The sequence below is a fragment of the Salvia splendens genome, chromosome 1, assembly GCF_004379255.2.
Source record: "Salvia splendens isolate huo1 chromosome 1, SspV2, whole genome shotgun sequence".
NCBI lineage: Eukaryota > Viridiplantae > Streptophyta > Magnoliopsida > Lamiales > Lamiaceae > Salvia > Salvia splendens.
The window spans coordinates 11,031,477-11,092,424 of NC_056032.1; the positions used below are offsets into that span (position 1 = coordinate 11,031,477).

Below are 60,948 nucleotides of genomic sequence, written 5' to 3' on the forward strand. Positions count from 1 at the left end.
GCGATGACGATGACGATGGCGATGGCGGTGGTGCCGGATGTTTTTTACGTCGAGGCCCATTGCGTGAGGAGGAAGCACCAGACGACCCAGCCCGCTTTCGTTTTGGGGCCATTCATGCAAGAACCGTCAGAGGCGAAGGAGAGGTTACTGAGAGGGGTGTGGGAGAGGTTAAGTGGTGTGGAGGCGAAGGATTTTACTCGTGAATAATTTGAAAATGTTTCAAATACCTGCCCCATGCCTTTTTTTTAATCTCAAACGAGTCCTACGTAATGGCGGCACAATATGTCACATCGCCGGCGAACCCAACCATCCCCTACATCAGCCACAATGACCGTGACAGCAGGGCAGCCCAGGCTCATGTCAGCCAATGGAAGGAATTGACGGTAATGCCCTTTAAGGCCTAAAGGGCAATATAGTCAAAAAAAATACGATTTGTGATTACCTTGAAGGTTAGGGTTATGTGGAGATATTTTTTTTTGTTAGGGGCCTGCAACGAAACTTTCAGAAACGTTAGGGATATTTGATGTAGTTCACTCTAAATAAAAAAATACCAAATTGAAGATTTCAAACTCATTCCTCAATGCCATCCCCCTTACTGAAAATTTTCCAAATTGACACCGCCTTCTTCTTTCTCGATCAGCGCCGTCTCCTCTCTTTTCACTTTCCCGAATTTCTCCAAGCCAAAGCAGCCTCCTTTTGTTTCTCGGACTCCATCTCAATCTTTCACAAAATCAGAGGCTCACTCATGTCTCCAATCCCTCGGCATAACTCGGCACCGCCGTTCTTCGCTGATTTGCCAACGCGAGCTGATGTCCGCCGCTGCACTTCCGACGGTCAGGGTGCTGTTCGCACCCAACGCCGGCACCATTGCTCCCGCCTCGTCACTAGCCGTCGCTCGATTCTCCCACCGCCGCTGCTGTTCGGTTCGTGGGCAGCCAACTCGTCGTTGTTGTTTGTTCTCGTTGTTGCTGTCACTTCGGTCCAGCCACCGCAGCTGGATCTTTGCCTCCCCGCTGCAGTCGCTGAGATCGCCGCTGCTGAACGGACGTTGCTTCTCCATCTATCTCTCGCTGCCACTGCCGGACACGCACAGGCAGCGGCGTCACCTTCTTGTGTGGTGAAGAATCTGCCTTTAATCGATCGCCGCCGTCATGGCCAAGGATCACTTGTTGTCCGCCTTTGCCTCTCCTCCGCGCCGCTGCCGGGATCGCCATCGCTGTCGTCCACGCATGGAGAGTGCCGACGATGCTTCCGATTTCTCCGCCCATGCTCGATTCTATGCCGGAAAGAGGAGTTTCCCGGTGTCTGGAGGGCATATTTAGGTCTCTGCTAGTTGAATGCTTGAATTTTTGATAATTAATAAATTTCCTGATTACTTATCATGGAATTGATTGAATCTCTCTCTATGACAATTTCGTTTCCGTTCAAATCTATCACGAATTTCCCCTCCCTTGCTGCAGCTGAGGTTGAACTCGGCTATTCCGTTTCTCCCCCCTCCCTTGCTGCAGCTGAGGTTGAACTCGGCTATCTCTCACCGACAAGCGATTGATCGTGATCACGCAGCTGCACATCAGCGCCTATACGAAGACTACTTCGCAGAGGAGCCGCGGTTCAACGCCAACCTTTTCAGGCGACGTTTTAGGATGAGCAGAGCCCTGTTTATGCATATTGTTAACGCCTTGGGGCAGCGATATATGTATTTCCGCTTCAGGCACGATGCGGCTGGCAGACCCGGCCACACACATATTCAAAGTGCACTGCGGCAATCCGGCAGTTGGCCTACGGAGGCGCGACAGACATGTGGGACGAGTACCTCCACATCGGTGAGACGAATTCCCTGGAATGTATGAAGTATTTCTGTGAGGGCGTGATTGAGATATTTAGTGATCAGTACCTTCGAAGCCCTACCCCCCAAGACTGTCAGGATCTGATGCAGATGCACGGGGAGAAGCATGGGTTCCCGAGAATGTTAGGCAGCATAGATTGTATGCATTGGGAGTGGAAGAACTATCCCACTTCCTGGAAGGGGTTCTACACGACCGGCTATAAGGGAAAGAATCCCACGATGATCCTCGAGGCCGTAGCTGATTACCGGCTGTGGATTTGGCATGCGTATTTTGGGATAGCCGGGTCGAACAACGACCTCAACGTCCTCAACTCGTCGCCCCTTTTCAACGATCAGTGCCAGGGCGTCGGGCCGGCCATCAGTTTTGTCGCCAACGGCAACCGGCATGATATGGGCTACTACTTGGCCGATGGGATATACCCTAGGTGGCCCGTGTTTGTGAAGACGATCCGATGCGCATCAGATGAGAGGAAGGCCTACTTTGCGGCACGGCAGGAGTCGGCGCGCAAGGACGTGGAGCGCGCATTTGGTGTGCTCCAGTCTCGATGGGCGGCGGTTAGGGGTCCAACGCGTTTGTGGCATGTCGACTGCATTGCTGATATAATGTACGCTTGTATTATCATGCACAACATGATTGTCGAAGATGAAGGTGTACAACTGACTGATTGGGCCAACGGCGATAATGAAGCCGGTCCAAGCCACGGCGTCGCCGCCGCCAACGTACGAGGTGGAGTACCTCACGATGAAGAAGCCCTCCTCCAAGCACATGCCGACATGCGTCAGACGGATGCTCATATTCGACTCCAAAAGGATTTAATTGAAGAGTTGTGGGCGCGGAGGATTGCAAGACGTTAGTTTTTATTTAAATTTATGTAATTTTTTAAAATGTAATTTATTTAAAATTTAAATAAAATTGTTGCATTTTCTCGTATCTGTGGCGTAAATTTAATTCCGTATTTTGTGTGATTGTTCATTATTTGTTTTATATAATTTTGAGTGATGTGGCTGGGCTATGGCTGGGCTATTTGCTTGTTTTGATGATGTGGCAGGAGGATTTTTAGTGCTGATGATGTGGCAGGAGGAGTTTGTGGCTAGGCTATGGCTGGGCGAAAACCATTGTGGATGCTCTAAGAGGAGAGTGGGAATTAGGTTCCCCTTCTCCCTTAAAAAAACTATAAAAAATCTATCATATAGATAATGAGTCAATTCTTCTAATGCTTTTAACACTATAATCTAAAACTAAGACTAAATCTATAGTCTTAAATTTTAAAATGAGTGGATAAGATTAAAGCTCACAAATATCAATATATTGTAGAAAAAATATCAACAAACGGGTAATATCGTCATTATGTTATTATATGATAATTTTCGTGGTTTATTTATATCAACATAGTATATTACATATATCAACAATATGACATGAGGATATCAACACAAGCACAAGAAAATATCAATACAGTTTTATTGATATTTTACATACACAATATTGAGATTTTACATACACTATAATGAGATTTCTTTTTGCATTTGTTGATAAAATCCGCTTATCAACATATACGAAAATTAAAATATAAATTATCAAATTTCATCACCTGAACATCGTCGGAACAAATGCAATTGAGTTACGTAAATATAACTTTCCTTGTTTAGTCCTAAAATTAATTCCAACACTTTATTCCTATACATGTTTAATCATAAAAATATACTATATTAATACTTTTATTCTAAACCGATAACCATCATACTTTCAATATTATTCATCTTTACTCCAATTCATATAATAATTCTAATTCTAAATTATCACCATATTTTAAACTTCATCAATTTATCAATTATGCCGAGTAATTATTTTACGTTTTCAATATAAATCCCTATTTTTCAAAAACCTAAATAATTGATTATATGATCGGAACAGTAATTTCATCTTGGGCCATTTCTAGGTTCTAGGGCGTTACATTAATTCAAAAAAATGTATGTGATGAAATAATACATAGTAAATATATAAAATTAAACATGGATTTTTAGTTAATTTGGATAAAAATATATATTAGTATTATTAGTTATTACACATAAATAAACACTAATTATTAGTAAGTTTAATAATATTTAGTAAATAATAAATTATATAAAATATTAAATCTTAGGTATAATTAATTATTTAAATATATATTATACAAGTATAAATAAAATTTAGTGACTGACAAAATATAGTTAAAAATTAAGTAGATGAGAAATAAATTGGACAAAAAGTACATGTTTAATGTATAAGAATAATTAATATTTACAATATTTCATTCATATACTGTGGTGGAGTGGTAGAGATGCCTCTATCTAGGCTAGAGGTCTCGGGTTTGACCCCTCTAGTCTCATATTTTAAAAAAAATTTAAACAAGTTATTTTAAAGATACAAAACCGGTTTCCGGTTCCCGGCCGGTTCCATTGGTTCAAAGCGGCTTGACATGCTCACGGTTTTTAGGGATGAACCGGACCGGACTTCTAACCGATTCGCAGTCAAACCGGCTGGTCCGGTTCGATTTTTAAAACACTGGTGAAGACAAAACTTCAACAAATTATGATTGTAGAAAGCTAAGCAAGTTTTGAGCTTGAAAACGAAAGAGGAGAAGACAATACAAGGAAAAGAAATATAGAATTGAAATACAAGGAATATTATAAACCGAAACTTAAAAACCCATAAATAAGCTATTTCCTAGTGCACTCAGTTCAGGAGCGTCTTTTCCATAGATAAATCAGATTCATACGAACTCTTGCAAAGTGGACAAGATGATGACATAACTTCGATAATGTAAGAAAATGTAGGAGTTATGGGAGCTACAATCAACCTATTCATAACCGATAGATGTCACGTTTTAGAGTTACTGGAGGATTTTAAACATTAGCTTGAAATCCAAGACGAACCAATAAAAGCGCCAAACACCAATTTTTAAGAACCAAGTGCACAGCTCCGATCACGGTGGCGTGTGTGTAGGTTTTATAGCCCATCATCACTTGTGCACATAATTATTCTATGTAATAATAAAATCCTCTCTAAACATGATCAATGAATGTTCATTGATCAATGGCATAAACATGTCACTAAATCATCTCATTCTCTCTGTTCCACAAGAATATGCACTCTTTCCTTTTTAGTCCATCCCACGAGAATTTGTACTTTCCAATTTTGAAAACTCTTTTCTCACTAATAAGGTGGGACCCATTCCCTACTAACAATACTTTAATTACTTTTTTCTCTACATCTCTCTTACTTTACCAATTTTACATTAAAACTCGTGCTGAACCCAAAGTGCATATTTTTTGGGGACGGATGGAGTATGATTTAGTCCCAAAATTCTATATTCAAATGACAAATTTTAAATGACTATCTTACTTACCGAAAACTGGTATAGAGAAATTGAGTACCACATTAGTTCAAAAAAAGAAGATTAGTTTTATTATTTTGGATCGTCCACCAAAATTAGATCAATTTCTAAAAATAGAAAGTTTTGAACCATTAAATACTACTCCCTCTGTCTCACAAGAATATGCTATATTTTCTTTTTACTCGCGGTTCTGGTTCGACAATTTCCAAAATCAGAACAGACAGTTCCAGAACCATGGGCATCTCTAGATGGAGGTAGTATATCACGACCATCTATTTAAAGCGTAGAACGATAATACCTAATTTAATTTCAGAATAAAAAATTATGTAACCCGTACGATCCGATCAAAATGTGTTGAGCGACGTCTATTCCAACTTCTATTTCTCATTATATCACACAAGTCGACTTTTGTCAAGGGGAAATTTTCTAGTAACATGATCAAAAGTTTCAATATCATCCAAATAAAGTGACATCTGATAAGAAATATTGGAAAGTAATTTTCTAATTATAGAAAATATGGTAGATCTATATGAAATCGTCAAACAGAATTGTAGGCTGCGGAAATAATGGTTGGCATTCAAAGAAGAGAACAAAGAATATCCCTTATTTTCCTGCAGATTTAAATCCCCAACCACAAAACTCATTAAATTTCTTGCATGCTGACTTCACATATACATGTACATCCATTTCACATCAATATTCTTTCTTCCCATCACCGTTTAACCTTTGTGTATTTTTAAAAAATATTACTAGTATCAAATACTCCCTCCGGCCCATTCAAAATATCTATCATTCTTTTTTAGTTTGTCTCGCTCAAGATGTTCACTTTCTGTATTTGTAAATAAATCTGTCTTCTTTTCCTCATTAAAATATTCAACTACTTTTTTTCTCTACTTACCCCGCCTAATAACTCCTCTTAAAATCTCGTACTACTCAAAAATGTAGACATCTTGAGTTAAACTAATGGAGTACTTATTATCATATCAATACTATAATTTCGTATTGAATACATGTCGGTTAATTATTTAAAAAAATTAATTATATTATTATTGTATTACTAAAGGGCTTTTATTTGAGTATTGATCTTTTAATTAAGACCTTGTATTACTATCATGTTATATGGAATTGAATTATTATTGTGTGTTGCTATCGGTTACTTCATCCGTCCCCCATTAATTGTCAAGTTTGGTTTTGGTACGGGTTTTTAAAAATATAAAGGAAAGTGAGTTTAAAAGGTTGGTGGAATATGAGTCTCACTTTTATTTATTGGTTTTATAATGAAATGTGAATGAAATAAATTAGTGTAATGTGAGGCCTACTTACCATTTATGGTAAAAGTGAAAGTGGACAATTAATGGGGGACGAATGGAGTATTATTGCGTCTTATTACATGACGTGAATCGTGTGCTTTTGTGTTCATATAATATTTGTGTCATGTTGGGTTTGTAACCATTCCACATCGGATGAGTAAAGGAAGTTGAAAGCAATATATAAATATTGTTCAACCTCAATTAGTTTGAGACTTTATGGGAGTGACCTAAAAATAAAGTCGTGCGAGTGAGCTCAACCTAAACGAACAATATCAAACTAATGTGCAGACGACGATCCTAATAAATGTTACCAGAGCCCTGGATGACTATATGGTCAGGGGTAGTTGAACTATATAAATACTGTTCAACCTCAATTAGTTTGATTCTTTTTAGAGTGATCAGAAAAAATATCAAACTAATATGCAGTCGAGGATCCTAACATGCCCTGTATCAATTGTGTCATGTTCGTGTCGAGCAAATATTTATTGGGTCGTGTTCATGTGTGGTCTTATAATGTGTATCTTGTCGTTATTGTGTACCCAATAACAACCCAATATGCACGATTTAAAAAGCTTAGAAAAGAAACTTATATTTTACATAAATTAAATTAAATCATTTTAACCAATATCTTGCTATAAATATATGTTTACGAAGGTCAGTGAAGCACAACACATCCTCCAAACCTAAGAAAAATGAAGCCACTAATCATCCTCTTATTGATGCTATTTGCGTCGGCGATGAGTGGCGCGGCCCCAAGAAATGGGTTAAGTTCATCCAATTACTACTCCACCCCGCCACCACTACATGGCCATCAACCACCTCCACCCTACTACCACCACCCTCCGCCCCACCACCACCATGCCCCTTCCCCAAAGCACACTCCTCCGCCACCTTCCCCAAGACATTCCCCTCCTCCCTATCACGGCCATCCTCCACCCCAACACGGCCATCCTCCACCTTCGCCAAAACATGCTCCACCTCTGCCCCATCACGGCCATTCGCCACCTTCGCCAAAACATGCTCCTCCGCCCCATCACAACTATCCGCCACCTTCTCCAGTATATTCTCCTCCGCCCCATCACGGCCATCCGCCACCTTCGCCAAAACATGCTCCTCCGCCACCTTCTCCACCTCCGCCCCATCACGGCCATCCGCTACCTTCGCCAAAACATGCTCCCCCGCCACCTTCTCCACCTCTGCCCCATCACAGCCATCCGCCACCTTCGCCGAAGCATGCTCCTCCGCCCCATCACAACCATCCGCCACCGTCACCAATATATGCTCCTCCGCCCCATCACAACCATCCTCCACCTTATGCTCCCCCGCCACATCATGGCCATCCACCACCACCACCACCACCATACACACACTCATCACCCCCTCCGCCGCCGTACTAATCACCTCCGTAGCCGGGTGAAGTAGTTTCTCCGAGAGGGGCTCATAAATGGAGGCGATTACCACTTTAGTTTAGATCAAGATCATACAAAGTGGAATATATATAATTATTATAGTGGGGTATTTTGCTTTGTATGTAGCCACAGCAATAAATTTATCAAACTCCATAATTATAAGAGCAGCTGGTTAATTATGAGAACTAATCACCATGTTTTATTATATAGGGACTATGTAGTTATAATACATACAGTTACAGAGATCAACCCTAAACATGAAGAGAGAAGAATAATATTCTCACAGTCCATTTGAAATTTTATAAGGGTTATGTCGTTGACAAAAAGACCAATCTGAATAATTGAATAATGAACAATGTCGATATTCAGCTGATTATGATTAATATGAAAATCCAACTTTATGTTAAAAAAATGGGAGACTTAGGTACAACCTTTGCTACGATTTTCTATAGAAATATTCTTATAAGCTCATGTCATAACTTTTGTAAAAATTGAATTATCCCTCACAAATTCATTTAAATTGATTATCTTAACAATAACACAAGCTATAGCCCAGTCGAAAGCAACCTGCAAAAGTGCTAACAATCGCACCTAATTTCATACTAATATTGTGGAATATAAGTTCAAAAGGGAAATCGTCCATACTCTAAACTAACATGTCACGTAAAAGTTATTCAAGTACAACATTTCCTATCCATAATTTCAAAAATAGCAGGTATCGTGCAGCAAGCAAAATTTAATAAAAATATGATAAATTGGAGATACAGAAATAGAACATCAATCGCCCCAGTGCAACTTCACAAAACCAGCAACAATCTACAATTGTAATTACGATATATAGAAGTGTATATACACAGCCAAATCATAAAGTCGTATAGAGAAAATTAAAGAAAAAAAAGTCGATGAAAATTAAAAATACAGAGCTTACGAAATAAGTCCTTCCGGAAAACCTCAGGACAGTGACGAACAAGATCACCTAATTCATCCCGGATGGCACTGGAATGCTCACATCTCTACATTCTGCACAGATTAAGCAGCTGGCTTCTTCTGAGGGGCACAGATGATCGAGAACCTCTGTAGATGGCAAAAGAGCATATGATGTACAATTGTGGGGAAAAAGTTAAAGACGGTCCACATGATCAATACTTGAATAAGAAGCAACCAAATGCCAATGAAAAAACCTACAAAACATGCAGCATACAGTAAATCCTCAGTTCATACAGAAATTTATTCTTGTAAACCCCATTACTGCACAACAAATAGCATGTTACAACTCCTCAGGCCTTTTTCGACCTATCCAACCACAATAGGTTACTTTAGGAGTTCTTATCAACTACTCCTTTCGTCCAACGAAGATGACCCACTTCCATTTTTAGTTTGTCCTAACCAAGATGTCTCACTCCTGAAAATGGAATCACTTTTACTTCCACTTTATTCTCTCCACTTAGCACACAAAATAACAATGCATAAAATTCCGAGTCATCCAAGGAAGGGTTCATCTTCCATGATTTGGAGGGAGTAGTATTTACCTTATTGTTAAATTTTTATTATTTGAATGGCCATATTAAGCTTTGCTGATACAACACCACTTTATCCAGGCAATGCTGGAGAAGGGCATGAAAGCGGAAACATATATGGTAAGAGAACTCAAACTTAGAGAAGTTGAAAATGGGGTCAGCATTAAGCCATTAAGACATCTTTCATGGAGTAGCAGTTTAAAACAAAATCTGAAAATATCTACTTATCTAGTAACCAAACAAATTAGAAAGGATGATCTCAAGTGGCAGTACATGATGTCAACCAGATAAGAAAAGTTGATCTGTCACCCAACCATAAAAGACACGAGGACATATAGAGGTAAAAAATTTTTAAAAAAGGAGGCGGCTAGTGCCATATTATGCAGGTTCAGAACAGACCTTGAAGGAGTTTTGACTGAAATCTTACTGAGTTCTATACTACCAATCAATCATCAATTTCCACAAGGGTCACATGCCTCCATGTGAACTATGTTATTCATTCTTTTTTAATTTTCCTTTCTTTTGGATAAGGAAGGGGTGTTAAGGAGCATAAGAGACGATAGCAAACAAAATCACCACAAACCTGGGCAGTCAAGGAGAACTGGGACAGGTGTTATCGTACTAGCTTTTACAAGAACCGCTTTCTATCAGTTGGTTTCAGAATCTGAAAAGAGCACATCAAACTCTCATCAACACTCATCATGGCACCAGCATTGTCGAATTCGCCACAATAGTTGGGAGCAGAAAATATAGTAACTAGCTGCCTATCGGCGAAAAATTCATATCCATCTTCTACAACCTGCTTAAGAAAATCCTCAGTTAGATGGCAGAAATAATATAAAATAGAATTAAAGAAAACATTACAAAAGAAATGGAAAAAGTAATGCCTGGTGAGCACGACACACGAGGTCCATATCGTGCTGCATCAAAAATTCAGCGACCTTATCAGCACCAAATGTGTATGAGACTCCCCTATCATTCATTCCCCAACCTTTCATTTCTCTACTGGGATCGGACCAAAGCAAATCACAAAGCAGACCAGCATCTGGGACATCAGACGGACGAGGTAAATTTCTTATTTGGTCCAAGTTTGTCAGGTCGGGAGAAAGCCCACCATGCATACAGAGTATTTTATCATCTATAAGAGCTGCCACAGGAAGGCAGTTAAAACAATCAGTAAAAACTTTCCACAGTCTAACATTGAATCGACGTTTACATTCATCATAGAATCCATATATCCTATTGATGGAAGCACATTCATGATTTCCTCTTAAGAGAAAGAAATTCTCAGGATACTTGATTTTGTAGGCAAGAAGAAGGCATATAGTTTCTAAACTCTGTTTGCCGCGGTCCACATAATCTCCTAAAAACAAATAATTGGCCTCTGGTGGAAATCCCCCATATTCGAATAGCCGTAGAAGGTCTCCATATTGCCCATGAATATCACCTGAAATCCAACATAATTTTCAATCACAATTTTCAATTAAATTAGAAAAATAACAAGACAGTAACAAGCATATACATACAAATCCGATAACTTTTAATCCCTTTCAATGACAGGGAAGTAGAAAACCAAGCAGCTTGGTTACTTTTCAGCTTCCTAAACATTAGCTCCATCTTACATGCTACGTGAGATTTCTCCAACGTATGCTAGGGGCTAAATGAAATAATAGGAGCACAGAGAAAAATTAATGCAGCTATATGCTACTGATTTGTCTTAATAAGAAATGACAAATGATACTGCAAAAGACGCAGATTCTTAGTTTCTTACATCCGGTGACGACACGACTAATTCGCAACAAATAAAGAAACTAGCTTCTTGCCAAATAGCATGATTCAAGGAACATCAATATTTAAACATGGTGTTTGCTCCTATGACCTATCAAAAAAAAATTAAAGATAAAGAAAGAGTAAAGCATGTCTTGGCTCAATAAAGGCAACATTATACATCCAAATTAGCTTCATGAATCACGTGCCAGTAATAAAGATAATTAAACTAAAATCTTTACATCATATCAGCATATAAACATATTCATAAGCTTATGCATGAAAACAATGAGGGATAGTATCATAGTAGCAATAAACATGAAAGTATCCCAGAAAAAATATCTACTAATTATTATTACAGCATGGTCCACGAAATCAAAGGAATAAACAATACATAAAATCATTAGTCACAAAATCATTGGGAATCAATGGCAATCATTCATCCTGCCTTTTCTCAGGGCCACCCCGTATTACAATTAACATTTCACCAAAGATGGTAGAGACTAGGAAACTAAAAGATGTAGGGGGAAGAGACAATTTTTGAACATTTGGCATAGACATAAAATTTTGGCAATATGGGGGCAATTCCACCACCTCTAATTCAGATGGAGATTCAATCCAGCCCATAAAACACATACTCCTATTTCACATAACTCGCAAGTATAAAATTCACAATTTCACACAACCAAAAATTCGAACAAAAATCATATTTAAACTTGAGAGTTGAGACAGCAAGAAAACCACCGGTTTGTAAAGAATAAACAACATGGACTCTGAAGTGTCCAAACCTAGACACACGTATACTTCTGAAAATGACGAGAAAAGGTGCAGATACGAAGCTTCAAAACATAAAGTGTATGATTTCGTCACCATAGAATGTGATATGGAAGCAAACTCTTAAGAGCAGGTATTCGCCATGAGTTCAGCTAGAGCAGACGTACAGCATCCAACCCATAACTAGCATCTAGCAATTTTTACCAAATGCAAAATTGGTGAAAACGTAATGCATGTGGGGTCAAGGGTCGATAATTTTGCTCATGTGTTTTGTTTAAAAATAAAATAAGAAGAAAATGCACTCCATTCGAACTATATTCCATACTTAGGTGCTGAGATAAGTTCGAAATGAGAGGGTAAAGCCCTTCTTACAAACAAAATTCCTATGCATGTTTCAGATTGCAGAGAATGCAGTTAATGAAATATAGATACTGTTTCTACATTTAATCCACCCTCTTACAACCAAAAATCAGACAACCAAAGCCATTTTACTAGCACGAAACAGCATAATCAAATCACATGCAAGTTAGGAGCGAATTAAACGTATATAAGAAAAACAAGTTCCAAAATATAAAAATCATATCTCGTGGACCATAATCCGATTAAGAAAAGACCCAAAACGAAGAAATTTTTATACCGCATATCTTAATCGGAGCTTCTAGCTCGAGAAGAGTAGGCTGAGAGAGGAAGATTTCACGCGACGTGGTACAGAGAGCACGGATCTCATTCTCGGAGAGCTGCACCTGACGCACAGTCCGCGCATTGCGGAACTCGAGCAAGCGATTAATTATGTCATCCAACAAGGCAGGCTCTATCCCCTGCCCATTCGCCGCCATAGCTTGGCTCACCTAAAATTTCTTCCGCGACAAACCCTAGATAGGAAAAGAGGGATGAAACCCTAGGACGCACCCCAATCAAGAAAACAAATTCGTCAGCTCTTTATGGCGAATAGGTGGATGGATAGAAGGGAATCTGGATTCAGGAAGTGAGGATTTGGAACAAGAAAAATGAAATTTTTAAAAAAAAAAAGTAAAAATGGGAGATGAGGCGGAGGCGACTAAATCCTAACCTATAGATATATAATTAAAAATTTAAAACAATGAAATCATCGTTGCAAGCCATAAATATTAAATACCCTGCCCTCTCTTGATGGAGATTTTGGGACTGGACCCACCCTTGCTCACCGCCTCTTCTATTTCTCTGCCTCTGCAATTCAAATTTAGTGCTGTGTAATTCTTCTCGCTTGCTTAGCATTAAAATCAATGCCATTTTAAAAGTTTTTACTATTTTTTAATTAGAGAATAACAATGCAATGAGTCCATAAAACAATATAAAACCAAGGGAAAAAATCATGTAAACGCACCAATTTTGCTTGTACTACATAAGAAAAAATGAGCGAAACCAAAAAGCTTGTGCTAAGGCATGTAACCGGCTCTAAGCGGGTCCATAAGGCTATCAATTGGGCTAATTGGGTTTGGTTGGGTTTGGTTTGGGTTCGGGCCAATTCACTCCGGTTGTTGGACTATTTGAGTGCGGCTATTCAGGATATGATTTTTTCGAATTATAATTTTTTCAACCCTAAACATAATCCATCGGGTTACGATAATCCATCTGGCTATTCAGGTAAAAAAGCTTTCGAAAACAATCTCTCGTAATCAAATTTTTTCTCTGTAAATTTGAGATATTTTTTCTCTTCTTAGTTATTAACTCTTTTAAAATCTTCAATTTTTCATGATTTTCCTCAATAATAGTTGGAGATGGGTCTTTCATCTTGATCAACTACAACATAAATCAAGATAAATCAATTTATTTTGATTTATTGCATAAATAATAAAATACAATCAATTTGAAAGCTTGTGTTTGATACACTATTTTTTAGCACTACAACTACTTGCAAGTATACAAGGCAGAAATAATAGCTAAAGGTCAGTCCCGGATATCGAACGCGGGTAATAAATTTACAGACTGTCTACCACATACTCAGTCTCATGTACTATTTGGACACACAGTTGGGATTTGATTAAACTAAGAAAAACAGAAAATAAAAGCAAGTAAAGAAAGCAATTAAATGAAAACAGTGAAACAGTTTCGCAGTTTGCAGTTAAATTGGTTTGAAAAAGCAGATGAGACAAGCAGATGAGCAAGGTACCAACGCGAAGCCCTTTCAAAGACAAAGATAATGGTATGTAGAACTCCCTAATCGAAGTTCAGAATCGTCGGAAAATTGAGTTTGAACAGAGGCTATTGTGCGCGAACATGCCCAGCGGGCGCTGGAGAGAGTCAGAACGTTCTGGAGTGATTTTCAGCGACCGCTGGATTGCCTTCTGCTCCAACTTCCGAACTTTGACGTTTTTATGCCCTTTTTAGCTCTATTTTGCACGTTTCTCACAAAACACGTCAAAATACCAAAATGGATAAAATATGCAAATAATGGACATGTAATGCAACTTTGACACTCAAAACGGACCAAAAAATGACCTTAAAATAATATAAAATCCGAGCGTATCAGTGTTCGCGTCATTATTTTGGCATTGATCATAATCACTTCTTACGAAAATCATAAATCATAAGTATCTTATGTGAATTATTGTTAAACACAATAAATCTATTGAGATTTTGATGGGATAATTCTCATTTTTATCTTGATTGGCTTTGACGGTGGTAAACCGGTGGTGGCGGATGATGGAAGAATGGGTCGAGGTGGAACTTGAAAGTTGGTAGTGTGCAACCGTGTAGAAAGGTATGGAATGAAGATTGAAGAAGATAAGTAAATTGTGGCATATGAAATCCAAAAGTACGAGAGTATTTTTAATTAAAAACTACAATCCATTATGCTGACCTGCAACCCGTTTGGGTCAACCCGTTTAACCTGTCAACACTAACGGGCTAACCCATTTAGCATGTTTTTGAGTAGCGAAATTACAGTCCTAATCCATTAATTTTATTGGGCTATTCGGGTCGACCAATGGATTTCGGGTTGGATTGACATTCCTAGCGGTCCATATCAATCATATTACTTATTTTATTTTTTAGCCAAAAAAAATTGATGTACTAACATTTTTAAGAGTATATTACTGTACTTTATTTTAATTTATATATTATTCCTCTTTTTGATTTGTCAATTAAATATAATTTTTTTAAATATGTGTCTAAAATAAATGCATAAATAATGGAATGGGGTATGGAGTATACCCTTTGTTTCACATTGATAGAAAAGGAAAAAAATCAACAAAAATCAAATAAAGATAAAATAAATGCATAAATAATGGAATGGGGTATGGAGTATACCTCTGTTCCATATTGATACAAAGGAAAAAAATCAACAAAAATTAAATGAAGACATAAGGCCTAAACAAAGAATCAACGGAGATGAGCCATATCATAGTATATGGATACAATGATTCAATGTTAGAGCATCCACAATAGGATGCCCTAGCCAATAGACTAGCACTAGCACTAATCAAAAACACCTCTTGCCACATTATTAGGACTTCCCACAGCCTGCCACATCATCAGGATTTCCCACAGCCCAGTAATAAGCTAGCACTAGGACTAGCCGACGCCTTAGCCAATCAAACAAATTCACAAATACAGAATTAAAAATTCGACACGAATATGAAGAAAGTGCAATAATAATTTCATTAATTAAAAAATAGTACAATTAAAAAAAAGTCTAGTAAAATTTAAAAAAATAACGATTCAAACAAGTTACAATTAAAAAAAGTCTAGTAAAATTAAAAAAAACAACGATTCAAACAAGTTACATTAGATATCAGCGTACAATCCTACGCGCCCATAACTCTTCAATTATATCATGTTAGAGTCGAATATGAGCTTTTTGTTGGCGAATATCAGCAAATGCTTGGACCCTTTCGGCGTTCCCCCGGGGTATCCTCATTCGTACATTGGCGGTGGCCACACCGTTGCTACCGGCAGCATCTTCAGCGGCCCAATCAGTCAGTTCTGGGCCTTTATTTTCGATGATCATGTTGTGCATGATAATACATGCGTACATGACATCAGCAATGCAGTCTTCATACCACAAACGTGTTGGACCCTTCACCGCCGCGCATCGAGACTGGAGCACACCAAATGCTCGCTTCACATCCTTGCGCGCCACCTCCTGTCATTGCGCAAAGTAAATCTTCTTTGGATCTGTTGGGCATCTGATCATCTTCACAAAGATGGGCCACCTGGGGTGTATCATATCCGCCAAATAGTAGCCCATATCGTGCTAGCCAGACCAACGCCCAGACACTGCTCGTTGAAAAGGCGTGACGACTAGAGGACGTTGATGTCGTTGTTCGACCCGGCTACCCCAAAATACGCATGACAAATCGATAGCCGGTAGTCAGCTACGGCTTCGAGGATCATTCATGGGATTCTTGCCTTTGAAGTCGGTTGTGTACATCCATTTCCAGGTGGTGGGGCAGTTCTTCCACTCCCAATGCATACAATCTATGCTGCTCAACATTTCGGGAAAACCGTGCACCCTCTCGTGCACATCCATAAGACCTTGGCAGTTATCAGGGGTAGGCTTTCGAAGATACCTATCCCCGAATATGTGAATGACGCCCCGATAGAAATGCTGCAGACACTCGCGGGTAGTCGTCTCGCCTATGTGAAGGTACTCGTCGAACATGTTGGTTGCGCCTTCGCAGGCTAATTGCCTGATTGCGGTGGTGCACTTCTGTATCGAAAAGTGATCGGGCCTACCACTCGCATCCTCCCTGAACCGGAAACACTTGTACCGAGCCTCTAAAGCTGACACGATACTCAGAAATAGCGGCCGGTGCATCCTAAAACGCCGCAGGAAAAAGGACTCCCCAAACCGCGGCTCCTCAATGAAGTAGTCGTCAAACAACCGTTGGTGGGCACCGAGGACCGAGGTGGTCCCGGGAGACTACAACTTGATGATGGATGGGGCGAGGGACCGTCGGCTGCTGCTGCTTCTAGCGCAAGTGCTCTTGCACCAACCGATTTATCTCCCCGGACGTATAGGCCCACAACTCTTCGTTAATTCGCCGCGAGTCGTCAGCATCACCATCATTAGCCATTTTTTATCTACAGATGAGAAATGAAGAGAGGAGGAAGAGAAACTCGTTAACACAAGTGGTGGGAATGAAATGAAGTGCAACGAGCCGTATATATAGAGTTGGAATAAAAAAATAAAATAAAAGGAAAAATGTGCGCGTCGATCATTAGCCGATCGTGAACGCACAATAGCGAACGAGTGATCGGCTAACGCCCTCCGACCGCGGACGACCGCTCGTCCACTCCGCGTTCGTCCGTCCCGTTCGCCGACTCCAATAGCGGACGAACACGACGCCCGAGCCGCTAGCCGGTGGCTTGGGCGTGCTGTCACACCCCAACCCTTCTGACGTACTTACAACTTAATCTTAAAAAAAATATTTTACTAGTGGTTTAAATGAGCCACAACTCAACATATATAATTTCTACCTTTTATTTCACATCACACAAATATCAAACACATTCTTTCACCAACATATATAACCATAAGCAATAAATATCATAATTGATTTCTTATCCATATGCACATGTCTCTCTGTTCTTCTTTATTATTATGTGACAAATCAAGCCTGGTATCTGTCTGGGATTTCCATTGTACACGACCCGAAGGTCCCTTTTAATTATTTGACCTTTCCACGAAGGCCCCTCTTTGCATTTTTGACCTTTTCACGAAGGCCCCTCTTTGCATTTGACTTTTCCACGAAGACCCATCTTTGCATTTATTTTCATTGACCCGTAGGTCCATTATCATTGTATATGACCCGTAGGTCTATTTCCATTATCATTGACATTAGACCCAAGACAAGACTGTCACATCTCATCTTTAATCCAATGATGCAGATAATTCTAATGCTATATAAAACATGTCCATTGCACCATTCACATATCCATTTCTCATTCCACCAAATGATTCCAACACATTATATAAAACATATCCATATTAGTTTCACACCATATAATTCAACTACTTATTCAAATTCAACACATAGCAATCAACCGCATATCACATGTAAAATTAAAAGTATGATTTATACATACATGATAATCAACAGAAAATCAATTCTAACTCCCAATTTCGTCTCCTGATTTACAACTTTCGATCATATGCTCAAACCATGAATTTATTTCTTTCTGGATTCCATATTTTCTTCTCTCTGTCAATTTTCATTTTTCCCTTTTTATTTCCTTCCTCCTCCTTTCTCTCGATTTTTCGTCCCCTTTTTCTATTGAAAACTAATATCCATTTTTGTCTATCAGGACTGTCCATTTTATAAAATATAAGACCGACTTATTGTGAATAGATTTAATATATTTTCCTTATTTTTCTCTTCCTCAAGATTATATTAAATTATTACTTTGTATTGCACACTAATTAATAAATATGCATACGTAGCCGTAGACATCTACCAAAATGTCATCTCATTTACAAAAGATGTGTATTAAGCATACACGTGTATATATATATATTTTTTCATGCACTCTTTCTTTTTAAATACACATATTTAACTATACATTTAATATATTTAACAACCATATATATTAGCTAATCCAAAAAAAACATAACTTGGATGCTTTTAATTCCACATACATTTCCTATTTATTTCACTGGGGAAAAGATGTGTACATGTGCATGTATAAGAATTCAATCTCTACTATTCTTATCTTTTAATTTACCACGCATTTACTAATATTTATTATTTTGATATTACTGCATGTTATAATAACAAATATTTTAATATATATAAATAATACACATTACTTAATTTCTTTATTAAAGTAATACATCTATTAATAAAATACGATATAGCATAATAAGGTATCCTCTTCCGATGATACCCACTTAATATATCTATAATATTAGCAATACCATAATATGCAATGCCAATAAAATATGCCAATTTTAATATTATACTCCCTCTGTCCCATTAAAAATGTAACATTTTCCTTTTTTGGTTATTGATGAGGCTCGTTTCATGCATGTGTTCTATAGTAAAACTGCATCAAATTTTGTAAACTAACAGCCAATTTTGAGCCAGGTGTGTGTGAAAACCGCCATATTCAGAGGAAGGAACAAATCAGTAGGGAGGACGAACGAATCAAGAAAAGAAGACAAAAAACTGCGGCATTGAGTTGATCAAGCCAAAAATCAAGCGGTGCTAGCAGAAGTTCTACATTGGGAGATAGAGCTAAAGACCCCACCATCAATTGTGAAGGGTAGGAACGACATTTCAGAGAGGATGGTACCCTAGGATTCAGAGCCCTACGCCTCTCTATATAAAGGAAGCCTGACACAAGAAAGAGGAGTCCCAGCCAGTGGTGAAAGGGGGGTCTCATAAGCTTTCTTAGTTAGAATATCTTTAGGAAATCAGTTCTCTTCTAGGGTTGAAATCAGAGCTCTTTTCACTTCATCTTCTTGATTTCGTTGCGCACACACACTTGGTCTTGTTCTAGTTTAGTTTTGCTGGTAGTTTCCTGCATTTTCAGCTTCCTGTTCTGTTATTCCACTCCGAGAAGGGGTGATGAAACAATTTACTGCTTTCGTAGTTTATTTTTAGTTTACTTTTGATGTTATTGACTCTTGATGCCTTTGGATTTAGTAAATTTGAAGTTATATTCTCGTTTTCAGTTGATGTGTTCGGTTTCATACATGATGTTTCTGATCTGCTTTCAGTTTCCTTTCTATGTCACATGTCTTAGCTCAGAAATGTCTTGTTATGTTTCGATTTATCCAGATCTGATGTTTTATGTTTGAAATTTTTAGGGTGTTTAGATCTAGTAGTTTCTGTTTCGTTTCATGCATGAGTATGGGTTAGTTTTCTTGTTTACGTAGTCGTAGCTTAGATTTTAGGAATAGATTTAATTTTATGAGTTGTTATGGTGTTTCGTCTTCCATAGCTTTTCAGATCTGTTCTTTACTCTGCATTTCATATTGATTTTGTGAAGAAGATGAAGTTGTTAGAAAGTTTTTACTTTACAGTGCTTTTTGCAGGGGACTGACAGTCCCCGTTTATTCTGTTTGTCCATTTATGGAAAGTTTAGTTAAGTTGATCAAGTAGTTTTAGTTTCGTCCTGCTGGTTGATCAGTTCAGTTAATTTAGTTTTCTCAAGTCAAGTAGTTAACCTAACCCACCCCCTAGAAGCGTGGCCACAACCATTCCCAAGTCGTGTCAATGCAAACAAATATCAAACACCTCCTCTCTGTGGGATCGATCCTTACTTCCCTATATTAGTTAAATAGTATTGTGGGTTAAGGTTTTGAGAACACATCTTTTTAGATCTTCGGTTCATCTCACTCAAAGTCTAATCCATGTCGAGTTGATCAGCCTGAGCTTTTACTGGATCCACTCACCCGCATTTTGCAGGTAGCAGACATATATGGGCTAGCTGGATCAGTTTGACGATCCAACTTGAGTAAGCCACAACGACAAACGAAAATGATGAAAGTAAAGACTAGGAAGATGCGAGTTCGTCAGTTGTCCCATTAAAAATGAAATGTTTCCTAAAATAGAAACAACCCTATCTCTATTTTTCATATCACTTACTTTACTCTCTCTTCATTAACTCACAAAACAACACTCCATAAAATCCCGTGCCGATTCCCAAATGTTTCATTTTAAGTGGGACGGAGGGAGTACATATTTTGGGTTAGGAGTCCCGGTTGGAATATTTCATAAATGGTATTAGGCCCCACATTCCACTAACCTTTTTTTCACTCACATTTTATTATAAAACTAATATAAAAAAGTAGGACCCACATTCCACTATCTTTTTTCACCAACTTTCCTTTACATTTCTTAAAACTCATGCCAAACTCATCCGGGACTCCTAAAGTGGGACGGAGGGAGTATAATCTAATTAACTTAATTAATTTAATACTCCTTCCGTTCCCTCATTGCCGAGACAAAACTTTCCGGCACAAAATCGAAGAATATAATGTTTAGAGTGTTAAATGGATATATAATAAAGTAGAGTAAAATTGTTTTAAAATTTAAATTTCATTTGTATAAAAATTGTTTTAAAACTTAAATTTCATTTGTATAAAAATTGAATTTTTATATATATGAAAAATTCTTTGATTTTTTAAACTGATCCTTCATAGTTAATTAATCCTAAAATAGAATTTTTCATAGCTCTCTATCTACTGCAACCTTAAATTTTGGTCAAACACTTTGACTGTTAATTTTAACAGAAAATGGTTATTTTGGACCAAAACAATATGTTTGTGACCAAAAGGTACTAAAATAACATGTTTGGGACCAAAAGGTCACAAACTTAATGTATGAGATCAAAAAGAATTTTAGGGCAAATGTAGGAGACCAAAATTGGACTTTAGTCTAACAATATACTTGTGAACTATATCATTTATTACATGGAGTGAATTACAATATGCATTTAGATTTGAAATATATTGTTCATGAAATGCACTGAGATTTTAAATAGAGTGAACTGCATGAAATGTCCTTCCTTAACTTTTGTGTTTGTAACAGAGGTGACCCCTAACAAAAAAAAACCACCACAGGGGTCTAACAAAATATACAATCACAAACCAAGTTTTTTCGGACGATAACACCCTCAGGCCCTGAAAGGGCATTTTCATCTATTTACTGACGCCGCCTCTGCATGCACCTGCAACATGCAATGTGGCTGACAACCTACCAATGATATGACCGAAATGTCATGTCTTCTCCACTCTCTCTACCTCAAAATAATGCAGACAATTCGCTTCCCATATGCCACCTATTGTATGTACTTGCATTATTATTTTATGAAAATTAAAACACTTCTCTTTCTCTTTCCTCCAATTCACTTTCACTCTTTTCGCTCTCTCATCTCACTCCAGCCCATCACTCCATTTTTAGAGGTTTTCAGTCGCCATTTTCATCAATGCCACCAAAATGAAACCGAACTGGTTCCTTTGGAGCGTCCTCCTCTCGTAGTTCCTCACGGCGGAAAAAGCAACCGCCACCGCCAACGGCTGCACCTAGACGCGGTCCGGAGGTAATCGACGTAGATCCAGAAACATGGGACATCCGCGATCCTGAGTTGGATTTCTTTGTCCCGGAGAAGGAATACAGTAAGTTGTATTTTAAAATTTCACAAATCGTTCACTTTAATTCCACCAACCAAGAGATTCAGTATGTGATTTAGGGTTTCGAAAATTGTTTCTTTTGGGGATTTCTTTTGATGTCGTGGCATTTGGTGCTCTGATTTTTTACTTTATATGTTGTATTTGTTGGTTTAATTTTGGTATCTTTCTAATTTTCTAATAACCCTAATAGAGAAGCATCCCGAGAGGTTTTCCATTGCTTTTCATCACGATGGTTCAATCTTCGAAATCAATGAACAAAAGAAGTATGTTGGGGGTCATTTGACAAGTCATTTGACATTCTTTGACTTTTGCAACATTAACCAATTTGAGCTCTTAGATCTGTCAAGTATGGTGTTGAAGTTGAAGTATGATAGGAAAATCGTCTGCAAGTACTATTACGTTCATCCAAAGTATAGTGATGAGTGTATGGGCGTTGACATATGAGGTCTGTTGCTGCCCATTATTGATGACCCACAGCTGACCGCTTTTCTCGAAGTTGCGGCTACTAGTACAAAGCTAGTTCACATTTACGTCGTCGAGATTACGGCGGCGGCCGCCTTACTCAAGAAGCGAAAAGAAGCGGAGGAGTTTCTAAAATATTGCAAAGCTTTTAAAAAATCCACAGTGGTCATTGAAGAGATTGACGAACCTGAACCAATTGTGTCGAAGCCTAAACCGAAAAGGAAGAGACAACAGCAGGAGGAGCAGAGGAAACCATTGACACCATTATTGATGCTTGAGTGGTACCCTAGTGATGTTGAGTTTGAAGAGTATTTAACCAAAAGTTTAGAAGACAAACATCGGCAATGGAAGAGGGAAGATGAGGCAGCTCGTAAGAATTTGATGGAAGCATTTGCATCATGTAGTAGTGCAGAAGGAGCACAACCCGAAGCTGTTGTGGTTGAGGTTGAGGTTGAAGAGAATGATGCAGTAGTTGGAGTTGTTGGACAAGGAGACGTCCATGCATGCGTGCCAGAGGTAAAGGTATTGTTTATGATTTATGACTTACAATATTGGGTGTTCTTATGATTTATGTAGGATGTCCCAATCCCAAGACCGTCATCAGTTGATTCCATGACAAGTCCTCCAACTGGGCAATCATTTCCTACTCCAATGGGGCAATCAATTCTTACCCAATCTGTATCAGATGTACAACCCGAGGTTGAAACCAGAGAAGAAGAAGTCAGAGTACTTGAGCGAGATGCCCACAAATGTGTGGCAGAGGTTACTACACAACTTTGAACTACGTTTGTGATTTATGTTTTATGTTTGGTATTCATTTGTGATGTATCTTTTTGTCGATTGTAGGTTGTAGTTCCAAGGGCACCAGTTTCAGATGAACAATGTATTCCAAGTCCTCCGACGGGGCAATCAATTCCTACTCATTCACCTGCATATCCACGTGACCAAGTTTATGACTCAGTGGAAGAGTCAAGTGCAGTTGAAGAGAATGTGTACCAACCGACCATGGAATTTTCAGAGGAACCTCAGTGTCAACCGCAGATGGTAGTTTCCATCATCGAGGACATTCCGGATGAAATGTTAATGTCTGGATTTGAACGTGATGTATAAGATGGAGCTCCAACGGCAGAAGTATCTGATCACCAGAAGTAGCACACGATGTACCTGAAGTACATGATGAGCCGGAAGTAGAACCTGTTGTACTGGAAGTACATGATGCGCCGGAAGTAGCACCTCCAGATGAGGTACACATTCCATCATTTTAGTATGTTCCGGACGGCTGCCATCTCCATAATGAGGGACCTCCGACTGATGATGAAGATGAGGAGATCGACTATTTTATCTCATTAGCACACATGTGCCGAGATGAGCAGCTGTTTACATCCTATTATGAATCCATTTTCCAGCAACAACATGCGTGTCAGGAGCCAGAGAATGTAGAACAGCTGGGGGAAAGTGAAGACCAGCCGGGGGCAGGGGAGAAACGGTGGAGGAAGTATTCGCCTTATGTGGAAAAGAGGAACACGACAGAGAACCCACTTTGCGAGGATGAAACTGTGGACGAGCTACAAGATATTGAAGACCTTGAAGATTTGGAGGGTTTGAAGAAGAAAGGTATAAAGTATACCCCATTCAAGCTCCTGCCTAATGAGCTTCCAATGTGGAAGCCTGGTGATGTTTTTAAGCACAGAGATTTCTTCTATGATGTCTTGAGGCAATATGCAATAATGACCAAACGGTGGGTGCACGTGAAAAAAAATGACGGTGACAAACTTCGTGCCGTGTGTAAAGGGCAAGGCTGTGAGTGGTATGTGTACTTGAGGAAGCTAGAAACACACAACGGTCATGATTATGTGGTGACGAATATGCAACGGGATCACGCGCACACATGCTCCCAAGTGTTGGATCAGAAAAGGCTCACAGCAAAGTGGCTAGGAGAGCGTTACATGGAGAAGATTGAAGCGTGTGATTGTTGTTGTCTTGCGTTGCTCGTTTGTGATTAATTCTTAGGTCCAGAGGATTCACTAGAGCATAGGGTCTAGGAGATCATGAACTTTTAGAATGCAGTCGTTGTTGCAACAACCTCGCCTCAAAACATCAACCCTCTACACTATTGGTTAGTATAGGGAAGTCGGGATCGAATCCACGAGGATGGAAGGGTCGGAATGCATCGAGAGAACTTTTGGAGGGGTTTGACTGCTGCCACGCAAGATGAGGGTCGAGTTTTAACTACTAGGCCTGGGAAATGAAATCTAGTCTATTCTAACTACCAGATCTGGAGAATTGAAAGTACGTAAAACTTAAATGCATGCATGATTCGTATCCGAAAGTAACTTGAGAGCATTCACAAAATTCCTGGGTCAAGTAAAAGAGTTTCCTAAATTAACCAAACACAAGATAAGCAAAAGTAAACAACAAAACAGATTACTCTAATTAGCCACTGACAAAAGCTGCAACTAACAAACAAAAGTAACGCCACTACAACTACCGAGCGATTTCATCTTCCCCAACAAACAAGCACGAAACGAACCAAACAGACCATGAGAACAGAGCATACTTCAGATCGAACGATGAACACTTCAATTAAACTAACAGCTATCAGATCTGAACTACTAGGCTAAGTAAACAAGCAGTAACAAGGTTTTCCATGCAGATCCGAACTCACGTATTCCAGATTCAAACGATTAACAAAAATCTAAGCTAGATCTACCAGAATCATCACCAAACAAACTAGATCCACCATTTCCAACATTATCCAACTCCGATTCAATATCAATTCAGAAAATCAACTCCGATCTACACCGATCTCAACTCCGATCAACAAATCAATTGCGAAAAGCATCCAACTCAGTAAACAGAGCAGTAAACATTAAGATTAAATGAAAACAGAAAATTGGAACTAGATTAAGCATAAGCTGAAACGAGTCACAAAGCAATCGCCGAATTTCCGGCAAGGAAATCGGCGAGACAAAAGTACGTGCGAGAAATTGAAATTGTTTCTTCACTCCTTCTCGGAGTGGTGTTATACCTTCAATTGAACAAAACCACCAACTAACTACCCCAGATCTCCATTGAACCAAGTGCGTGAGTGAAAAGTGAGCCGAAAATACCAAGGAAATTCTCTAACTAAGTCTCCCTCCTTTTCGTAAGCTTCTTGGTGTTTATAGGCGTGGCTCAAATCCCTAGGGTAACGGTATTCCTGATTTGATGATTGTGCCCTTGCGGATTTCACTCTTTTTTTTCCTTCACTTTTCTCCTTTATTCCCTCTGCCCTGGTAATTGTCTTTCATTCCTGGGACCATTGAAAAAGGGGTGGATGCGGTTATGTCGGCCAATTATCTTCTTGGACGCTTGTTTCTTGCAAGGAATGTACAGAGGACAGCTAATGACAGCAATGGGAATTGATCCCAACAATGGCTGGTGGCCGATTGCTTGGGCTGTGACTGAGGCGGAGAGCTATGTCCAATGGAAGTGGTTTCTGGAATACTTGTCTAAAGACCTTGACTTGCATGCAAATGGCCCAAGATATGTGTTTATGTCTAACCAACAAAAGGTATGGTTTATGTGATTTCACTATTACATACTCCCTCTGTCCCATTAGAAATAAAACGTTTTCCTTTTTGGTCTGTCCCATTAAAAATGAAACGTTTCTAAAAATGGAAACAATACTCTCTCTACTTTTTCTTCTCTCTTACTTTACTCTCTCTTCATTCACTCACAAAACAACACTACATAAAATCCTGTGCTAAAAAGCAAACGTTGCATATTTAATGGGACGTAGGGAGTATATACTTCGGATGTGATTAAAGTTTAATACTCTATCTGTGATTTTATCAATACATTTAGTACTGTTAGTGTGATTATGTGGTAATTGTCTTGTGTTGTGTTGCACTCGGTGGCAGGGTCTTGCAAAAGTGATTCTTGAGGATTTCCCACATAGCGAGCATCGCTTTTGTGTTCAACACATATGCAACAATTTCAAGAAGAGATTCGTCGGGGAAAATTTCAAAGACCGGTTGTGGGAGATTGTCGCAAGTACAACCATCGAACATTACGTGGACAAGATGGCTGTTTTCCGGGCTGATTATCCCCAAGCACATCAGTGGCTTTCTGGGTTTGCACCCAAGAAAAAAGGGTGAAGGCATTTTTCTCCCCGCATACTTGTTGTGATGTGCTCCTCAACAATATTTGTGAGACATTTAATTCGAAGGTTGCATTGGCTCGAGAAAAAGCTATTATCAGTATGTTGGGGGACATTCGAATGAGTCAGATGGAAAGGATTCAGATCAGAGGCCAGTGGATCAACAGCTACGATCACGCAGTCCCTCCTGTTATCAAGGAGTTTGTGGATAAGTTGTACGCGACGGCTTCTTCGTGGAGAGTTACATGGAACGGAGAGGCTTCGTACCAAGTATCAGGGTCGTCTGGCCAATATGTTGTGAACATGCGCGATTTTACATGCTCCTGCAGACTGTGGCAGCTAACAGGGATCCCGTGCACTCATGTTATCGCTACAATCAACAAGAATGTCGAGGATGTCACGCGATACGCCCCCGTCTATTATTTGAAGTCCACAATAATGATGATGTACGAGAATGTCCTTTACCCAATCAATGGGGTGGACAATTGGCCCAAGAGTTCTGATGGTGGATTCGAACTAGCGCCCTCGAGGACAAAGCGACAGCGTGGACGACCGAAGAAACTGAGGCATAAGGAGCCCCAGATTCATCTTCATGCCAACGGAGGTGGGTCACTGCGACGAACCTTCATCATGAGATGTCGTCGGTGCGGGCAGGAAGGTCATAAAATGAGGACATGCAACAATGATCATCGGACAGATGCTCGTTCTGAAGTTGGGGAGAGTTCACAGCAAAGTGGGCTGAGTACGACAGATGGGAGTAACTTGCCCGAATTGTCAAACAATCACCAACGCCAAGAGGTACTATTCATTAAGTATCCGCATATATATTCTCTACTTGTACGAAGTGGTTTCTCATATATAATATTATTTGTTGGAGCCTACTGTTTCGGCTCCGGGGCCTAGCACTCGGACTAGGGCTAGGAATCAGCCTTAGCGTTGTGGCTGCCGCGGTGATCAAGATTGACAACCTTACTTACTGAAGCAGCAGTGGAAAAGTTACATATTACTCTAAAAACTTGGTCTTTGTTTGGAGGTTTTTGAGATGGTTTTTGTCAAACAATATGGTGCATGTATGTTGAATGATGGTTTTTGTTTTGGTGTCTGTATGTTGAACGGTGGTTTTTAGGTAAATATTTTTGTGGCAGTGATATGTATGTTTAATTACTCCCGTACGTAATGAAAATTCATGTGATGGAGTACTTTGCTGGTTATTTTTCAGTCATGTACATAGTGTGTTATTTCATACAAATTTGAATACTTCATTCGTGATTTATGTTATTTCATACAAATTTGAATACTTCATTCGTGAATTATGTTATTTCATACAAATTTGAATACTTCATTCGTGATTTATGTTATTTCATACAAATGCTTCATCCGTGATTTGTGTATAGTTTGTGTGCCTGATTTGTGACTAATGTTTGATTGTATCATATTCGTATGATATTCGATTGATATTCATATGACATCTGAAAATGGAAAATGTAATCAACATGACAAGATAACGAAAGAGTCAACACTACATAGCTTTGTTACAAAAGTAGAAAAATTACAATGCATAACAACAAGATTGTGATTTTAAACTTTCGGGACATTTTGGTTGTTTTAGCAATTTTGAATGTCAAAGCTTCACACTCGTCAGTTTTCATGGTCAATTGTAACTTCAGCGCTTCACACTCCTCAGTTTTCGTGCGCAATTTCTCTTCAAGAACACCTTCAATTAACGATTTGGCTCTAAGTTGAGATTTGAATTGGTCTCGTTCAAGTTTCACTCTTTGAAAGTCATTGTCTTGGCTTGGGGATAGACCCGCATCAACCCATCGAAAAAACTTGCAATCATCTTCCTGCAGAATACTTTGTCATTAAACTTTCTGCCAAAAAATTCATATAAAAACACAGTACATAATTTTAACCTTCCATATTGGGCAGCGATAGTAACGTCTACCCGGGTTAACAGACATCCTAGATATCACAAGCTCAGCCTCAAGGTCATGATTACAGTTCACAATTTCGGGACGAGGCCAATTCCAATTGAAGCTTGACCCATAAGATTGAGAAGAAGAAGACATTGCAACAGGACCTGAATTGAATTCAACATTACAAAATTCAAATTAGCATTGCAAGTTCGACAAAACATAGCACAGTAAGCCTAAAACCATAAATTGAGTTGACTGACTTGCCAAAATTCAAACCAGAATTGCAAAATAATATGAATCATATGCTAAAACAAACAACAACAAATCACTATTTCTATCTCAAATGAAATCCCCAAAAATTTGCATACCACTGTAACCCTAAAACCATAAGTCGAGTTGCCCAACTAGCCAAAATTCAAACCAGAATTGCAAAATTAATATGAATCATTTGCTAAAAAAATAATAACAAATTACTATTTCTCTCTCAAATGAAATCCCCCAAAATTTGCATAGCACGGTAACCCTAAAATCTTAAATCGAGTTGCCCGACTATGAACCCTAAACCCCTAATTCGCGTTGCCAATCGAGTAGCCTAAAGGGGAAATCTCATACGTTACATGATACATAAAATCAACAGAAGCACACTAATTCGAGTTAGGGATGGCGATGCGTGGGGTTGACAAGACGATGAAAGAAGAAGAAAACGAAAGGGAAAAAAGTAAGAGGAATGAAATCAATAGAGAGGGAAAGATAATATAGTCGCAGTTAAACATCATAAGAAAGTGGAAAAACAATAGGAAAGTGGAAATAATAGCATGTATGATTTTAGACATCTCTTACACATGGTGTAGTAGACACATAGTAGGTGTGCAGAGTTGTGCAGGTTTGGGGGGTCATGAGACTAAATTGCCCTTCAAGCCATTTGGGCATTTTCGTCCGAAAAATGACAAAAAACACCAGGTTTGTGATTGTATATTTTGTTAGACTCCTGTGGTGATTTTTTTTTTGTTAGGGGTCACTGATGTTACAAACGCAAAAGTTAGGGACATTTCATGGTGTTTACTCTTTTTGAACTCTTTTAAATATAAGTAGATTTATTATGAGATTTTAAATATAATTCGATTATTTGTGAGAATGAAATGAGAGGAAAATCCTTCCCCGCCTTTGCTGATTTTTATACAAGCAAAACTATAAAGGATAGAGCTGGTGCAGATATATGAGAGCTCTCAGATTTCCCCGTTGATAGTCTTCGTTTCCCCACTCTCTCGTTCTCTCTATAGACTCGTGTCTTCTTCGCGGAGATCAAGTCAGAAACTGCGGCTCATTCGCCATGGCGCCCCTTGTCGACTCCGCCTGGACCGTAATGAATTCGATTTTCTCCTATCATGTGCCCTGGATTAACGTCATTTTTCGGCTGATACCTTTATTTGTTCTAGACTACGATTTTCATTCCTCGACTGTACTAGGCTTTTTTTAAATTTCGGCTTTGGGAGAGACGCATGACCCTCATGCGTCACCCGTTAATGAAACGCATGACCGTGATGCGTCTATGGGTAAGACGCATGAGGGTCATGCGTCTTAGGGTAAAACGCATGACACTCATGCGTCTCTCCTACAAACATAAATTCGCTTCGTAGCTTAGTGGTAAGAATTATGTGTTGTCATTGTGGAGACCCGGGTTCGAATCTCAGCTGCCACATTGCAATTTTTTTTATTACTAGTACAAAATACTATTTAAAAATTATAATTAGTAACAATTCAAAACGGTTACTAAATAAATTATTGGAACTTTTAATTAACATAAATATCTTAAATAATTATGTGCTAGAAATTGACATAAAATACTCCTTTTAATTAACTTTTAAATAATTATGTACTAGCAATTATTCAAAAAAATTGTAATTACTAGTACAAAATACTATTTAAAAATTGTAATTAGTAACAATTCAAAACGGTTACTAAATAAATTATTGGAACTTTTAATTAACATAAATATCTTAAATAATTATGTGCTAGAAATTGACATAAAATACTCCTTTTAATTAACTTTTAAATAATTATGTACTAGAAATTAATCAAAAAAATTGTAATTACTAGTACAAAATACTATTTAAAAATTATAATTAGTAACAATTCAAAACGGTTATCAAATAAATTATTGGAACTTTTAATTAACATAAATATGTTAAATAATTATGTACTAGAAATTGACATAAAATACTCCTTTTAATTAACTTTTAAATAAATATGTACTAAAAATTTCCCAAAAAAATTGCAATGTGGCCGCTGGGATTCGAACCCGGGTCTCCACAATGACAACACATAATTCTTACCACTAAGCTACGGAGCGAATTTATGTTTATAGGAGAGACGCATGAGTGTCATGCGTTTTACCATAAGACGCATGACCCTCATGCGTCTTTCAATTAAAATTGAAAAACGCATGACCCTCATGCGTCTTACCCATAGACGCATCACGGTCATGCGTTTCATTAACGGGTGACGCATGAGGGTCATGCGTCTCTCCCAAAGCCGGAATTTAAAAAAAGCCTAGTACACTCGAGGAATGATAATCGTAGTCTAGAACAAAAAAGAATTAGTCATTTTTCCTCCAATCATTGATTCATTTTTGCATTTTGAGATTCAGTGTCGTGTCTGATTGTGTTTTTTTTGTTATGTTGCGATTTGCCTCTTAATTTCGAGGCATGTTTATTGACGATTTTATGCTGACAAGAGTGACGGCATGTACATGAATTTTAAGAGGACAAAATCATGACGAAGCCTTATTTTGACTCACCTTCTTCATGTTTGCAGTAAGAAGTCGTAGTATATTTTTGGCTAAACACAAACTCGGCATGCTTGAATATGATACCTGCCCCCCTTTAATACCATGTTGCTAATGACCAGTTTAGACTAGTTGAGAACTCGAGAGGTTAATGGAGAAAATCTCTCAATGTCAAGATTATGATTTCATATTGTCCTTTTATGTACCACCGCTAAAACCATATAAACTCTACATTATTGTATATCGTGTGCTTGTCTTTGGGAAGAAAAAGAACCAAAAAGTAGACTCTAAAAATGATGTCTTCTAATTTTGATTCTAAGTAAACATGCTCACTTCTATCATTTTGTGGGTTGGGTTAAGGCATGGGTTTTACATATATACATTATATTCGAAAGTGCTCATATCTACTACTCCCTCCGTCCCATGTTACTCGCACTTTTCATTTTAGAGCGTAAATTTGAGATTGATTTTTAAATTAGAATTTTAAGTGTGATGAGACATCACTTAATAAAGGAGCTCTTAACTTAAACCAACATATTAATTAAATGCATTAATTCTAACTTAACTATAAATAGTGTACGGAGTTTGTGACGAGCCGAAAAATAACAGTGCAAGTAACATGGGACGGAGGGAGTACTATTCAGGTTTCAACAAAATGTCGTTATGCATTCGAAAGGAGTCTAACTTTTGAATTCTCAATGATATCCTTTATGTGTAATTTAATGATTAGATTTCTTACTCCTTATGTTGATCTGCTTTTCCGTTTTGTTGTTGCAGTATCTCATAACCAATTTTAGTGACTCTCAACTGGCATGTCTTGGAAGTTTCTTTCTTCACGAGAGTGTATTTTTTTTTTCAGGACTTCCATTTATATTCTTGGAAAGGGCAGGATGGCTGAGCCAGTACAAAATTCAGGTTTAATCTAGAACTTCATAGTTGAAAGTTGTTATGTGAACAATCAACAATGATTTTCTTTCAATCATATCCAGTGATACAAAATCCAATTCAAATAACTTTATGTTTGTATATCTTAGAACAAATTTGAGTTTTGCCTTGCTTTTCATACAAGCAGTGCTGCAAATAAGATGACAAGGAATGATCTGACAAGTATCTCAATCATCCACCTTAGTGTTTTATGTGAGCATTTTGCTAAGTTGTGTCCTGTTGTTTTTTTGCACCTTGAGAACTGGGAATTTTGGACTAAAGATTTTCAGGAGAACATTTAAGTATCCCCTGTTCACTTAAAACATGGTGGAAAAGAATATAGGTTTTGACCATCAGTTTTAGTAAAAGACTTCCTACTGTTAATTAGGTAGGCTATATATCAGATTTCAAATCCTCTAATTATTTCAGTTTTGCTTAGGCTTAGCCGACCTGATAAATTGTTTGTCATTATTCTTTGATTATTGCAACGTTTTCAAATACTTATTTTACTATGTAGTTTCTGCCATGTTCACTGTAAAAGTTTCAGAAATTTTATGGTGAGAGGATAAGCAGGAACACTAATAGCATTAGCAAAGTGTTAGTAATTTCATATCACATCTTTTAGTTATTATTGGTCCTTTTGCGTAGTAGTAATTCATATAGTTTACTTTTTCTAATTATTGCCATCATAAAACCTAACTTAGCAAAAAAATATAATTTAAAAGCAAAGAGCTAAACATTGTAATATAGATGAGAAGGGGGAAGAGGTGGAGTAGGAGGAGAGGTGATGCAGATTTGTAATTGCAGATACTTGTCAAGCATCCAAAATGTGCTTCCTGTTTTGAACTTTTTGCTTGTCTTACCTTATCACATGAAATATGTGATGCTTCTGTTCGTGCAGACTAAAAACAACACAGTTGATGCTCAATAGAAATGCATCAGTAGGCTATTGTTCTACCATTTCTGTGTTAATCTACCTGTTATGATCTTATCATATCCCGTCTTCAGATTTATGGGCATGCGAAGTACCCTTTCGTTGCCATCCTGGTATACTCAGGTTCTTTATACTATAATGCTTGAGTTGGGTGGACTTGGAGTCTTTACTTAATATGATAATCTTTCTCTGAAATAGCATGAGTTGAGCCTGCGGTGAACAACAATTTGTTTCTCTTGAGTTGCTATTCTTTTTTGCCTGATTCACTGTTTGCTGATTTCTTGATAACGAATTAAACGAAATGATTAATGGTGCATCTGCATTGTCGGTTCTTTCAGAAGTTATACTGATATAAACTGGAAAAGACAAGTATAACCTAATTTACAGTTGGGCTGTAACTCAAAATATTGAACAATTATGACCCAAACATAGAGTTTTACATCATAAAGGGTTTTAAATTTTTAATACCTGAAGAATTAAAATGTGGTTCAGTGTTTATAGTTGTTGAGGTTGTGGGATAGCCATAAACTATTTCTCATATATCAAGATGTGAAAAGGAACTCTAAAGTAGAAGTAAGGTAAAATTATAATTTCTATTTTGTCTTTCAAATGAAAAAAAAACACTCCTATGCTCCCTGACTTCTCTCGCTATATGTTGCCTTTACTTGCTGTTTACTCAGATTGCATGCTTCTGCAGGAAAGTAATCTCAACTCAGATTCTGTTCTACTTCATCCTTGAAGATTTTGTGTTCTATTGGGGTCACAGGATTTTACATACAAAATGGCTTTACAAGCATGTACACAGTGTCCATCATGAGTGAGTTAACATATAAATGTGCAAAAACTAAATTCATTTCACTGGCTGCAGAAGTATCATATTTTTATACCAGAAGCATTTATCAATATACGCGTGATGCCTATGCAGATAAGCAACACCATTTGGATTGACCTCTGAATATGCTCACCGTGCTGAGATTTTATTTCCTGGATTTGCTACAATACTTGGTCCTGCAATCACGGGTCCTCATTTAATAACACTGTGGTTATGGATGGTTCTTAGTGTTAAATGGTATAGACAACATATTTAGAGAAGAAAGCAATGGGAGAAGATTATTGTATTTTGATTGAATGATGAAATGGTACTAACACCCATATATTTATAGGGATGTTGGTGACTTTTGAGATCCTACAATAAATGTATATTCATGGAACTACACTACTATTGGAACAATGCATGCACATCTTCAATGTTTCTTGGAACTCCATTCTTGGAACTCTATTCTTCTTTAATGCTTATTGATACTTCCCCTTTTCTCAACACTCCCCCTCAAATTGAGTGGTGGGATCTCCAAAACTCAATTTGGAAAGCACATCTTCAAAGCTCCTTGAGTTGACTGCTTTAGTTAGGATGTCGGCAAGTTGATCCTCAGAGCGAACAAAAGGGAGTTCGACAATCCCATTCTCAATGTTTTCTTTGATGAAGTGACTGTCAACCTCCACATGCTTCGTTCGATCATGTTGTACTGGATTTTGTGATATGCTTATAGCGGCTTTGTTATCACAATACAACTGGCACTTGCTTGGAGGGAGATTAATCTCTTTCATCAATCTCCTTAACCATAAAATCTCGGTCAACCCACTTTTAATCCCACGAAATTCTGCTTCGGCACTCGAAAGAGCCGCCACCTTCTGCTTCTTACTTCTCCATGTTACCAAATTACCTCCAACAAAGGTAGAGTAGCCTGCTGTAGACTTCCTATCGTTTGGGTTCCCTGCCCAGTCAGCATCTGTATAACCATGAATCTCAAGATGCCCATTTTTAGCGAACAACACTCCATGCCCTGGAGTTCCCTTCAAATACCGACAAATCCTAAGTGCTGCCTCCATGTGATCTGTCTGCGGCTTATGCATGAACTGACTTACTACCCCAACTGCATAGGCAATATCTGGCCTAGTGTGCGAGAGATATATGAGTTTTCCGACTAGTCGCTGATATCGACTACGGTCAGCCAACTTGGCTCCTTCTCTGATTTGTAATCCGTGATTAACTGCCAGAGGAGTGTCTGCTGGTTTACATTCCAGTAGGCCAGTCTCTGCTAGAATGTCCAAGATATACTTCCTTTGCCGCAGAAAAATTCCTTTGGTTGACCTTAGCACTTCAATCCCAAGAAAGTACTTGAGATTCCCCAAGTCCTTCATCTCAAATTCCTGAAAAAGATTTTTTCTTTAATTCCTCAATCTCTTCTAGGTCGTCACCTGTAATAATCATGTCATCAACATATATGATTAAACATGTGATCTTATCACCCTGCTTCTTAAAAAATAGCTTATGGTCTGAATTGCTCTGTGTATATCCATAGCTAATCATTGCCCCAGCAAACTTCCCAAACCATACTCTTGGAGATTGCTTCAATCCATACAAGGTCTTTCTCAATCGGCACCCTTCACCTGCTTTAAAATCTGTTGCAAAACCTGGGGGTGCCTCCATGTAAACTTCTTCTTCCTTCTTCAACTCTCCATGTAGGAAGGCATTCGTCACATCAAACTGGTGTAATGGCCAGTCCCTATTAGCAGCAATGGATAACAACACCCGAATTGTGTTCATCTTAGCTACTGGAGAGAAGGTCTCAGAATAGTCAACTCCATATGTCTGAGTATAGCCTTTTGCGACAAGTCGTGCCTTGTACCTTTCTATCGAGCCATCAAGTCTTCTTTTGATAGTGAAGACCCATCGACAACCCACTGGTCGCTTCCCTTCTGGTAGAGCACATTTCTCCCATGTGTGGTTTCGAATCAGTGCATCAATCTCTTTCTTCATTGCTTCCCTCCAATGCTTGTATTTCATAGCTTCTTCCCATGTCTGTGGTATTTCTTCTTCCTCATATAGTGCATTCTCGAAAGCCCGAGCCATCTCTGATAAATGGCCTTTGGCTAGGTTCACAACAGAGTACCGCTTTTTCTTGTCAATCCTCTCTGGCGTATACCTTTTGGGTGGAACTCCTCTGTTTGACCTTGGTGGAAGTATGTACCTCCCAGTGTCAGGGTCAACTCCTTCGACCTCGACTTCCTCAATTTCCCTTTCTTCGGCCTCAATTGAATTTTCTTCTGCACTTACAGTGTTAGCCAAACAATTATCTGTATCCACAGGATTACTTACATTGGATAACCTTAACGGAGAAATATTTGAGGCGATGCCACTTTCTACGATGGACTCTACCACATCAGAGACTTGCTCAGCGGAATTGCTTACTGTTTTCTCTGATAGATCCGCATCAGGATTGCTTGGCGTTGGCAGTGGCATTGAGATCCAACTTAACGGGTCCGTATCATTGTTATCCCTAACATTACTCTCCCCCTGACCGCTAAGATGGTTAAAGAAGTACTCAGTTTCAAGAAAGTTGCAGTTCATTGTAACAAACATCCGGTTGGACTTTGGATCGAAACACTTATACCCCTTTTGATTTACCCCATATCCTACAAAAACGCATTTGATAGCGCAAGAGGATAGTTTAGTTCTTTCATGTTTAGGAATGTGGACAAAAACTGAGCATCCGAAGATGCGAGGTTCAAGAGTCAAGGGAGGAGGAATTTTTGTGAAGGTGGACAAGACTTGTAGAGGAGTTTTGTGTTTGAGAATACTTGTGGGCAATCGGTTTAAGAGATAGGCTGAGGTGGCAATGGCTTCTGGCCAGAAGTGTTTCGGGGTTTTTGACTCTATAAGCATAGAACGAGTCATTTCGAGGAGAGATCGATTTTTCCTTTCAGCCACACCGTTTTGTTCGGGAGTATGAGCACATGTGGTTTGGTGTATAAGGCCTTTGTTTTGGAAGAGTTGTTTCATGGTAAAATTAACGAACTCCCCCCTATTATCTGACCGAAGGACCTGAATGGTTTTGTGAAACTGAGTTTGGATAAGGTTATAGAAATGGGTAAAGTGTGACAAAACTTCAGATTTTTGTTTCATGAAATATATCCAGGTCATGCGAGTGCAATCATCCACAAAAACTAAGAAATATCGAAAACCTTGCCCCCCAATATCTGGTGCGGGCCCCCAAACATCAGAGTGTACTAAGGCAAATGGGGTTTCAACACGAGTATTACTTAATGGGTAAGAGTTCCGATGACTTTTGGATAAAAGACAAGTTTCACAGTACATGTCATGCTTAGGAATAATACTAGGAAATAACAATTTTAAGTAACCGATAGATGGATGACCCAAGCGCCGATGCCAAAGCCAAGCTTTCTGGTCAGCTGATCCGTGAGTTAACATGGCAGTCCCTTTTTGAGCTATCTCATCCACATAGTAAAGCCCATCACGTTCAGTGCCACGCCCAATTATCTCTCCGGTTCGGATATCCTGCAACAGACAAAATTGTGGCTGCATTAGTAACGTACAATTCAATTCCTTTGGGATAATAACTTATGAGACATCGAAGGAATATATAGACAATTTGATAACTACAAAGTTGGGGAAATGTTAACGGTTCCAGCCCCCTCAAGCACCGTAAATTCCCCATTGGCAGTTTGGATATGAGATTTTAGAGGTTTCTGAAGGTTGGTAAGGTCTGAGGCATCATATGTTATGGTATCGGTTGCCCCACAGTCAAAAATCCATTTATCATTTTTATCATGGCCATTAGATACTGCACACACAACTCCAAGCTTCTCGAGAGGCTGAAATCGATTTTGGCAAGTGGTTTGGGAAATTATGGAATTTTCAGGAGATTTGGGGGCTAATTGTGACTGAGAATTTTGGTGGGGTAAAACCTGCAATTTCCCAAAGATTTGGGGGCTTCCAATAAAAGAGCCCCCTAACCCTAATCTACCTGAATCGGGCGCCGCCTCTCCCCTCATCAATTCTTCACTCCAATCATGAATTACACTCCCACTTCCGCTGGCAACGAAGTTTGCTGCCCCGGTTGTGTTCGCCGGCTGAGCAGCTTCATTTCTGGTCCTTCCTCCAGGCTGGACAGCACCAGCGGTTTGCGCGACCCCCTGCACGGCGTTGCCTCCGTCGCCTCCAACTGCTGCGGCGGCGTGCCCGCCACGGTTCCAGGGTGTTTGCGGTTGCGGCGGCTTGCCGTGCTTCTCTTCCCACCAATCTGGATATCCAACTAGTTCAAAGCATGAACTTTTGTGTGTCTTTTCCGTTTGCAGTAGGAACACACCAATTTTGACTTTTCTTCTTCATCACTTCGCCGATTTCTATCATTGCCGTGCTTCTCTTCCCACCAATCTGGATATCCAACTAGTTCAAAGCATGAACTTTTGTGTGTCTTTTCCGTTTGCAGTAGGAACACACCAATTTTGACTTTTCTTCTTCATCACTTCGCTGATTTCTATCATTGCCACTGCCGCGACCACCACTGTTGCTGTCGCGATCACCACCGTTGCTGCCGCGACCGCCACCCCGAGAGCCGCCGGTAGGGTTCTGCCACCCTCGGATGGCGAGGCCAGTTCCAATTCCATCCATGGCAGCTGCTCCGCCGGTGTTTGCCTGTTGTAACACTCGGAGTCGTGTCTCCTCCTGCTGAATCAGGTTGTACGCATAGTCGACGGAGGGAAGCGGGTCCATTTTCAGTATCTCCCTCTTGGTTGTTTCATATTTGCTATCAATTGCATAGAGAACTGACATACTCTCTAATCTTGTATGAATTTGTTATGAATCTCCATATCCTCTGGACATTTCATTGGGTTCGTCTGTTTTTGGTCGATTGAAATCCAGATCTCTCCCAACCGGCTCCATATTTCTTCTAATGAACTGCTTCCTTGTCTCAGTGTGGTTGCTTTGAACTGAAGATCATACACCTGGATTTTATCTCTTCCGCTCCCATATGTGACGGCCAACGCATCCCATATATGCTTTGCCGTCGGATGTTGTGAAACTCGACTGACCAGTCGAGGCTCAATGTTTTGTATTAACCAAGTGATCACACAGTGATCGGCTTGTTCCCATTGTATGAAGGCTGGATCGGTTCGCGGTGGGGAAGGAGGCACTCCGGTGACGTGAGATACCATTCCCCGACCGCTTATTGCCGTCTTCATCAATACGGACCAAAGGGCGTAATTTTCTCCATTCAACTTATTCCCACCAATGTGGAGGGGCTGCGTGTCAATTCTGAATGGCATGGCAGCTGTTTCTGGTGGATTTGGTTGGTTCATCGCAAAACTATTGCGCATAAAGTTGGAAAATTGCCGGGCAAATTCATCTGCCATAGATGAATCTGAGGTTTCGGTTACTATATAGTTGTCATTTGACATTTTGGCTTATGGTTATAGGTACAGCGGAAAAAGGAAAAACAAAAAAATGGGAAGGGGCCGAGAAAGGTATCAAGGACGATGATGATACCTTACCTGAGTCCAAACCTGCTCTGATACCATATTAAGTGGTATAGACAACATATTTAGAGAAGAAAGCAATGGGAGAAGATTATTGTATTTTGATTGAATGATGAAATGGTACTCAACACCCATATATTTATAGGGATGTTGGTGACTTTTGAGATCCTACAAATGTATATTCATGGAACTACACTACTATTGGAACAATGCATGCACATCTTCAATGCTTCTTGGAACTCCATTCTTGGAACTCTATTCTTCTTTAATGCTTATTGATACTTCCCCTTTTCTCAACACTTAGAGTGCTTGAAACCGTGGAGGCATATTGTGGATACCATTTCCCGTGGAGCCTCTCAAATTATTTGCCGTTATATGGCGGGTGTGTCTTTTCTCTTTTTGAGCACTACAAGAGTCTTCTTTATTTTTCTCATGTTTTAATTGTTTTAAGTTCATAATCCCCTTTCTTGATTACAGTGCTGATTTTCATGATTATCATTACCGACTGCTATACACAAAGAGCGGCAACTACTCATCAACTTTTGTCTACATGGACTGGTGAATTTTCTGATTCTCTGCTTTCTTATGATCACTTTATGTATGTATACCTTTACATGGGTTGGGATTTGCCAAACTTTTAGGAAATTGAAAATTTTCTACCATCATTTTGTGGCTTTTAATATCACTCTTATTCTTGGTGTATCATTCACTAATCCAAATATGCATTTTCATCTTGCCTTACTATATAACAAATCAAAGTATTTGAATCCAGAAATTGCTTCCAACAGTGCCATTCGGTGACCCTGTGGCTTCTAACCTACAACTTTGCAGGATATTCGGCACTGACACGGGTTATAGAAAACTGAAGGCATTGAAAAGTGAAGGAGAAGAGATGTCTATGAAGAACATGTAATATCGGATCTTTGTTGGCAGCATCATAACATGATAGATTACAGTCTAGGAGCATCATATTCAATTGTGTGGATATGGTTCCAGTGCATCTTGGCTGCAGTTTTTTTTCCTTCGCTTTTTTGATCAACAATTTATGGTGTGTGGAATTAGGTTGTGATTTGTTATGGATTTTATGGCCTGCATATAACCCACACGAATGCAATTCCACCATTATTCTGAACCATTTATTGGACCATTTTGACTGAATATTCATTTCCATTCATGTAAATTGTGAATCTTGACAAGGGTCAAATAGCATGACACGCAGTTTCTTTTACAAAATTTACATGTAGTTTGTAGAAAAGCCATTTACAGACATCCCACCATCAACACATATTATGTGGCCGGTGACGAGTAGACAAAGGAAAGCCCCATGCCCCCGCACTGAAGTTATGTCATAAACTTCACCCAAGTAATCTTTGATGCTCAGAACCTAGAGTGTGAGAGTGGGGTCATAAAGACAAAGAACGACTGATACTGAAACACCGGAAGAGAAGGAAATGGGAAACAAAACCTACTTGCTCCTGTCCACCATGGATGTCTTAATGTACCATGGCTCTACTGCTCATTAGATAAGTAGTAACTCCAGCACCATGTTTGAACCATTATTACTGTTTCCTTTTGATGGTCTGTGGCAGACATTTTCTTCAATGATACCAAACCAGAGTGAGGCTTTCAGTAGAAAGCAAATCAAAAGAATGGGAATTCCTTCAACCATAGGTTTATATATAAAAGGGGTTTTTTTCTTTTTTTGTTCTAGAATAGAACTTAGATTTCGTGTTTGTACTGAACTTTTTTTTGTTCCGGGTTTGGGAGAGACGCATGACCCTCATGCGTCTCCTTTTAATGAGACGCATGACGATTATGCGTCTTTTATAAAGACGCATGAGGGTCATGCGTCTCTCTTTTTTTTCATTTTTTTAACGACGCACGAGGGTCATGCGTCTTAGGTAGAGACGCATTTCCCTCATGCGTCTTTTATTTTTTTAAAATTTTAATAGACGACGCATGATGCTCATGCGTCTTAGGGAGAGACGCATGAGGCTTATGCGTCTCTAATTCGAATTAAATCAGACGAGGCAGAGGCAGTAGCCTCATTCAAGCACGACAGAAAGAGAGAAAGACGAATTAGGCAATTTTTCATTGGCAATTCCGGCGAATCCGACGATTTCCCCTCGTATTTCGATAAGTTTCCTTCAATCTTTCAACATTCCTCCCTTATTTATTGTTAATGTGCATATTTTGTTTAGATTTCTCCCAATTTTGTAAATTAGGGTTTACAACAAATTGCTTAATTTTTAGCCGATGTTTTGTTGTTTTGTTAATGGTAATGGATATTATTGGTTAAATTCATGCTATTGTATAGTTTATGATATGTTTGAGATGCTTGGTGTTGTGATTTTGGTTGTAATTGGAGAATAGAGTATGGGTTGAAATGTATCTTTTAATTTAACCTTCTAATTTAGTAGTTATATATAAATTAGGCATTATAAATCATGAATTGTGTTGAATTAGAGTGAATCATTTGGTTTATGATGTTTTGTTATTTTGCCGATGAATTTGAATGTATATGTTATTTGTATTGCAATTGTGAGTTTGTAATTGTTGTTTTGTGAATAGGTACTTAGATTAGATGGAGACTTCAAATTCTAGCGGACAATTATTATATGGACCCGAAGACCAGTCCGTGCTAAATATGCAGAAACATCATATTTCAAATAAACTCATGAAAGAGGGCACAACACAAGTATTTAAAGTCCGAAGGATAGAAAGTAAGACTTGGGACATCGACATTCATGAGAATGTTAGATATTGGCTTGACGCCTTTGGTTTCAAAGGTGTGATGGATTGTGGGAGGCCCATGAAGGTCGACAATGAGCTGATCACGGCTTTGATTGAGCGTTGGAGGCCGGAGACGCACACTTTCCATCTACCGATCGGTGAGGCGACGATCACCTTGGAAGATGTGCAAGCCATTTGGGGCTTGAGGGCGGAGGGTTGCATTTTCACAGGGCGTGACTATCATGTCAACTTTCCAGATTGGACCAGCAAGTGCCGCGATCTGTTGGGATGGATACCAGATACTTCCACAGAGACAAAGCAAGGCGGTTTGCTGATGACCGCGCTGATCAACCAGACAATGATGCCTCTGGGTGATGACCTACCTACGTACGTATGCATCCAAAGGGCACGTATCCATGCCCTAATTTTATTAGGAGGTCTCATTCTACCAGACACCACGGGGTGTAAGGTTCCATTTATGTGGTTGAATGCGCTTGGGGATCCGGAAGAGGTGAAGACTATTAGTTGGGGAAGTGCGGCATTGGCCTACCTGCAAGGCTTCCATGGATAAGAGGAAAGAGTTGGGCGGGCCTATGATCCTTCTGCAGCTATGGGCGTGGGAAAGAATGCCCACATTGAGGCCTTCGTTCGTAGGATCAGTTGGCGTGGGTACCTCACACGCCCTAATCGGAGTTCAGATGAGAGAGATATGGGCGATCTACGAACGCCGCGCGCGATTGCTGGTAGATTCACCCGGTCGGGTGGAATTATTGCATAGGAAATTCACCCGGCCGGGTGACTCATTTATACCGTGGGGAGTCCAGCGAATTCCACCCGGCCGGGTGAATTTCCTTTGTAATAATTCCACCCGGCCGGGTGGCTAATTTATACTGTAAGGAGTCCAGCGGCTTCTACCCGGCCGGGTGAATTTCCTTTGCAATAATTCCACCCGGCCGGGTGGCTCATTTATAACCCTATTTTTTGTGTTTTGTGTTTTCTTTGTGGTTTCTTCAATTTGTGGTTTGTGGTTTCTTTGTGAAGTTCAATTAAATTCAAAAACTCCAAGAGAACTTAATAAATCAATTGGTGACTTCATTTTCATAGGGAGATAGTCCAACACTGTCTTGACCTATACAAATCATGTCACAACAGTTAACATATAAAATATATTCATAATGGAACAAAGTCTGTAATTCATTCATTCAAAGTCTTCAAGTCATTCAAAAGATAGTCCAACAGTGTCGTCACCTACACAAGTCCTGTTACAACAGAAAGAGTATGTTTCCTCATAGAACGAACCAACAAATAAATGTAACTTAAATATACAAAAATCAAAAATTGAGATGAAAAAATACCGGCACTGCACATGCTACCAACTGCTACATAACACGACCGACTGTGCAATTTCTATGGCCATGCCCCTCTACGCCGCAATTCCTGCACTTGCGGGGAGCTCTCGGTTCATCTTCCTCGCGGACATCCATTTGATTAGGAATCCTCCTTGTTATGCCTCGTCCGCGCTTTCGAGGAAGCAACTGCTCAGGGGTGATACGCAATTTCCATCCAGGTTTTGCCCAATAGTCTTCGTGCCTTGGTGCTTGAAATGAGCTACCATAGTACTGTGCTTCCCATGTAGCTTTGTGGTTGTGTTTATCAATGAGTTCAAACATAGATTTACCTCTATCTCTGGCAACGGTGCATGCATGTTGATGCGAAGCATATTTCCTATACTTTTCCCCCTTAGACTATACATTTATATGTAAATTATTGAAGCTGTGAAGTACATAAAGAAACTAGAGCACACTTTGCAGGAGCTGGAGAAACGAAAGATGCTGAGTCTCAAAGATTCATCCTTGATCCAATGGAGAGAAGCATATGTAGGGGAACTGCAGCTGCAGGGCCCGAACCCGGTGTTTGCAGGGCCCGAATTCAACACATGGACATCTCCTAATGTAATCCTCAACGTTTGTGGGAGGGACGCTCAAATCAGCGTGTGCAGTGTTTGAAACCCCGGCCTCCTCTCCGCCGTCTGCTTTATGCTCGAGAAGAACAATTTGGAGGTGCTTTCTGCCCACATCTCCTCTGATCGAGCTACATGCATCTACATGATCCATGCCCGGGATGTTAAAGCTAGAAGCTCGTCGGAAGTGCACGCTTGAGGAGTCCAGAAACTTCGCCCGGTCGGGCGATTGTATGTTACAAAACACCCGGTCGGGCGATTTCAGTAAAGCATTCGGAGTCCAGAAACTTCGCCCGGTCGGGCGATTTTCCATTTCTAAAACGCCCGGTCGGGCGTCGGATCTCCTAACTGCAATTTGGCAGTTTATTGGCAGTTTTGCTGAAGAAAGAAGAAAGAGGGGCAGACGGTTCTGGTGCTAGGGGGAGATGATTTTTTTAGACAGAATGAGAGACGGATCTGGAGAGCAATTCGACGGAAAAAAATTGAGAAACCAATTGAGAGGAATTCCACTTGCAAAATTGAGATTAAGTTGGAGTGATTGGTGGGGTACGATTCTGGAGAAAACAAATTGGTGAAGTTGGAGTGGAAGTGCTGTTTTGTTTAGTTGGAAAAACAAGAATTCTCCAAAGTCAAATTATCATCTTCAAGCACCATGATTTCAAGGGTTTTTCTTCCATTTTCTATTGCTCCTAGTTTGACTATGCTTGGCTAGAAACTTCATTGTTGCTCCAAACATGTAAATGGATAATTTGTTCAAGTGATTTAATCTATGTTCTTCTTTATCTTAAGATCGTCGTTTCCATAATTTTCCTTGTTTGAATCTATTACTTTTGGTGCATCATTAGTAGTAGTACCATAATCCTAATCAAATGTCTCTTTAACTTTGAATAGGATAGATCCTTGTGGCGATGAATTATCAATTAGAGTTGTTTAGACGATAATTTGGTAATGGATTTCATGAGCTTATAGTAATTGATCTTTGATTCTCGCGCATCCGTAGGATTCTTAGATTAATGAAGTTGGGTTTATTGAATATGTGTTCAACTATTCTTAAACTATTGTATGTCGAGCATGTTTAGTGCTAGCATCGTGAATTGATATTAAAGTCCCGTACTTCATAAGATAGAGTTGGCTATTAGAATAAATCACCGTTTTATCCGTGAATGTTTGGAGTAACAAGTTCTTCTCTTTATTTGTCTTACTCGTTTTATTCCTTTTAATTGTTTTAGCTTAATATTGAAAACAAAATCTTCAAATCAAAATACCTTTTAGTATGTGTTTTATTTGTTTTAGAATTAGATAATCTTTTCTTCCCTGAGGATCGACACCTTAATTTACTACACACGACCCTGCAATCTTGCAGCGAAGTAGTAATATTTGGGTTAATTAATTGAACTTGAGTGTTATATTATCTTATCATATTAAACCTAAAATTACACATCACATGTGAACAAGGAACTCTCCACATCTGCCACTTCCCACAACTGCACTTTGACTCCATAAACTCGACGTCTTGTCTGTTATTGCCCTTTGCCTGTCCCTTTTCGACATGTGGACAACTTCGAATTTGGTAATGACCTAGTTCTCGGGCAAGTACTGAACAGTAATGCAGCACCCTTCGCATCATTCGCAGCAAGTTTTCCCCTCGCCCACGGGGTGAACCGACCTTCGGTATGTTGTATTTCTATCTTTCTATCTGCCCACTATTCCACTGTTCTCCAAAATGTCAGATCAACCAAAGCTCTAATTGCCAACTCTCTTATACCTCTCAACACGTTGTTGTAGCTCTCTGACATGTTAGTTGAGGGCACCCCCCATCTCAGTTCATCATCGTAACAAAGAGACAAGTTTTCTTTTTTGGCTTTGTTGAGCTCGTGTATCGCAACAAGACTTTCCTCCCGTAGTGCACGTCGCCTTCGCATGTATTTGCATACTTGAGTTGTGACACTCAATGCCCATATCATGCCTTTCGCTTTAGCTCCCTTACCCTTAAGTTTCGTCAAGATATTTTTCCTCACATGGATCAAACAAAATTTGTGGTGACATATCGGCGGCTTTTTCCATTCATCAGAACGCATAGCCTTAAGGATTCCTTTATGCCTATCCGAAATGATGCACACCTCCCTTTGGTATTTCACCACATGAATTCTGACATGATCCAAAAACCACTCCCAACTGTCGCCAGTTTCTTCATCAACAACAGCATGCATATGGCAGACATTTCTTGTTAGCATCAACACCACAAGCAACAAGCAGCTTACCTTTAAATCTTCCTCGAAGGTGAGTCCCGTCTATTGTTAAAACTGGTTGGCACTCCTGGAAAGCATGTATAGCAGGTCCAAGTGCCCAGAACACGTAATAGAAGACTTTAGTACGGCCCTGGCTCAACAACTCGTTATGCCTCCACTCAACGATTGTACCTGGATTCCTATACTGCAGTTCAAGCATGTAGCTTGGCAAATCCCTAAATGACTCCTCTCATCCACCAAATACAATCTCTAAAGCCCTTCTCCGTGCATACAATGCCTTCTTATAACTGATTACCACAAGAAATTTTGTCATGAACAAAATTTCTTACGGCTGCGGCACTGAACTCGGCATTTTTTAGCAACTGATGGCGAATACACAAAGCAATCATTGGTGATGAAAAGTTAGCATGTCCTCTATCATTACGATGGCCTTCACAACTATGGCGTCCCCACCACTTCCTAATCTCCCACATATCATCATGGGCCATGTGTGTAACAGAAACTTCCCACCGACATTCATTCATTTTTTCAGCGTCGGTCTCGCTGATAATAGCTGTCCCATCTTCTGTCCTCCCTGCTGGATATTTGCACACGGCATGCCACCTTCTTAATTTGCTCTCAACCACCCTAAATTGTCGGTGTTGCCTCAGACTCCACATAGTAATAGCAGTCTTCACATGCAACTTGCTATCAAATTTTATTCCCGCATTAATCCGATATGGGTGTTCTTCATCCCAGTACATGGTACTGCGTTCATTACCAACTTCAGGTACCTCAGAAGGACCACTCGGCAGTCTGCGAAAATATTTCAACCCAGTGTGAACGTATTCTGGAAGTGGTTGTTCACCTTGCACGACGGGTTTATACACTACCTCCTCATCACTAGAGTCAGCACCGGAATCATCAATTAAAATATCATCAGACGATGATGACGACAATGGTGGATCAAGGTCTCCTCATACAACATGAACATCAGCATGCTCTTGTACATTCTCTTGAGTATTCAATCCAACATCAGCATCATCTGCAACATCTGTTTGCTCATTCATACCGCAATCAATGCTCATAGGTTCAAACCTCGTAGATGATCCAACACCATGCTCAACAATTGGTGGGATGAAGGCATTTCCAGCAGGCAAATACTCAATAAATAATTCAATATGCTGAGTAGAATTTAGAGCCGCATTGAACATAAACAACACACTTTCATCACTGTCAACCCCAGTACATACATAACTCGTACCGGTACCCAAGAAACAATGCCTCCATGATATATCGATGGAATGTTGATTTGAATCTATCCTTATCTTAGCATATATCATTGCAACTAATTCAGAGAATGAAACGCACGAATTCAATACGATGGAGGCTCTCGCACGAGGTGGATCATACCCAATGCCCACTTGAGGAAGTTGAACTATTCTACCACCCCCAATATAAACTCACGAATACTGGCATGATTTCTGCAAAAATATATATACAAACCAACAACAATTAAAGACAATTTTTTTCAATAAACCTTAATTGAGTAAGTTTAAAATAAATTTATCAAAAACCCTAATAATATGCAAATAAACAACAAATAAGGGAGCAATGTTGAAAGATTGAAGGAAACTTACCGAAATATGAAGGGAATCGCCAAGAAATCGAGGAAATCGCTGAGTTTTGTCTGCCTCTCTTTCTCTCGCGTATTCTGCCTTCCTGCTACTGATTTAAGCAAGTTAGAGACGCATGAGCATCATGCGTCTCTCCCTAAGACGCATGAGCATCATGCGTCGTCTATTAAAATTTTAAAAAAATAAAAGACGCATGAGGGAGCTGCGTCTCTACCTAAGACGCATGACCCTCATGCGTCGTTAAAAAAAATGAAAAAAAAGATAGACGCATGACCCTCATGCGTCTTTATAAAAGACGCATAATCGTCATGCGTCTCATTAAAAGGAGACACATGTGGGTCATGCGTCTCTCCCAAACCCGGAATAAAAAAAAAAATCAGTACACTGAAGGAATGATATCTCTATTCTAGAACAAAAAAAAAAAGAAAAAACCCTATATAAAAGGCTAAAGAAGGCTTATACAGAAACCGATCCACCAACGCTACGTGATGCATACATATGAGAAATCCATCTCCCATTCCTCATTCTGATCAAATTATATTTGCATAAAAGATAGACATGAAGAACATAGATGGAGTGATGATTGACTTACAAGACCTAGAAGGAAAAAAATGCAAAAGAAGAAGAAGAAAACATCCATTTTAGAAAATTCCATCGTTCCTCCTACCATTATTTCCCTTCTAAATGTAAAATGCGTAAGAAAAATAAAAGCAATGTATTACAGTTCTTTCTAAAAATCTAGACACTAATAATATAAATATCCCTAAAATTTGTCTAGCTTAATAAAATAGAGTTAGGTCCATTGTACATTTGTACTCCCTCCGTTCCACAATAGGAGCCCCTGTTATTATGGATACGGATTTTAAGAAATATAAAAATTAGTGGATTGGAAAAGTTAGTGGTACATGAGACTCACTTTTTATATTGATTTTACAATAAAATGTGAGTGGTGAAATAGTGGAATATGTGACCTACTTAATATTTATAGTAAAAATGAAATGTGACTCTTATCGTGGGGGATGAATCAAAATTACAAAGTGTGACTCTTATGTGAGATAGTGGGAGTACTATATTACAAATGTATGATCATGAATTAGAGACGCAGTCGTTGTCATATGCATTTATTTATGGTGAGATTTCCAACTTCCAGTAAACAAGACCGTCATCTTATCTATTTATTTCAATTTATAAATAAATAATAGACTTAAAATTTATACACTCACATTGCATTTATTTTTTTTTTCTTCTTTTATTTTGGAAAATTGGAGAAGATATAGGACGCCACGTGGAATTGAGCATAAAAACGGATGCAAACCTATTTATATTCCACTCTCTATTCTCCTTTTCTGTTCCGTCTGATGCTCCTCCCCTCCCCACTTTCTCTCTCATCGCCGGCGATCGTCCCTTCTCTCTCTTCATTTCCTTCAATTCAAACCTCACTCCATTCAATTCACTTTCGATTCGGACCTTCTTCTTTCGCGTTGCTCGATTTCTAGATTTTTCCGAACAAATGGAGAGCACCGGCACCAGCAATATCTACATCCACGTCATCGAGGACGTCATCAACAAGGTCCGAGATGAGTTCGTCTCCGATGGGGGTCCCGGAGACGACGTCCTTGCTGAACTCCAAGGAGTAATTTTTCTTCCGCTCTCTATTAAATGTTGAGATGTTGGATTGTTTTACTTCTTTTTAGGCTTTAGTGATGGAATTTTTTGTAATATGTGTGGTTTTAAAAGTGTGTTGGGATTTATATCATTGAAGGATGATTAAGTAGTTTCAAGGTTTTGAAATTGTTGGATCTGGGGCTGGAATAGTATTTTTGATTTTTTTTTTTGGTCGAATTTTGCAGATATGGGAACTGAAAATGATGCACGCTGGCGCTATTTTGGGTCCAATAGACAGGTCGGCGAAGCAGAAAGCAGCAGGAGGTCCGGTGACGCCTAATCCCGTGCATGATCTTAACGTACCTTATGAAGGCACTGAGGAGTATGAAACTCCCACTGCTGATATGCTCTTTCCTCCGGTGAGTGCTTGGTATCATTGTTAATTGCAAGGTTATGCCTTGGTTTTCTACTGTTGATGTTTTTGCTTGGGGCTTCCAGACCCCATTACAAACACCTATGCAGACGCCATTGCCAGGGATGGCCCAGACACCATTGCCTGGAACAGCTCAGACTCCCCTTCCTGGAACAGCTCAAACTCCTCTTCCTGGAAATGACAGCAGTCCGTACTACAGCATTCCTACTGGTGGAACCCCGATAACCCCCAATGAATACTCCTCTAATAATGACAATGGTGGTGAAGGTCAGATGAGAACTGGAGGTGGAAGACCTAGCCAATATATGGTAACGTTATATTGAACCTTCTTCTCTGGTGGTGGGTGTGACCGTCACTTTTGGTTGACAATCTTGCTTTCTGCTGCCTCATTTGCCTATCCCTTTTTGTTTTATGATGAGAATGTTTCTGATTCTTTTTTTCATAAGTTTGCAAGCAATTTCTGCGCCATCTTTACCTTTTGGTGGTAGGTAGTCATAGTTCAACTGAAATCTATATTTTACTCTTGCAGCAACCACCTTCAACTTGGTTGAGTCAAAGGCCACCTCTTGATGTGAATGTTGGTGAGTGTGATGGTGAAGATTTATAACAATGCATTGTCTCTGCCCTAAGTAACTATGTAGATGGAGTTGGTGACAGTATATTAAAAGACTTTATAAATTGTTGGAAGGCAGTGTAATCTTCACTAGTTTCATATATAACTTGTCTTTTGTTGTAGCTTATGTGGAAGGTCGGGAGGAGGGTGACAAGGGAGCGCCCAATCATCCACCAACTCAGGTTGGTGTCATTTGGAGTTCATCTTTATTTCAAGCTTGTAATGAGTGTAGCCCAATCAATCGTAAACAGATAATATATAGGCCCTATTATATGAAAAAATTAACCATGTACAAACATTTCATCTATGCAAATTGGATTGTCCTATTTCCTTGCTAGAAGTTCGAAAAACAATCTCTTTTTGTAAAGGTTAAAGTGGAATTTTCTCTCTGAAGTATTCTTCTATCGCATCTAATTGTTTAGTTTGGCATTACTTTTAAAGATAATACTGTATAAATACCCATTGTTTGCTCTTCTTTTATTGGTCAACTACATGCAAATTCTAATTAGAATTTAGACAGCAGAACATCAAAAGTAAATCACCTTCATAGTGGGAAAGAGATTCAGTTAATTGAATAATACATGTCATGTGGTGGTGTTTTATTTAGTTCGTGTACCAGTAATCCCAGTAAGCGTGCTTATGTCCTTTTTCGGTAGGTTACCCATTCCCTGGTGATTAAGTATGTGCTGCTCTATCGTATCTTGCTAGACACCCGTACTTTAGTTACAGTGACCAGATAGGGAGTTCATTGCATTTTAAGTGCATGTATGAGGAACATAAAATTAGATGTTGGAAACTGTTCGCCTCATTGACAATTGAATCGTTTCTTCCAAGTTTGTAGGACATGGCATTAATCCATTGACAAGTGATGTCATGAAAATACGAAGTTACTGTCATCCCTTGATAGTATTATGTCAACTATTGTCCCACATATTTTGCTGCAACGACGATCTGCAAATTAACTAATTCAGCTGTCACCCACCCTCTTTCTGGTATTCTGTTTGAAGATTTTGATTGTTGTATATCCCAGAAACTGGGAGCAAGCTTATCCTGTGCATGCTGATTTTATAAATTCCCACCATCACTCTTGATCTGTTTATGTGAAACCAATGATGTAAATTGTTATTTCATTTCACTCAGTAAAGGATATAATAGTGAAGAACTCAATGCAGGATTTTTTCTTGATGCCTTCTGGAAAACGAAAACGTGAGGACATTCCTCCACAATATCATTCTGGTGGATATATCCCCCAACAGGATGGAGCTGGAGATGTTTTACCTGAGGTGTTAAAGGTGAAGTTTTGATTCTAAGCCACATACTAGCAACAGTAATGTTGCCACTAAGTTGTCACAGTAACCAGCCTCCAGGCAGTTGATTGATAGAATGCGTGGTTCCTGATTCCTGAATAAACCCCTATTTTGGTCTTATTATTTCAAATCGTTATTTGAGAAGTAGAAGATTGTTAATACAAACCATTCTGGATTAATGAGGCTGTCCACATTCATCCTTTTTATACAAGTGGGTTCTCATGCACGATGTATATTTTTATACACAAGAAGTTATCCATGGTAGACTTATGAATACATAGAAATAATTAGTAGACATTATAACCCTGGAAAATTAGGATTTGATTTTGATCTGTGATGATTTCCTTGTCTTTGCTGTGCTAACCTTTTTATTGGACTGTCAGGCATTTTGATTTAGAACATTTATTTTCCTCTATTTGTAACTGTCACTTCATACTTTTGGCAGGTGGGTCCAGGGAGCATTGTACAAATACCTGTTCAAAAAGGATCACTGTCTTGTAGGATTCCTCAGTTGGATGGACCCATACCGGATCCATACGATGATGCGCTTTCTACTCCCAATGTGAGTTTACCTCTGTGCGAGTCTTATTGGTTGTAGCATTTGAACTAGCCTGCATTTAAATTCGGTGAATCTCTTTAGATTTTGATAGCCACCTACTTGTCGACATCCTTTGTTTTGCTCCTTTGCAATTTTCTGAAGGGCTACTGCCATGGGGTGGGGGGTTTGACATCTGTTGTAAGGGCTTCATATAAGCGGTTTTTGTGCCTCTCTGATTCCAGAACCGGTTGTTTGATGCTGCAAAACTTTGTATTTATCTTTGTTGACATTTTGCTTACTTTGTGTCAATGTGATTTGCTGTAAATGGAGGTTTCAGTCTTTTCCCACTCTTTTCTAACTATAGAAGCACAATTCAGTGATCTGATAGATAGCAACATACTAACATGTCAGGATATCTCTTGTAGTTGTCTGCGAGTTGATTCTCACTATGGTCCTATAGAAAAGTGAAGTTTGCACGACTATCTTTCTGTCAGAAAATAGGATTACTTAACACAACGGCCAACCTTCAGTTTGACTTCTTCTTAGAAACTACTCCTGTAAAGTTATGGGTTATACATGCCTGATGGAATTCATTCCATTTGTATCACTTATATTCTTATTTATACCCTTTACATATTTTAAATTGATTATTACTCTTCTCTCTTTAAATGTATGTTTTTCTATACTAACTTGGTTCCTTGCGTGTCTCTTGAAAGATATACAATTATCAAGGAGTCATCAATGAAGACTACAACATAGTGAACACGCCTATGCCCAATGGTAAGTTGTCACCTAAATTTAATGCCTCCCCACATGTCAGAACTGTTAATGACCATTGTTAAGATGAAACCATCTGCATTTCTAGATATGCAAGCAGCAACTCTTGCTCCCATTCCAAATGAACCTGTCGATGACGACGATGATGAACCCTTAAATGAAGACGACGATGATGAGTTGGACGATCTGGAACAGGGGGAGGATGTAAACACAGCACATCTAGTTCTAGCTCAGTTCGACAAGGTACAGAGCCTGCAAAATCATATTTTTTACTCTGGGTTTTTCTTCAATGACGGTTATCTCTTCCTTAAGATATGCTTGTATGATATACAGGTGACAAGAACCAAGAGCAGGTGGAAGTGCACACTGAAGGATGGCATTATGCGCGTAAATAACAAAGACATTCTGTTCAACAAGGTTAGGATTCCTTACCATTTTTCGCGGATGCTCGCTCCTCTTACGTGTTCTTTATTTGTGCATATGTTTTGTCTGAGTGGTTTGGGTATTGGGCTTTCACCAGGCGACGGGAGAATTCGACTTCTGATTTCGTTGGAGAGAACAAGATTGGTTATTCACATTGTATTTGGTCTCTTGTACGGAACGCAAATTAGTGAGGGGAAATGTTTCGATGGTCACAATGTACAGAGAAGGGAGATCTTGGCTCCAACTACGAGTTTATAACTTTAAAAGGATCGTTGTATAATTTAATTTTTGTGTACTCGGATATATGTTATTGCTATCTTAATCTTATTTATTCCTTTTAATTCGAGTTTATTTTAAGTATTAATTTATTTTTAATTCGATGTCGATGCTATAGCAAAGTAATTTACAAGGACACGTCGACGTTGTAAGACTTTGAGAGCAACGCCATGATGTGTAAATTTAAATAAATAATATTGGAGAATAAAAAAAACACTAATGAAATTGAAAAGTTGAATAGTTGCTTAAGTTGGGTTAAAAGAAGCTGATTTCATTGCAAAAACTGTGACTGAAATAAGACTGGCATGACAACAAAAAATTTACTGCACTAAATTATGAGACTGGTGTTAAATTCAAATCTAGCCCAGGGGATGGATTAAAAGCAAAGTAGCAAATGGCCTTAATCTTAAGGGCATCCACCACGCTGTCCCTCCACCGTCCCTTAACCGTCCCTTAAACTACTATTTGAGGGGCCCACTGTACTTTTTACTCAATCCCTTAACTAAGGGACGAACCTGCAACACTCCTTCCCTTAACCGTCCCTTAAATTACTATTCATTCAATTTCATTTTTTAATTTTTTTCCAACAAATTCAATTAAAAAAACACACTTCATTAAAATTAAAACAACATTACAACTTAAAATTCAAAAAAATAGAAAAAAGACATAATTAAAATCCTAAAAAAATAAAATGACATAATTTAATTTTCTCCGCCAAAGTTTTCCTAAATGTGTTTAATTAGATCCTCTTGGAGTTGGGCGTGGGCGACGCTAAATTTTTTTTTTCCCAAAATGACATTATTTTTTTTTAATTCGAATTTAAAAAAAAATGAATTATTGCGTCATCCGTGAAGACGCCCACTCGCGGGCCAGCGAGAGGGCGTCACGCATGCATCGGGAGCTCGCCACATCGCCTCGGCGCGTGGCCAGACATCGCGTCCCGCCACGCGTAGTGGATGGCCTAACCACTTGATGAAAGAAGCTACATACATGCGTCCGGCCGTTTTTCAAATTTTAAAATTTCGAAAGAAATTGCAATTGGAAAAAATATGGTGTCAAAATAATGTTTTTGTGATTTTAATTGCTGAATCCTGGCAAAAACATCAATACGTTTTTCAGTATAAATTCTTGGAATCCAAATTGTGATTACTTATTTCCAGAATTTATTTGACAGCCAATGCACTAATAATTTCCCATTTAAAAGAGAAACAATAATACAAGTTGGAAAAATATAAGATTAAGAAAACCTCACGTCTCCCACTGACATGGAAAAATGCCGTTGGCCCATCCAATGAGGCAGAGTCGCATCCCCATATATTGAAATTTGAATATACATAAGAAACAAAAAAGAAATCGATTCAATTTAGTTACTCAGTACGAATTCGTTATCATCAAACAATAAACCAACCAAATGCTACGTTGGGACAGCCTCCGGTGCAAGCGGCGCAGCTCCATCATCCTCAGATGTACTTTCAATAACCTCCACGCTCTGCTCCTTCTCATCCTCTGCAAATCCATCCTTGTATCTATCGTAATTTGTCCTCTCCGCCGGTTTGAAAGGTCTCTCACCCAGCACGCGCACCATGTCCTCCTGGTGAAGAGTTTCCTTTTCCAGTAACAACTCCGCAATCTTACCCACTTGTTCCTTGCGCTCCTCAATTAATTCAACTGTCCGTTTGTACGCCGTTGTCACCCATTCGCGGACTTCAGTGTCTATCAGATTGGCTGTTTTGCTGCTATAGGGCTTGCTCATCTCGAATCCATCATCCCTCTGGGGAAAAGAGAGAAGTCCAACTTTATCGCTAAAACCATAGACTGCTACTTGTGCATACGTCATCTTGGTGACCTTCTCCAAATCATTCTGAGCTCCAGTTGATATCTTTCCCAGCATCACCTAGAGTTGGACAAGAAATTTTGCACCATTATATAAACTCACAGTGACGGGGGTAATGAGTGCTCATATTTAGAGATACTTATATATGCTTACTCAATAAAATAGAATAGTTGAATCTAAAACCTAACTAGAAGCTGTTCTTTATTGGTCATAATTTATTGAGTAATAGAATTTCATGTAAACAACCCAGATATAGATATGAAGTTAAAAATAAGGAAATCGTATTGAGGCAAAGGGGGCTCTGTTGTTTCCAAATGTCTGAAAAACCTCTCCCAGATTATACAATGAAAACAATAAAATTCCATACGTGAAAAGTGGGGTACCTGTTCAGCTGCCCGTCCACCAAGAGTCATGCAAGTCATATCAAGAAGCTGCTCTTTCGTCATGAGAAGATTCTCATTAGGAACATATTGAGCAAAGCCAAGTGCAGCAGTACCACGAGGAACGATAGTGACCTTCAACAAGGGTTCTGCATGTTCTAAAAACCAGCCAGCCACAGCATGACCTGATTCATGATAGGCTACGGTCCTGCGTTCAATCTTACTTACAACCTGTTCCAAGCACAAACAAGCCAAAATTATCCAATAATTTTATCATATGATAGAATTTTGCAAAATATTCAAGACAAAACCAGCTGTCTTCAACTTACCCTATTTTTCTTCTCAAGACCACCGATAATTCTGTCTATAGCTGAATCAAAATGTTCCATTTTCACCTCTGCTTGCTCAGATCTAGCAGCAATTAGAGCAGCTTCATTGCAAACATTTGCAATATCTGCACCTGCAAATCCAGGAGTGAGGGCTGCTAGTCTCTGAGAGAAGTAAGAAGGTTCATTGTCAAGTTTAATCTTCTTCAGATAGATCTGGAATATTTGCTCCCGACCCTTGATATCTGGTTTGTCTATGCTAATTTGCCGATCAAATCGACCAGGTCTCAACAACGCGTTGTCTAAGATATCTGGTCTATTGGTGCCAGCAAGAACAACCACACCAGCAGTTGTTCCAAATCCATCCATTTCCACAAGCAACTGGTTGAGAGTGCTTTCACGCTCATCATGGGAACCAGACATCCCCCCACGTCCCCTTGCTCGACCAATTGCATCAATCTCATCTATGAATATGATACTAGGTGCGCATTGCCTTGCCTCTTGGAACAAGCTTCTTACCCTCGAGGGCCCAACTCCCACAAACATCTCCATGAAATCAGAGCCAGATATGGACAGAAAAGGCACACCAGATTCACCAGCTGTAGCTTTTGCTAGGAGCGTTTTACCAGTCCCAGGAGGTCCAACCAATAGAGCTCCTTTAGGTATTTTGGCCCCCAGTTCCTCATACTTTTTTGGGTTCTTCAGGAAATGTACAAACTCCATAATCTCTTGTTTTGCTTCATCACAGCCAGCAACATCTTTGAAGTAAATCTGGAATGCAGATAAGAGAAAGTTAGAACAATAATGTTTAGCATCAGACTGGCTCCTTATAATGAAAATGAGATAGCAAATAAAAAGAAAACCTTATTTTTTGCGTTCTTATCCATCTTCGTAAAGTGAGCTTTCCCAATGTTAAAGATTCCACGGCCACCCTTTCCGCCACCACCACCTACTCCGAATCCAGCTTGCATTTTCCGGCTTATAAAGAAAAGTGATCCCAATAACAAAAGAGTGGGAGCAAACCTCATCAACTCTTGGAGCCAGGCCCCTTCAGAAACATATGTAACGGGTACATAATCATGTGGGTCGATGCCCAATGCTTCTTGGGCTTCCTCCAATTTTTCTTCAAATGTTTCAACACTTCCAATGTTGAAGTAGTATTTATATTGACTTGTTTTTGCTTTTGGCTGTGTGTCGCTAACCGGAGTATCAAAGTCAGATCCTTCAGTTGAATCAGTGCTGCCACTAAGATTCTGCGGCGAGCTTCTTACATAAACTTTGGCAACAGATTTATTTGAAATAACAATATGGTCGACTAAACCTGGTTCCAGAAGCTTATTTTTGAACTCTTGGAAACTAATCTGCAAGTTAATAATGCAATGATAAATTAATACACTACGATAATAATGAAATCCCACAGAAACCGAATAAAAAAAATCACACCATACAACATCAAAGTACGCCACCTAATCTGGTATGAGAAACTGCAAACCTTTTATACGGCTGGTACAGGGAACATAATTACTAAACAAGTAAAGATCGAAAAATATATTTAGATAATCAACCTAAAGGAAAATAACAGATAGATATTATATGACCTTCAACTGCTTAGTTTTCGTAGATAACGTAATTAAGACTTTTACGCATGTTTTTCTATGTTAAAACAAATTCAACGAGCATCACATAAAATAACAAAGATGCAATTTTGTAACAAATTTTCCTATTTAAAGCAATTTTTGTTTCACTTAGGATTGATAGCACGACCTCAAGAAATCCATAATTAAATATTAGTGCTAGGAAACGCTTACCAAAAGTGGAAAATGCATTCATATTTGCAACCAAACGTGGAAAATACGGTTCATATTTGCACTTAGTGGAGGGGATAGAAAAATAGAAAAAGATAATATCTACAAAGAAATACAAGAGTAGCACCATTCTATTACTCTATTACCTACCTGATTGATTATCAATTTTCAGAATGTTCGAAATTTATCATATAAGAATTTGATAGGTCAGAGACTCAAAACTACACCAATTATATTGCTCCTGAACAATCGAGATCTAAAGCAAAGCATAGAAAACAGACTCATAAGCCTAGAGCACTTAAAATACAATTTTTTCCAGTTAAATGAGAATGAAGTAGTCATAGAATGAAGAAAGACGGATGATAACCAAAATGCATTCAATTGAAACTGTGAACAGAATTAGTAAAGAAACACAAGTGCATGTTCACAAAAATTTGGAGGTTCAAATATTAGTTTTAATTGACTAATTGTATTCTCAATACGGTAATACCATAACAACAAATAAATTGCCCTAACTAGAAACTAGGCTAATTGCAAACCTGTTTCTCTGCATTCGGCTTTGACGACATTGCTGAAGAGAACAACCCAATAACCAGTAAAGAAGCGATTATATTCTGGAGGTCCATAGTAAATGTCATACTGTTGCCTTCATCCTCAGATTTCTTCCCTTCCTCTAAAGATATAATTAGTTTAATCAGAAAACTCAACTGAGAAAGTTCCGTGCAATATTAGGACAATATTTGGACTGTCAAAATTGTGCAAGCAAAAACTTCCATCCCAACATCTGAAATAATTTTCATTCAATAAATAGCCTTATGGCCTGTACGATCAACAATAATGATCAAATGAACTCAACTATCAACATAGTGACGCATTTGTGATAAAACTGTACAGAGACAAATGAAACTATGGAAACATTTAATCTCTAGTAAGTTCAAATCGTCGGATTTTAGGAATAGACTAAAAAATATTTTCTTTGAAACAAAACATGTCTATTAACTGGAGAGAATGTGATGTTTGGACCTCTATGTCATTCCAGTATGATTGATAACGAAAGTCACTAATTTTTTTTCCACAAGTAATCTATTCATTATAAAAAATACAAGCGACCACAAACCTTTTGATTCAGACTTCCGCTCACTCTTTTTCGGAATCTCCTTCTTGTCTTTGGGATAAAAATTCTCGTAATCTGCAAAACAGGAACAACACTAAGCGGTATCAATGTAACAGAGAACGGGATCATAAGCTGTCAATTTGGAAGAAACTATGTTTCTTACTCTTCTTCTTTGGCGCTTTACTAGAGAAAAATCTATTAATTCCGGGATTTCCAGCTAGGTATTTAAAATCTGAAAAAGATGCCCCAAAAGCTGATCCTCTATTAGCTCCAGCCGCAGCTAAATAGCCTCTCAGGCACTCTAACTTCCCTTCAAACTGATTGAGATAGCCATCCAAACTATCTGAACCCGGAGCTCCCAAACTCTCTTTATTACAAATGAGGGGCCTCCCCTTTCTAGCTCCGTTAATCAGATTCTGCACACACAAAATGGCCAAATTCCACTAAACATTCTGGGCGAACAAAAAATCGTAACAAAATATACAGAAACGATAAGAACATGGAGTCGAAAACAAAATTACAAAGTGAGAATCGCATACTCTGTAACGAGAGGAGCGAGATAGCGAAGCTCCGATTCTGGAATGGATCATTTTGCAATTAGCGATTCGCGTCAATTTTCTTCTTCCCTAAATTCTTCGAAAAAATCAGTGAGGAAACCGGGTGTGATGGATTGAGATTAGATATATTATGCGTAGGGTTTTATCAATTTTGATGATATTCTGATTGCACGAAATTAGAAATGGAACGATTTAGTAGTATTAATTTTGGGGCAATTTTGACAGATGAAGAAAGTTACGGGTTGATTAGAGCATCCGCAATAGAGTCCGTCCCGACGGACGTTCAATTGGCGTGCCGGATGTCCGCGCGGGACATCCGCTATTAGGCGCGAGAGGCATGGATACGGACATCCGCTGCGGACACCGGAGTTCCGCGGCATTCCTGGGACGTCCGCGCGGACGTCCGCCCTTGCTTCGACACGAAGGACGCCGCACGGACGTCCCGATTTTTTATTTTTTTAAAAAACTCTATATATGTTAGGGAGATTTTTAAGGAGTTTCGAACATTGTTAATCAGTCCTTCGACTATCAGAAATTATATTTCCGGATGAATTTTCTACACAGCAACTTTAATGGAAATAAAAAAATTTCCAAGGGGAAAGCCCCTTGGACCCCGTTACTCGGGGCGCTGCCCCCGAACCCCCGTTTAATCATAATGAATTCAAACAAGCGTGCGCTCCGCACTTCCAAACTTATATGATGTCTCATTATGACAATATTGATCAATCAAGTTAATCCAATTACACTAAAATAACCAACAATATATACGGCTCGTCGAACT

At 39.1% G+C, this 60,948-nt stretch overlaps 4 protein-coding genes and 1 pseudogene across 5 annotated transcripts; 2 read left to right on the plus strand and 3 right to left on the minus strand.

The window, feature by feature from the left end:
* Window positions 1-8,738: 8,738 nt before the first annotated feature.
* Window positions 8,739-13,106, minus strand: LOC121742077 (serine/threonine-protein phosphatase PP1 isozyme 2-like). 2 transcript variants are annotated; one of them, XM_042135111.1, is made up of 4 exons: window positions 12,638-13,106; window positions 10,347-10,906; window positions 10,043-10,258; window positions 8,739-9,016 (listed from the first exon to the last, which is right to left on the minus strand). In XM_042135111.1, exons 1-3 carry the CDS (start codon window positions 12,834-12,836, stop codon window positions 10,088-10,090), a joined length of 930 nt encoding a protein of 309 aa, XP_041991045.1. In that variant the 5' UTR covers window positions 12,837-13,106; the 3' UTR covers window positions 8,739-9,016; window positions 10,043-10,087. The 2 variants fall into 2 exon arrangements, with proteins under 2 accessions (XP_041991045.1, XP_041991054.1); XM_042135120.1 differs by having other exon boundaries at window positions 8,739-9,123.
* A 3,245-nt stretch (window positions 13,107-16,351) lies between these two features.
* LOC121794156 lies at window positions 16,352-16,798 on the minus strand. The gene has a single exon (XM_042192240.1). It carries the CDS (start codon window positions 16,796-16,798, stop codon window positions 16,352-16,354), a length of 447 nt encoding a protein of 148 aa, XP_042048174.1.
* A 13,171-nt stretch (window positions 16,799-29,969) lies between these two features.
* LOC121742156 lies at window positions 29,970-40,534 on the plus strand (annotated as a pseudogene).
* An 8,977-nt stretch (window positions 40,535-49,511) lies between these two features.
* LOC121742133 (transcription initiation factor IIA large subunit-like) lies at window positions 49,512-54,226 on the plus strand. Its single transcript, XM_042135176.1, has 11 exons — window positions 49,512-49,812; window positions 50,030-50,203; window positions 50,283-50,525; window positions 50,747-50,798; window positions 50,954-51,012; window positions 52,003-52,122; window positions 52,583-52,699; window positions 53,392-53,455; window positions 53,541-53,695; window positions 53,786-53,869; window positions 53,973-54,226. The coding sequence occupies exons 1-11, from the start codon at window positions 49,690-49,692 to the stop codon at window positions 53,994-53,996; spliced, it is 1,215 nt and encodes a 404-aa protein (XP_041991110.1). The 5' UTR covers window positions 49,512-49,689; the 3' UTR covers window positions 53,997-54,226.
* A 1,162-nt stretch (window positions 54,227-55,388) lies between these two features.
* LOC121742091 (ATP-dependent zinc metalloprotease FTSH 10, mitochondrial-like) lies at window positions 55,389-60,347 on the minus strand. Its single transcript, XM_042135128.1, has 8 exons — window positions 60,150-60,347; window positions 59,774-60,026; window positions 59,614-59,685; window positions 59,036-59,169; window positions 57,555-58,052; window positions 56,695-57,462; window positions 56,369-56,596; window positions 55,389-56,045 (listed from the first exon to the last, which is right to left on the minus strand). The coding sequence occupies exons 1-8, from the start codon at window positions 60,198-60,200 to the stop codon at window positions 55,566-55,568; spliced, it is 2,484 nt and encodes an 827-aa protein (XP_041991062.1). The 5' UTR covers window positions 60,201-60,347; the 3' UTR covers window positions 55,389-55,565.
* Window positions 60,348-60,948: the final 601 nt, after the last annotated feature.

What these genes read in the sequence shown, in the direction of transcription:
- LOC121742077 (XM_042135111.1), bottom strand. Translation starts at nt 12,836, where the DNA reads ATGGCGGCGAATGGGCAGGGGATAGAGCCTGCCTTGTTGGATGACATA. An exon ending in AGCTCCGATTAAGATATGCG is followed by an intron (nt 10,907 to 12,637) that starts GTATAAAAATTT and finishes GTTGGATTTCAG; the next exon opens with GTGATATTCATGGGCAATAT. An exon ending in TCGTGTGTCGTGCTCACCAG is followed by an intron (nt 10,259 to 10,346) that starts GCATTACTTTTT and finishes TTTCTTAAGCAG; the next exon opens with GTTGTAGAAGATGGATATGA.
- LOC121794156 (XM_042192240.1), bottom strand. Translation starts at nt 16,798, where the DNA reads ATGCACCGGCCGCTATTTCTGAGTATCGTGTCAGCTTTAGAGGCTCGG.
- LOC121742133 (XM_042135176.1), top strand. Translation starts at nt 49,690, where the DNA reads ATGGAGAGCACCGGCACCAGCAATATCTACATCCACGTCATCGAGGAC. An exon ending in TCCTTGCTGAACTCCAAGGA is followed by an intron (nt 49,813 to 50,029) that starts GTAATTTTTCTT and finishes CGAATTTTGCAG; the next exon opens with ATATGGGAACTGAAAATGAT. An exon ending in GAACACGCCTATGCCCAATG is followed by an intron (nt 53,456 to 53,540) that starts GTAAGTTGTCAC and finishes CTGCATTTCTAG; the next exon opens with ATATGCAAGCAGCAACTCTT.
- LOC121742091 (XM_042135128.1), bottom strand. Translation starts at nt 60,200, where the DNA reads ATGATCCATTCCAGAATCGGAGCTTCGCTATCTCGCTCCTCTCGTTAC. An exon ending in TAAAGCGCCAAAGAAGAAGA is followed by an intron (nt 59,686 to 59,773) that starts GTAAGAAACATA and finishes CCTGTTTTGCAG; the next exon opens with ATTACGAGAATTTTTATCCC. An exon ending in GTGGACGGGCAGCTGAACAG is followed by an intron (nt 56,046 to 56,368) that starts GTACCCCACTTT and finishes GTCCAACTCTAG; the next exon opens with GTGATGCTGGGAAAGATATC.